The 72,089-nt window shown below is 42.6% G+C and overlaps 2 protein-coding genes across 3 annotated transcripts in view; one reads left to right on the top strand and one right to left on the bottom strand.

Annotated features, from left to right (window-relative positions):
- The window catches only part of Gpa33 (glycoprotein A33), a 19,170-nt gene extending 12,462 nt beyond the window's left edge, over positions 1–6,708 (top strand). Inside the window, exons 5-7 of the mRNA XM_042054020.1 lie at positions 5,217–5,336; positions 5,992–6,127; positions 6,579–6,708. Of these exons, the coding sequence (XP_041909954.1) occupies positions 5,217–5,336; positions 5,992–6,127; positions 6,579–6,708 (386 nt within the window). The remainder of the gene's footprint in view (positions 1–5,216; positions 5,337–5,991; positions 6,128–6,578) is intronic.
- A 32,516-nt stretch (positions 6,709–39,224) lies between these two features.
- Positions 39,225–71,743, bottom strand: Mael (maelstrom spermatogenic transposon silencer). Of its 2 annotated transcripts, XM_038349790.1 has the most exons (13): positions 71,697–71,743; positions 69,003–69,086; positions 68,726–68,818; positions 67,335–67,434; positions 65,732–65,887; positions 64,446–64,487; positions 54,439–54,563; positions 53,414–53,468; positions 53,163–53,304; positions 43,350–43,412; positions 42,115–42,247; positions 40,059–40,134; positions 39,225–39,582 (listed from the first exon to the last, which is right to left on the bottom strand). In XM_038349790.1, exons 1-13 carry the CDS (start codon positions 71,712–71,714, stop codon positions 39,395–39,397), a joined length of 1,275 nt encoding a protein of 424 aa, XP_038205718.1. In that variant the 5' UTR covers positions 71,715–71,743; the 3' UTR covers positions 39,225–39,394. The 2 variants fall into 2 exon arrangements, with proteins under 2 accessions (XP_038205718.1, XP_038205717.1); XM_038349789.1 differs by lacking the exon at positions 71,697–71,743 and having other exon boundaries at positions 69,003–69,185.
- Positions 71,744–72,089: the final 346 nt, after the last annotated feature.

Below are 72,089 nucleotides of genomic sequence, written 5' to 3'. Positions count from 1 at the left end.
GAGACACATTGCAGTGTAAATGACCCTGGACAACAGGACACACCTGTTTTGAGAAGCTGACCTGAGGGAGGGAAGAACATCTGGGACTCTGAGGAAGTCTGATAGACAAATGGCCCACTCCTTAGGCTTCCATCAAACCAGAACAGATTTTATCGTGCTACTTTTCACCTATTTGGAGGCCAAATGATAACTTCTTAAAAACAAGTTCATAGTTGGGCAGGTGGTGGTGGCACATGCCCTTAATTCCAGCACTTGGGAGGCAGAGGCAGGTGGATCTCTGTAAGTTCAAGGCCAGCCTGGTCTACAGAGTGAGTTCCAGAACAACCAGGGCTATGCAGAGAAACCTTGTCTTAAAACAACAAAAACAAGATCCCACAAAACAAAACAAGCAACAATAAAAAAAACCATAAAAATCAAAGTTAGTAGAACTCATTTGACTTAATGTAAACCCACAGGTTTCCAGCTTTGCTGGAGTGCTTTTCTGGTTGCCGATTTTAAAATCATTTTTAAAATTGCATTTTTAAATGTATGCATTGTATATATGTACAAGCACACCACAGTGAGGGGTCAGAGGGCAACCCACAGGAGCTGCTTCTCTCCCATCATGTGAATCCCAGGGGCTGAACCTGGACTCAGGTTGTCCCAATTGGCAGCAGGTGCTTTTACCCAAAGAGTCATCTCACCGGGTCCTGGAATGCAAGGATTTGAATGTCTGGATCTTTGTTGAAATCACCTGGCAGGTGTCCTTAAACTCTGTAGTCTCCTGGCTCTTGATTCTTGCTATTCATGGCTTGAGAACATAACCACGTGTCCTCCAGCAAAGTGCACACAGTGGGGTCCAGGGCTGAAGGTCATGAGGTCACAAACTGCAGTGACTGACCTACAGTGCCGTGTGACCTAGTGCTTAAGAGCAGTCAGGGGCTCGAATCCTGGACGTGCTGCTTGTTACGTGCCTTTGTCTCCACATCTGTGAAATGGGAACAGCACCAGTGTTCAGCTCGGCTGTGGCTGTGAAGGGAGACCTGAAGTCCACAGAGCACCAAGATCAGTGCTGTGGGCAGCGCAGGACTCAGTCAACTCTAGGTATTGTTAGCTATGCTCAGCACACTCTTCAGGGTAAAAGCCAGCATGGGAATCACGGCGTGAGTGTGACTGCGGAGCAGGATGGAGGGGGCCTGAGCAGGATGGAGGGGGCCGTTTGCAAGGCCTCTTGTTCCTAGAGTGCCCTGCCGAGAGCCTGAGAGTCCTGCTGTGACTTCAAGGCTGTGAGTCACCCACAAGTAATCCCATCCTGAAAAACAGACAAAACCCACAGAACAACAACAACACACCGTAACTAAAGCTGAGATGGTACTATTGCCCTCCTCGGAGGAAGAGGCAGTCTCCCGCAGGAGGGCTCTGAAGATGTTTGAGGAACTGTGCTCCAGCGAGTGAGTTTCAGGAGGGAAGGATCAGGAATTTGGATGTTAAGGAAGGAGACTGGAACGCTTTAGGGGAGGAGGTCGTGAGAACAGTGACGGGTCCACCCCAGACCCTGGGATGAGATGGGGCATCCAGAGCTTACTGACCAGCCTTGGTGGGAGGGAACAGAAAGAGCAGATCCTGTGAATTCAACATCAATATCTTGGTGTGGTCAGGGCTTCAGCAGCAGATGTCTGCCATGCATTTCCTATACTGACCACCAGATGTCACCACAGCAACAGGAAACGGGGTTTCAGAAACTAGCCGGCTCTTTCCAGAAGGGAAGGGAGCCTGTGATCCCCCGTTCAATCAAAGCCAATTGGTGGCATGGGTTGAGTGCTATTTCAAACAAAGAAGTTTCTAGAACCCATTGTTTGCTTCAGAGACTAGGGGAAGAATGGAGTTGGCTCATACATCAGGAACCCCCAGGATTCACCCTAAGCACGGCCTAGAGCTGCCCTGGGGTGCTGTGGGCACCTGATTCACAGAGCAGCACACTTTCAAGGGGAATCTGATGCCAGCACAAGGCCTCCTAAACACACCTGGTGTCAGAGAGCTTTCTGTAGAGTGTGTTTCTAAGAATAACCAAATCTGACACGGGTAGAGGAAGGGAATGTTAATACTCTGGACCTCAACCCGGGGTTCCCATTGCTCCCAGCATAATAAAACATCCATAGGCCACGCCCCTTAAGCTTCACAACCATAGGGATTTCCACACTTGCTGTGCTTGCAGACACATCTCCAGAATCACATGTAAATATCACATATAAGGGGCTTACCAGAAAACACCCAACAGCGGGCTTCTAGACTCCCAAGGCGGTCACATTGTACAGAGAATAGTGCCTTGGGCTCTAAGGGAAGAATATGGAATAAGTGGCCTATTTTTGACAAGAAGAGAAGAAAATAAAATCAATGTGCTGAGATTCAGGATGATTTTTATCCTATTCTCGCTCCTGCTAGAGACCTCCTCTGGCCCCCAGACAAGAGTAAACCCCTTCACTATGAGTTCAGATACAGCCTCCATCTTGAACCATAACCGCTCGTAACACCAGCATTGTTTCTTGTGTGTCTTCCTTTGTAGGTCGGAGACGCCAAAGGACAGGGACTCTCCTTACTCTGTTTGGAGCCGTGATTGGAATGTAGATGTTTTTGGTTTGGAGTGAATTAACATGACAGTTTTATGTCATACATAAATTCTTACAAATTGCAAAGGTGTTTTTAAAGCATCTGTTTATGTATTATTAGTGTGCATGCATGTGTATGCACATGTACATAGCGGTAGGAAGGGCAAAGGATGCCTCCCAGAAGCCAGTTCTCTCCTCCCCCTGGGAAATTCGAGTTGGGGGTACTGGCATGGCAATATCGCCAATCAAAGATGTTGGGGGGGTGGAAACAATGTGATGCTGAGACACCGTATGACACAGTAATTCCAGAACATGGAGGAAGGACCCTGTGTGGATGGCCCCTTGGCTTTGCACACGTGCAGCAAGAGATAAAACTGGCGTGGTTGCAGGATCAGATCTGTAGCTTTGTCATCGTGTTAGAAGCTCAGAATTCAGAGCTGGAGGGAGTACACAGTCAGAAAAATCTCAGAATTCAGGGCTTGCGGTGGGGATGGCACAGCCTGCGTGAAATCCTGAGGACCTGGGTTTGATCCTCAGCAACCACATAAAAGCGGGCTTGGCAGCACCTGCTGTAACCCCAGCCCTGGGGATGCAGAGACAGGATCTCCAGGGTTCACTGAGCACCCATCAAGCAGCCGAATCAGTGAGCTCTGGGTTTACCAAGAGACCTGATCTCAAAACGTAAAGATGGAAAAGAGATTGAAGACACCTGATGTTAACTTCCCGGCCTCCACATGTGTATACATATGTGCATGTAAACGTACACACACGTACACATGCACACACACGTGAGCTGGCTACTGAAGATTAGAGACAGCTTCTGAAATGTCTACAGGGCTGCAGCAGGTCTCTCTTGATGACTTAAAACACGCCCTGGGGGTGATTGCAACACCTAGTGGCAGCCGGGTCCTGATGAGGCTGACATTGCACTCCTGACAAAGGCCTTTGAGAGCAGGACACACATCTAGACCGTCTAGGTACAAACCCACGAAACTGTGGATTCAGGGAGAGGTCTCTTGTGAGGACACCTGTTCCATGTCCTCGGGCTCGGCATTGGCTGTTTTCACTCTCACTCCCTGATGAGGGTGGTGACGGGTGAGGAGGAAGCGTCTAAACTGACACTGTCCCCTAACTCACACAACGCTCCCCAATACCCGTATCCATACCCCACACCACACACATCACATATGCGCATTCCCCTTTAATATGCATCTATGTTTCCCAAGTCCCGACTGCACATCGGGCATTCTACTGGATGCTTATATTTATTATTGATACCTCATTCCGGGCTCACAAGTACCTTGCCAGGAAGGTATTATCAGTTCTAATTATAGATGAAAAATAGCTTCAAAGATGGCCAAGTTACTTGCCAAATATATTAACTAAATGGGCAAAGCCAGACTCGACACCTAGGGTCCTGACTGGATTTGAAGTCCTTCAATATTGTGATCCCCCAGAGGCCTTAGAGGTCTTTCTTCCTACATCACAAATCAGTTTGGCTAGTTCAGAGGGGCTCAGGCCTCCTAGCCTTGAGCCGTGCATACTCCACCCTAACACCATATATTTTTTTTTTAAATTGAGCTCTACATTTTTCTCTGCTCCCCTCCCTACCTCTCCCTTCCCCTTCAATCCTATCCTGTAGTGATGAGCTGCGGGCTGCATTCCCGCCCGGCTCCCAGCCGCCTGGCTAGCTTATGCCCCAAAATAACAACACACAAATTGTATTAATTTAAACACTATCTGGCCCATTAGTTCCAGCCTCTTACTCACATCTTGATTAACCCATATCTAATAATCTGTGTAGCACCATGAAGTGGTGCCTTACCGGGAAGATTCTAGCATACGTCCATCTTGGGCCGGAGCTTCATCGTCTCTGGCTCAGAGAGGAGAGGCATGGAGATTTATTAACTTCCCTTCCCAGCATTCTGTTCTGTCTACTTCGCCCACCTAAGGGCTGGCCAGTCAAATGGGCCAGGCAGTTTCTTTATTAACCAATGAAATCAACTCAAACAGAAGACCCTCCCACATCACTCTCCCAAGGTACTAATGCTCCCAATTTACTCAGGAGATCTTGTCTTTTTCTACTTCCCACATAGATTAGATCTATGTATGTCTCTCTTAGGGTTCTCATTGTTGTCTATGTTCTCTGGGATTGTAATTTGTGGGCTGGTTTTCTTTGCTTTATCTTACACCTGTAAGAATGGCCAAGATGACCAGCCTGGTCTACAAGAGCTAGTTCCAGGACAGGCTCCAAAGCCACAGAGAAACCCTGTCTCGAAAAACCAAAAAAAAAAAAAAAAAAGAATGGCCAAGATAAAAACCACTGATGACAACTTATGCAGGAGAGGTTGTGGGGTAAAGGGAGCACTCCTGCATTGCTGGTGGGAATGCAAGCTGGTACAACCCCTTTGGATGTCAGTGTGGCGATTTCTCAGAAAATTAGGAAACAACCTTCCTCAAGACTCAGTAATACCACTTTTGGGTATATATCCAAAGGATGCTCAACCGTGCCACAAAGACACGTGCTCAATTCTGTTCATAGCAGCATTGTTTGTCATAGCCAGAAGCTGGAAACAACCTAAATGCCCTTTGACCTAACACCATCTTTTCACCCTGCTGCTCTTCCTTCAGCCTCAGGCCAGCCGTTGCTTTTGAAGAACATCACCACGGAAATGGCAGGCTACTACGTCTGCACTTCCAGCAACGAAGTGGGAGTGGAGTCCTGCAACATCACGGTGGCTCCCAGACAGCGTAAGAGCAGGGTGGGGAGGGAGGGTACAAGGCCTAGAGGTGGCTGATGGAGGTGAGCCAGCTGGCTGCTGTGACCCTGGACAGATGACTCGTGGCCCAGGCTTTTCCTCTCGCTGAGGTCAGCCCAGCTCCTCCCGTTCTTTGGAAATAGAGCCTGGGACAGACTTCTGGAGACCTCTTCAGCCTTGCCTGTCTCATGGACCACTCAGAGAGCGTGAGAAACGTGCCTAGAACATGCTGCCTTGGTCCAAACCCTAGTCTCTTTTTGTGGGGAGAAGAGCGACCACTGCTATTTCAAGCGTCAGCTGGCATAGCTAACACTAAGGGTCTCGGCAGAGCCTGAGTAGCCCAGTATCAGGTCTGACTCTCCTTGCTTGCTCCTCACTCCTTAAGAATGTCTTCAGATCTGTCTAACCACAATCTTCCAGGGCCATGACTTTTGCAGAGTGTTACCAGAGGTCTGTAGCCATTGCTCCCTAGGCTGGTAGAAGAGCTGGTTCTCCAGAGGCTGGGAGGGACCAGCCTGCTGTGCCCTGTACCAGTCTGTGGTTCCTCACCTCTAGCCTGGCTTTCAACTCTGTTGCCAGGGGTTCAGTTGGGGGCTGGGGAGCTAGAGTCGGGACTCAGGAGGTGCAGCTGCTCCATCCTCTTGTAGCTTCCATGAACGTTGCGCTGTATGCGGGCATCGCGGGAGGGGTGTTCGTGGCCCTCATCGTCATTGGCATCATCGTCTACTGCTGCTGCTGCCGGGACAAGGATGAAAAGGCCGAGGTCATGGAGGACGCGAGGCCGTAAGTGTGCGGGGACAGGGTCCCCTTGGGAAGAGGCAGAGGGAAATAGACATCCCAACTCCTCAGGTACCCCCACTCAGCACCCCGGGAGACGCTGGTGCTTCAGTCTTCCCTAGTCGCAGTTGAGGAATGAACAGCTCACCCAAATCAAGGGCGGACCTCAGTCCTGCCCTTGTTCCCCACACTTTGATCTCTAGGCAGGCCTTCTCATGGCAAGCCAAGGGTCGGGTCTAAGCTGAAACACACACACCGCTCCCACAGTCTCCTCAGCCCACGAGTGGAGTATTCTTGTGAGATCTCACTGTGCACTCTTAAACCAGGCCTGCGGCACTGAGTCCCTTTGCCACTCCTGGGTGGGGTTGACGGCAGGACCAGTTCACCCCCCCACCCCACCCCCGGCCCCTCACCGCCATGAGGGTTAACCTTCTCTTCTTCCTCCATTGCTCTGTAGGAACCGAGCTGCTTACCAAGAGCCCCAAGAGCAGCGGAGAGAAGTTTCCAGAGTGAGGGAAGACAATGACTACAAGAATGAGGACCGGAGGAGTTCAGAGCATAGCTCTCTAGACCAGCCCTTCAAGTGAAGGGGCCTGCTGCCCAGTGGAGAGGAGGGCTGGGCTCTAGTCTCCTGCTCTGGCCTTTTTTTCTTTCTAGCTCCATAATCTTGCCCCTTCCCAGTCATTGGCAGAGTGCATCTTCATGTGTGTGTGTGTGTGCATGTGTGTACACCTATGTGTGTGTGCTTCTGGGGAGCATCACTGGCCTGGCAACATGGGTCCTACCTGTTACCCTGATGACCACACTGAAAGGACCCTTGCTTATTGTTAATTCTGATTCAGGGTTGGGCCTCCTTCCTGGACCAGACAGCTCCTTTTGCCCCCCTTATGCTTGGCAGGGGCTTGGGGAAGCTCAGCACTGAGCAGAGGCTCCTTCTGTTCAGGGCTCCTCATGCAGGCAGTGCCAGCTTCAGAGGATGGGGTCTGCCCTGCCCACCATGCCCAGCACTCATGGGGAACCTGGGGATGGTCTTGCACTCAATATTTGTGTTGAATGAAGGAGAGGCATCAAGGATACAGTGGAGCCCCTGTGATTTACCCTGCTTCATCTTGCCCTCCATGCTTGGGGGTCACAGTGGTCTCCAGCTGCTCTCTTGGCCTCATCTCCCGCCATATTGCTCCTGCTCCCAGATGCATGCCTTCTCAGGACTTCCCCAAACACAGTTCAGCCCTGTCTGTCAAAATCCTGCCTGTCCTTACAGCCCACCACTCACGGATCCCACTGCTTTTCTTAATCCTGTTGTGACCACTCCCATTCAGGGAAACAGCAAAGTCACGCTGTCCTACATCCAGACCCAGGTAACAGGCAAGGCCATCAGAGCCTTGCTTCCTGCTGCAATCGAGTAGGTGGCCCTGGAACCAGCTCTGGGCCTTGGAGCCTGGCAGCTTCAGCTGGGCGCTTGCCCTTGTAGGCAGGGCTTTGTCTCTGGATTGTGACCTGGGACACCTGATGATTCCACCCAAGCCCTGTGCTAGTCTGGTAAGGTGGACAGACTGATTTAAAATGAACAACACACACACAAGCTCACTTGCCTCCCACCCCTGCCCAGCCATTGGCCTCGGAATGCCAGTTGAGGCTCGCTGCCCTGCCCGCAGCCCCCTTACCTCCACCCCTTCCCCTCTGGTAAGTTCTTTCAGCTCTCCAGGGCTCATGCCAGACGGGCTGCTCCAAATGTGTTTTAGCATCGGATCGCCAGGAAAGCAAATGTATAAATTCCTTGTCCCTGTCTGATTTTATTTACATGTATATTTTTATAGACTTTGCTAAACCCCTTGTTTCATTCAAAATGTTTCCTTATCAATAAAGTTACCAGGGGAAATTCACTTTTCTTTGTTCACCTTTTGTTCATGCCAAGAAAACCCACTGTCTAGCGGGTCTGTGAGGCTAGGTGACGAGGTAGAGAATCTTGGGGTTCCATTACTTGTGGCCAAGGTCAGGGCCAGCAGTAGCTCTCAAGGTTGTTGGGGACAGGACGGAGCTCAGCCTGGTGGTGGAGGTATACTCTGAGAGCCTGCAGGGTCAGAAGACCTAGCAGGCCTGGGCACATCCATGTGCCTCTAGGGAGATGCCCTTGCCGGGTGACATCCTTCAGCGCCCCTCCTGAGGAGGTGGGCAGAGAACTATGGTGCCTCTCCCCTGAAGCAGCTCAGATTCGGACAGTGCTCAGCTTGAACACAGACTCATGAGACACTTTTAGGGTCATCTCGTTCATGGCCCTTCCTGTGGAGCCCTGTGCTTCTCCTGTGCCAGTATCATATGGTATCATGGATCACGACGTGGGAATATGCTTTTGCCTCTGCCTCTGCATCCAGAGGAAGCAAAGGAACCGGTCCAGGAGGGCTTTGGGTAAGGGTTAGTTCAGCAGATAACGGTTACTGTCACAGTGTCTTGCTCACGGGCTGTCTCCTAGGCCCCTGGCTTCTTTGAGGAGCCACCATTGCTCATGGTTTATGGCTCATAAGCATGTCTGGAAGCTACTCAGTCCTCATGGGTCTTGTCACCTGTCCTCGGAAGCCTTCCATCCTAGCTCCAGTTTAGGGAAGAGCACAGGAGCGAGCATGGCCCACTTCAGCATGGATTTTGGGAGCACCTGCTCCGCTCCGTGCTGTTCATAGGGGTACTAAGGAGCTGGCATCCAGGGCAGGAAGCAGACACAGGAACAGGTCCATGAGACAGAGAAGGTCTGTGGCAAGGCAGGTGTGTGTCTGGATGGGATGAGGGGGAAGAGCTTGCCTCAGGGGCTGGTAATGAGTCAAAGAGGAGGTGGCACTTGGCTGCATCTTGACAAAACAGAGCGGGTACCAACACTCAGCTGTCCTTGAGTGCAGGCCTCAATTACCTGGGTGTCAACTTTCATTATCTGTTGACAACACTACAGATTCCTGCTGAATTTATTTCAGTTCAGAAACGGTGCCAATTAGACCACGGTGGGCTCCCATGCAGCTGCAGCTAGGCCAACACAGGTGTTCCAAGGCACTGGGTGCGTGCTCAGACAAGCCTCCGAAAGATGAGATGCAGCTTATAAATTAGCTACTCTTCAGGGCTTATTATAATTAAGTTGCTGTTGTGGCGCAGAGACAGAGCACCAGGTCTCAAGGGCAGAGCTCCCAGGGCCCGGCATTCACCAATTACAAGTGCCGGGACCGCACTTGCTCTGCACCGCATCTTTCCCTCATCTCCTTTGTGCTCCTCCCAACAGCAGCGCGAGCTAGATGCTGTCTCAGTCAGTGTTCTGTTGCCGCCAGGAGACACCGTGTCCACAGCAACTCTTATAAAGAAAAACATTTAATTGGGGTGGCTTAGAATTTCAGAGGTTTAATCCATTGTCATCACGGCAGGGAGCATGGTGACATGTAGGCAAACGTGGTGCTGGAGAAGTAGCTGGAAATTCTCCCTCAGGACCTGCAGGCAGCAGAAAGAGAGCAACACTGGGCCTGGTTTAGGCCTGGTTTGGGCCTTTTAGACCTCAAAGTCCACCCCCCATTTACCCACCCCCCCCCCCACACACACTTCCTCCAACAAGGTCACGCCTGCTAATCCATCTCAAGTAAGGCCGCTGCTCCCTAATGACCAAGCATTCAAATCTGAGCCTGTGAGGCACATTCCTATTCAAAACACCACAGGTACTTTCAGTATCCCCATTTTACAGTGTGGAAGTTGGGACATGGAACGTCAAGCACTTAAAATACTGAATGCCAAGTTGCTATTTCCAGATATAAAGTGCTTTTGTCCACCTGACTGGGGCATGTCCTCAACGGCTTACTGAGTGTGGAATCAGAACAAGAGAAGTTGGCTGCCTTCAAGGAACTCTCATCGTCTAAAGCAGACATTGTATTGCGGGTGGAGATTCTAGAAGCCTCTCTGGTCTTGGTTCTGTCCCTGTATATTGTTTCAGGGCCCTGGTCGTCTTCCCAGGTGATCTTGTTGGAAAGCAGACGGTCGGGGTGGGGTGGGGTCCTGTAGGCAGAGCCTCTTTGACCCCGCCCCCTTATTTGCATACCGGGATTGTTTCTCTTTAGGGCTCAGGTCCATTTCCAGAAGTCCCCAGTTGGTGTCTGTGATGGCCCCTGCTTGCTGTGCGGCCCCAGTTGACCATGTTGGCTTTCTTCTCCGATTCTTCCTAGTCACAGGCTTTCTTCAGGCTTGAGAAAACCTTCCTCCAGTTCCAATGGAGTCAGCTCCGCCTGAGCACTCAGTTTTAGGGGTAGAGCAGGGATGCATTGGGTTCCAAGCTCATCTCAAGCGGGCACTTGTTCCCTGATTGCCAGGCTGTTGAACGGGTTTTCGTTTCAATTAAGATAAACCAAACTGCTGCAGAGATGGACTTAAGAACTGCACTGGCTGAAAAAGCAACAGAAGTTGCTTTCTTGCACACTAACTTTTTTCAGGAGTTGGTTCTCTCCCTTGTATCTGTGGGATCCAGCTCAGAACACGCCTTTACCCAGGGGCCATCCACTAACCCTCCCGTCTGCCTAAGCCACCCGTGGGATAGTCCACTCTCGGGGACCAGGGAGTTGTTTGCCGCCAGTCAGCAGAGCAGACAAAGACACAATAATGGTTCAGGGACCACTTTCAACTTCGGCCCTGAGGTGACTGCTCAGGCCACCCGTGAGTCGCCATGTTACACAGTGTCGTCAGGAGGCAGAAAGATGCTAACAGATTGGCTGTTGATTTTGGCCAGCCTCCCCTAATTCCGGCCTCCACAAACGTTCGTTTTACAGAGGAGACTAGGAAGTCCAGGGGGTTAATGTCATTAGAGGTGACGAAGCCAGGAGGTGGCAGGTGAGGATGAGAATCCGATCTGATGATGAAGGCCTTGCTCTTGCCCCCATCACCCCTTCTCCTGGCCCATGCACAGGCAGAGAGTGGGCACAGGGTAAACGGGAGCAGAAGCCGAATCAGAGCTGCTTGCTTTAAAGTTTTATGCACATGAGCTACATAACGAGACCTCTCTCAGAAAGCAATCAGCTTGTGTAATGAGTTTCTGTGTCATCAGGGATGAGTCATCCCTTGTACCTTTTGAAGGGATGGGGTGACTCAGCCAGCTCTGAAAATGTAAAGGCCTATTCACTGAAAGTCTCACTTACCGCAGCACAAGTCTCCCCAAAAGGGACCTCAGAGAGAGTCAGATCCTATTTGGTGAGGACAAGTGCTATTCATTGCCTTTCAAGATGCAGAAGTGGGGGGTGTCCTTAGCTGTCTGTTCCTGTAGCAGTGCACCTAGGCACCAGAAGAGGAGAGATGAGGGGACCTACACACACATATAGCATGCAGGAAAGGGGTGTGATTTTGCAGGACTTCCCTACACATTTCATCTTAAACTATTTTATGTTTCAATCTCAAACTTAAGGCCAGGTCCACGTATGATACACAACCTATGCTTGAATGATGGGAAATTAGCTGCTGACACACTGCTCATGTTAGCTTTAGTGTGACACACTGAACGCTTGGTGAATTTCCTTTGTGTAAGGATACTCTCCCGTAATGCTCCCATTGATCCACCCAGAACAGGAAAGGGCACCATCACCTTTCCATTACCCCGCATCCCCAGAAGCTATGGAGTCCACAAGCTTTCCAGGAATGCCATGGAAGAGAGAAGGCCCAGGTTAGGTTTGCTCACTGCATTTATGCCTCACATTGATTTAGTTTTCATTAGGCTAGACCAATCTTTCCTTCCTTCCTTCCTTCCTTCCTTCCTTCCTTCCTTCCTTCCTTCCCTTCCCTTCCCTTCCCTTCCCTTCCCTTCCCTTTCCTTTCCTTTCCTTTCCTTTCCTTTCCTTTCCTTCTTCTTTGTTCTAGATTTTTGTGATGTCAACACTTCTGATGACTACAAGCCAGCTTTGCAAAACCCCTCTGAGCTGCCTGATGGTTCCTCGTGACTAAACCCGTGCAGCTCTGATGAGGACAGCCCAGAAGGGAAGCTGCACTCTCTTCCCTGTATCCCACCAGTTGGGACAGGCCTTCCTTCCGGGATTCCAGCTTCCCTATTGCTGGGGATATCAGCTTTGTTCACTGGGTCACGGTGGCGTCTGCAAGATTTCTCTACTTCCCATGGCAACGCTCGGAAGAACTGGAAGGGTCTCAGGCAAACATTTTCTCCTCAACCTTTATTCACCTACTATGACGTCCCTCTAGAATTTTGTGCTTCTATTTCATTCTCCAGGTTAGAATCCACCCTGACTTTTTTCTGATGTTTGAATCATTCCATATTGGCTAGGGAGCTCGTCCTTGGCCACTGCTGTGTCTCTATCATCCTGCATGTGATATCACGCCTTACTGCGAGCTTGCTTTGTGTCGTTTCTATTCCAGCTCTGACATCAGCTGTTTCTCCATGAACCGTCGGTCCAGTTTAGGATAATGGTTTCCAGAAAGTGAGACGTGCTCATTGCTCCGAAGGAATCGCTGCTCTCTGGCCATCTTAGCAGTGGACAGACCTACGGGATTAAAGGCACACGCTCTTGAACTTACGTCTGTTTTCCTGTTGAAGACAGGTGTTCCTACCAGTGTCTCCGTTTCCCATACAACAAGCCACAGGGTTCGTTTGAATTTCCTTTGGCTGCAGGAAGCCGAAACCCCATTTCCTTTCTTCTATTTATTTATTTAAGCAGTTTCTCTGTACTGTCAATCACTCCCCACTCACAGTCTTCCCGCTCTGTGCTGTGACCTCGCCCAGCCCGTGCTCTGCCTTCCCTGGTGAGGAGCCTGGCTTGCAAAGAGAGTCACTTACGCGTCTTCTAGAAGCTTGGAGCTTCTCTCTCATATTCAGTTACCCTGCTCATAACAACTTCTGGGTGTAGCGTAAAGGGTCAAACAGGAGCTGAAGGGATTTTTGCCTACGCAACTGTGTATACAATTGTGTCAGCATCATTTACCGAAAGGCTTCTTTTCTCCCGTGGACCTGTCTTGGTATCTTGGCAAAAAACCAACTGGGGATCTGAGTGTGAGTCTGTTTCTGGATTCTTTCCCCCTGAGTTGTTTGCCTGTCTTTAAGCCAATACTGCCCTGCCTTGGACACTATACTGTAGAACACGCCTTGGTTGCAATAAATAAGTTAAAATCTCTGCAGTGCTTTTAAAGGATGTTTTTGTCCATTGCAGATTCTTTGATTTTCTGTATCATATGAGAATTAATTTTTACATCTATAAAATGAACTCTTGGAAGTTTAGTTAAGACATGAAGCCAAGACGTGACATTAGAATGTTGACTCCTTCTGGCTGATGAAGACACACAGCTCACCTGTTATTTAGGTCTCTTTAATTTCTCGCAGAGACACCTGCAAGTTCAAGGGTAGGGTTCTGCAGGTATTTTGTTCCATTTAAAAATACTTTATGGTTTTGATACTATCACAAATGGAATTGGTTTTTACATTTCCATTTACTTTGCTTAACTTATTTTGCATCTCTATTAGATACACACATTTAAAATAATTATGTCTTCCCATTTAATTGATCCTATTGTCAGTAGCAAAAATTGTTATCGTCTAGCTATGCCAATACTCCACCTTGAAGTTTATATTGATAAATGTCAAACATAAACTGATATGTTTATAGATTATAAGCCTTTTGCTCTCATCACTTGTTTTGACATTAATAAAATATATTAAGAAAAAATATATATATATGTATAAGCCTATGGTGAGAATGTAGGAACCTATGATTAATACAAACCTTTACTTTTTAAAGTTCATGTGCATGTGTGTGTCTGCCCATGTGCATGTGTGAGTGTCTGTGTGTGTTTGTCCACGTGAATGTGTGTGTCTGTGTGTTTGCCCATGTGTATGTGTGTGTCTGTGTGTGTTTGCCCTTGTACATAGGTGCAGGGGCCAGAAGGAGTTGTGAGCCTCCACAAGTGAGTGCCGGGACTGAACTCAGGTCCTCTGTATGAGCAACAAGCATTCTTAATCACTGAGCAATGGCTCCAGCCCATAAAAACATCCATGCTTCCTGTTTTCATGATACATCTATTTTCATAATTTTGCATTTAATATATTTATGTCATTGTATTTCAATTCTATTTCCCTTTCCTAATCAATGCCGACAATCTCTTGACCCAGAGACACGATTTTATTATGGGGCCCACACTGGCCATGAACTCAGGATCTGCTTACCTCTGCCTGCAGGGTGCTGGGATTAGAGACATGGACCACAATTCCTGGCTTCAATCTCTTCAGTTTGCAGTTTATTTAAGCCTATTATCTTGTCATTTGTTCTTCATGATTTTCTTTTATTCTTTTCCTTTGTGCCAATGGAATATTTGAAAACATTTAAATTCCCTTGCTGAGTTAGAGGCAATGCGTGTGTGTGTGTGTGTGTGTGTGTGTGTGTGTGTGTATGCGTGCATATAATTGTGTGTGGATGCATGTGTGTTAGTATGTACTCAGTACATCATTAATTAAGCCCAGTTTTGTTTTGTTTTCTATCAGGGAAGCAGAACATATCAACATCACAAAGATTCCACAGAGAGGCGTCATAATAATATTGGCAGCAGCTCAGAAGGTTCTCTGACTTTGGATGCGATGAGAGTCATGCTTTCATCTCTGACCAAATAACGAGAAAGGACAGGTTTCTTTTAGCTCGTGGTTTCCTAGGTTTCAGTCTGTCATTACCTGGCTCCACTGTTTCTGGGCTCGTGCATCGGGAACTATGGCAACACTGTGGGGAGCGTGTGCTGGAGGTAAGGGACTCACATTATGGAGGACCGCAGGCAGAGAACAAGACAGAAGGGAACCCAGGACATGACACACATCCAATAACCTACTAGAGCAGGAGTGTACATCACCTCCCCAAATAGTGTCCCTTTGACCCTGCTCTGAAGCCAGAAGGAAAGGAAGAGATCGAAAAGTGGGAGAAGGAAAAGAGGAGAGAAAAAGGAAGAGATGGTGCTCTGCTTGGTTCTCTGCAGCTGTGAAGTCACTTGGGATGTTATACTAGGGAGCCTCACTGAGAGCTGCAGAGAATCCACGGCACTGGGAAGAGTGGGAAGAGGTGGAGAGGCTGTGATGTGGGGTTAGTCTAAGAAGCAGGGTAATGCTGGAATCTCTGGACTCATTCCGCTGCTGTAATCCCGAGCCGCACGGCATAGTCACGATCACAACGGCCAGTGTTGTCCTCTCTGATCTTGCCAGAGGCCACCTGTAGGTGACATGTAGCCCACAGTAGTAGTGCCCTGCAGGAAGTACATCCCCCATGGCCCTTCCAACCTCCTGCTTTCTGTCCTTGACAAGACGAGCAGACTTTTTTTTTCTTCACTACTATAATATTCTTACCACAGGCCTGAGAGCAATGGAGCCAGCCATGGACCCAAACTCCCCAAACCATGAGCCAAAACCAATCCTTCGCTCCTTTTCAATTGCTTCTCTCAGGTGTGGTGTTTGTCATAGAGCAAAAGTCTGAGCAGCAAACTGCCTTTGATCACCAGACGCCAGGGAAGTGACCCAATGTCAGGCCACATCCCACACCTCCTGAGCTCCCTTTCCTGGAGGTAGAAGGGAGGAGGTTGTAAGAAGGCAATGAAGATCGTTATAAAGTCCAACAGAGATGATGTCTTCAGTCATTGCTACTACCTCACGTTTCCCCCTGGTGTATTTGGCTAAGGACCCAAACGCAGGATCTTCTGTGTTTCCCATTCCTTTATTCCTTTATGGAATAGTTCCTTAACTCCATCTTCTAGTTCACCAACTCCAGGACATGGGCTGGCTCAGTTCAGCCTCCTCTAGAAGCAGAGCATCAAGGTGCTTGTGTTCAATAACATCAGGGAGTACAAGTGACAGAGGAGAGGGAGGTGGGGAGAAAGACAGCAGTCTGTTCCGCCCTTGCTACAGGCAAGGGTCCAGTCCCACAGGGGAACCACTGAGAAACTTAGAATTGCCTCAGGCTGTTGGTTCCACTAAGAGATGGAGCAAGGCATTTACCTACTAACTGCTTGCTATTCCACAACAAGGCTCTGCTGGAATTCTACTGGTTACAGACTATAGTCGGACTGTGTTTGGGCCACCAACTCACAAATAATGACATGGAGACTTCTTATTAACTAGGAAAGCTTGACCTTAGCTTAGGCTTGTTCCAAATTAGTTCTGAAAACTTAAATTTATCTGTTTATAAGAATCTACATTCTGCCACATGGCTTGTTACCTCTCCTCAGTCCTTTATGTCCAACTTCCTCCACCTCTGTTTCCCATCTCAGATTCTCTCCCGGAGTTCCTATCTCTGCCCAGTTACTATCTGGCTTATCCTCTCCTGCCTAGCTATTGACCATTCAGCTCTCTATTAAACCAATCAGAAGGTGCCTTAGGCAGGTGCAGTAAAACAGAGACACATCTTTACACAGTGTACAAAAAGATTATCCCAATAACACACCGAGTTAAACCAAACTTGGCCTAAATTATTATTTAGGGAGCTACAGTCTAACTCAATAAGTAAATAAATGGAAACCCTAACAAGTGAGGAATTGGCCTTTATGAGGAATAGCTGGATCCCAGCCACTCACAGTCCCGAGCGTCAGCCAATCACAGGAGACCAACTGTCCAAACTACAGATAAAGCAAACAACCATCACCAACCCAATCTGTGCACCTACTTCCGCTCTCTGTATGTCATTTCCCTTTCTCTTGCTATAAATGCAATCTGCAAATGTGTTGAGCTGGAACATTCTGTTACGCTGGCAGATTCTAGAGCTGCAAATAAAAGCCAATTAAGACTGCAAAACTAGATTTGTTGTGATCGTCTCTCTAATAGGGTTTTTCTGTGGCTGTCATCTCTCTAATACTTGCTATATATGCTGCCGTCTAGGTAGGTGGCCTTCACAGGCAAAAAAAGAGAGTGCAGTGTAGACACCTACACAGTAGCTGTGGAGAGATAATTCCTGGACCTGCCCATTACCGCTGTGCTGAAGTCAGGTGGGCAAGGGAATGAGGTCTAGAGACCCTCAAATGTTTGTTTAGGCCCTAGCCCCTGAGACTACAAGGCTACCCTACCCTCAGGAAACCCTGATCCCTAGTGAGACCCTTCCTGAAAAAAAAAATCCAAAAAAAAACCCCAAAAAACTAAAGTTCCTCTTTAGGGCACTTCCTCTCATGACTGCAATGGAAGTCTCCAGGGAGCAGAAACTGGAATGCTGTCAAGACCCCCTTCTTTCTTTCTTTCTTTCTTTCTTTCTTTCTTTCTTTCTTTCTTTCTTTCTTTCTTGCTTGCTTGCTTGCTTGCTTGCTTGCTTGCTTGCTTGCTTGCCTGCCTGCCTGCCTGCCTGCCTGCCTGCCTGCCTGCCTGCTTTCTTTCTTTCTTTCTTTCTTTCTTTATTTCTTTCTTTCTTTCTTTGTTTCTTTCTTTCTTTCTTTCTTTCTTGAGACAGGGTTTCTCTGTAGCTTTGGAATCTGTCTTAGAACTAGCTTTTGTAGACCAGGCTGGCCTCGAACTCACAGAGATCTGCCTGCTCTGCCTCTCGAGTGCTGGGATTAAAGGTGTGCGCCACCACTACCTAGCTAAGAGCCCTTTCTTACCACGGCTTCTGATTCAGCATGCTTTGATGCCTCTGGCCACTGTGTCATGTGCCCAGGTCCAGAAGAGACCGACAATCGTGCCTTTCCACAATATCTGAACACGCTGAAAAATAAAACCTCCACAAGCTGTATTAGTTTTGTTAGCTGTCACTTGTCAGTTCATCTTGGTTTTGCTTGCTAGCTGGCTGTTGGTGACCATGGGTTCGTTTATTTCAAGTACTAATATTAACTCTCAGATCACGTATTGTACTTAACACAATTTTAACCCATATTTGCGGATCACAGGGTGGCTAAGAAAGGGTTAAAGTGGCTGCAGAGTTCAGAAGCCGGCAGAGGGCTGGCACAAGTGTAAGGAGGAGTCTTTAGGGGACATGGTAGGAAGTCTTAGATTCATGAGCAGATGTCGGATGTGGGTCAGGGGTGAAGGCCATTTTGGTGGTCAGCTTGATATTAACTGTCACGTGCAGGAGAAACTATGATGCAACTGGAAATTGGGGACAAAAGCAGGGGTCCTTTCCTGGGATGGTTTTCCTGGAAGAGGCTCATGGCAAACGACTGGGTAGCTCCTCGGTGAGAGGCTCCATCTGTGCGACTGATAAGCTCACGTGTCTGGCATTTCCGGTATAGCATGTTTACAGGTATCGTCATTTGTTGGTATGGATAATTACGAGTTTGGGTCTTTCAGTGTGCTGGCTGGTGGCAGTTTATGTAAACAAGAAACAGTCTTTCTTTTGTGGTACTTAGGCTCAAAATGGAGTAATGTGGGTCAAAGCCCTTGCTTTGCAAGATGAGATTATTCAATACAAGACAGAGTAACCCAGAGCAGGCTCAGCTTGGCCTCACAGGGTTGCAGTATCAGGCGATAGCAACCTATTTTCTCAGCTGTGACACCTAGGGAATGATTTTAGTCCAAGGTAACACAGAAGAGAAAGGGTCAAACTGGGATGTATTTCCAGGTAGAGACGCCTAGATCCCAGTTCTGAAGCCTCCAACTGCTTCACCTTTCTCCACGGATTCTCTCCCTTCTCCTGCTGCAGTAACCCAGTTCTACCTTTGCACACTGACCTGGGGCTGCACCTGCTGACGTAGTTGGTGTGCAGAAAACCTTGGAATGTGTTCTGTTCATCAGCGGCCCTTCAGGCCAACTCCACCTAGCAATGCGTGGAGTGGCCTCTACTTGGGCAGTGTTTACATCAGGCATTTTAGCTTCCATAAAAGGATACCCTATTACCTCCTTCTCGCCTTGGCTGGATTTTCCAGAAAGAACATCTGCACCTAAGCTAGGCAAAGAGCGTTTGCAGTCCCCAAACTTCAAGAGACTGACTCTGGGCTCAGTGCCAAATGACAATTCCAAGACCCAGTTGAAGAAATTCTACTTAGAGTGAACTGTACGAAGCAGGCAATAATTATTCTGCCCTGTTTTCAAGGCAAGCTCTCGGATCTGTATGCTTGGCTGTACCATTTTGACGTGGGAATTATTTTACATAAATACTTGGCATAATTCCACTGGGTGTTGTAGGGAGTTGTCAGAAATAGCGTTAAGCCTCCACCTTTGTACTTATAGTTAGGATGTTGTTGAAGGCATGGCTTAGGACACTGCAGTGATTTGTTGAAAGGAATCCACTTGAGAATTTTCTCTCAAGTCAGCCCACTAGGAAGATCATTGCTACTCATAAACAATGGATTTGCTCTGCATTATTTTAATTTAAAGACCCCTCACACCACAATTTCTTTATTCTTTGCCATGGTTGCTAGGGAACTCAGAGTGAAAATGGAACTATATAGAATTTTTCAAACTGGAGTTGGTGAACAAATTTTGTTCATAGTTTCATTTCTTTTTTTTCCTTTCTTATCTTCCCTTTGATGTTATCGCTCCTTAGTTTCCATCTTTTGTGCATTTATTGAAACTACCTTACAATCCTTGAAAAACAAGGCAGGGTTGAATTAGCAATGAAGCAGAATAGTAACAACAGTTCTGGGGAATGAGGTTTAATGTGTGGAGCTCTGGAGATGTGTGACTGATTTTGGGCTTTGGGGTCATGGGCATCAAGGAGGGGAGGATTCAGCCATGGTGGTATTCTGGGATCTAGGATTTTAGAGCAGAAGTAGGAAAAAATCGTCAAAAGTTCTAGTCTACTGTATTAGTTAGTGTTCTCCAGGGTCATGGAATATATATAAAAAAGCATATATATATATATATATATATATATATATATATATATGCTTTTCTTTCCCCCCACATTCCCACCAGCCTTGACAGACCTGTCAGTATTGTGTGCAGCCCGGGTGAGGCTAACCTTCCAGCACATTCAGGCTGAGAGTGTGTGTAACTGGAAGTTTCTCTTCTGCCTACCAATGGCTGAATATACACTCTGATGCTTAATATTAATTACAAATTGTCTGATGGCTCAGGTTTACTACTAACTAGCTTTTACATCTTAAATTAATCCTGTTAATCTATGTATTGCCACGTGGCAGAGATATTACCTCACATCTTTCTTTTCTGGTGGCTGCTGGTGTTTCCCTTACCCTGCTCTTCTCTGTATCTCTGATTGGATTTCCCCCATCTATATCCTGCCTGGCTATTGGCCATATCAGTTTCTTTATTAATCAATGGTAATAAAACACATTCACAGCATACAGAGAGGCATCCCACATCAAGTATGCCCGGATGACGTGCTCTCAAGGCATCCAAGACCCAGTGACACCATTGTCCACTTAGCATCCCTGGAACAGCAGGGAGGCAGAGAGGTTGTCTGCAGGGAGACACCTGGTCTCTTAATTTAGGCTGCTTACTCTCCCTGCTTCACTTAGCAATCAAAACCCAAGAAGCAAGAAGCTTTAGGTTCCTTTCAGCTGCCAGAGAGAAGGCGGGCTCTGGGGCTGATGGGAAATCACTTCCTAGTGCTCTAGAAGGAGCAGTGGCAGCAGCTGTCCTGAAACAGGAGTTTTGTGGGGGTGGAATCTCAGTATCTCATCTCACTGGGCATCTAGGAAGAGGCTTCAGACCCCCTCCTGAAACACTAACGAGCAATTTTCTGGAGAAAGCAGACTCAGCCCTCCCCGCTCCACACACAGCTTGTCAGCTCCCCGCGACCCTCCCTCCCCCGCCCTGCAATCTCTTACACGTGCGCACTCGCTTCATGCTGCCGAAGGTGGGAATGTGTGGGAAACGGCCGCCAGGAGACAGAAGGAACATGAACTATATAAAGCAGAGCGAAGAAACCCGACCCATTCCAACCTCGTCATAATGCCAATTTCTTTTCAAATTGTAAACTGAGTCTCGGAGTATTGAAGCAGCTTTTCAGGAGTTATGCCGGGGCCAGTGACAGGTCTAAGTTCTGGGTTTCCTACTGAACCCTTCTTTCTGGAGATGGTGGTGGCGGGGAGCAGAAGCCTTAAGGAAATGTTAATTGCTTACATCTACTTTTCATATCCCAAGCTTAGCCTTCCCCTTAGTACAGGACAATTTGTAGGTTTATCAGCTCAGAGCAGCCTTCCTGTGTCCTAGCATGCTACTTTGATCTCCTTTCTCCCAGTGGCTTTCATTGTCTCGTTTTCCCTGTGACACTGAAAACATCCTGTAGTCCCTTTGAACCTGTTCCATGAACCTGTAGAGTTCTGCGACTTGGCCCAGGAACAGTCAGACAGAAACAATGCCACCAAACACTGTGTCTGCAGGGTTCATCAGGCTGGCCTGGGGGTCCAGGCTGAGGGCTAGGGTCGAAGCTGCACGGCTTGTCTCTCAGCACTCAATGGCCGACCCTGCAGAAATAGCTCAGGAAGATCTGAACACTAGATGCCACAAGTCTTGGCTACGTGGCAAGATCTCTGGAATTTTTTTCCCTTTATTGATGATGAGGAAAAAAATGGGGCTGCAGATCCTATTCCAGGCAATCAGTCATTTTTATGGTAGGAACAGGACTATTACTGCATCTTTTGACTCTCTAGTATCGACTGTTCCAGTAATGGATAAGCAACCTTACTAAAGAAAATAGAAACAGAGGGGATGAAATGTGAGTACATTCCTTTAGGCTTTGTGTTGTAGCTCAGATCAGAAGGACGTCATTGTCTTTCCTAGTGCTCCTTGAGAAAGGAGAATGAGTTCACTGTTGTATTTCTTGTGTCTCCAACAGTGCTTGGACATCGGATGCACACAGAAACTATCACATGAATGAAATATGAATGAAATGAACCTGAATACCCACATATCTAACCTCTGTTGTTACTGTCTTGAGATAGGGTCTCTCTATGTAGCTCAGTCTGGCTTTGAACTTTGGATTCTCTTGTCTTTGTTTACCAGTGTTGAGATTACATGTGTGCACCGCCATGCCTGCCTTCTAGTCTTTCTTGTCTTACAGTTCAAAACTATAACCAGTGAGAACTACTTTTGCTCTTGTGCGTATTTTAGAGTCTTGTGCTACTCCATGGTTCCTTACTACCCTCTCAACCCCATTTTTATAGGTCTGAGGTTTTTTTTTTTGACATAATCTGCACTTGCTATAATTTGAGCCTGTCTTAATTTATACAAAAATGATTTGAAGTCTAAGGAAAAGCCTCATCTGAGATGTGAGCCGACAATTCACAAGGAAAAGATGAAAATTCACCTTACTCGTGTGAAATGACCCTTGCTAACGTTCCTTTATCTTACTGCAAGATGAATTTAAATCGAACCATTTCTCATCAACAAGGCTGGAAAAACTCCAAACCCTGACCACATACTTACTGGTGTTGCCATGATAAAGCAAGAACCTTGTCCCAGACTAATAGCAGAAATAAAGAACACATAATTTAGAGACTATTTTGCAAAACTTAGAGAAATTGTATAAGCATTTACCATCTGACCCATAAATCACGGCAGATACTTGTTGTTAAGGGACCTCAATTCAAAGACATATCTGCAAACATATGGACAAGACAACTGCACAGTGTACTATTATGACATATGTGTGACAGCAGAGGACTAACAACGTCTGAGTCAACAGAATCCGACTTTCAAAAGCAGTATCCCCAAAGAGTCAATTCCACTACCCAAACGATGAATTATTTTAGCAAGGCACTGGTCTCTAGAGTACACTGGTAGAATTCAGAAAGCTGGCTCCTGGTTACAGTTTATGCAATGGACGTCAAGTCAGCAGTGGAGAATGACGAACAGGACAGAGAGCAAGATCCAGGTGCAATTTTCCAGGCATCCTCTCCAGGCATGGGCGCTGAATTTCCCAGACAATGATGGGTGGCGACCCGCATGAAGAATGGCTAACCACATAAGATTTGGATCAGTTTCTGTTTTTGTTTTTGTTTATTTCTTTTATTGGTCACACAGACATGGCCTTCTATAGGTCAGCTGACACTGTGTGGCCTAGACTCCTGCCATAGACCATAAACCCAGCATGGTCCAAGATCCCAGATAAAAGACTTTCTTACTGGCAAGGACATCCTAAAGACTTAGCAGTCTCTTCTTAGAATCAGTCAGGGGTCAGAAGTTTCTCTGAAATGTGCAGGGTTTGAAACCTAGGCCATTTGAAGAATTCCTTTACTACAAACTGACCCAGAAGTAATAATGTGGTTTGCAAGTGTGCATGCATGAACTTTTAAAAGTTTATTTATTTGAAAGTATATTTATGGTCGTACAAAAATAACTATAGCAATTCATTGGTCTCTTTTGAAAAGAAGCTACAGTAGACCACATGATTAACTTAAAATAAGTAAATTAAAGACTTGTATTTTTCCTAAATTACTAGAAAAATGAGATGACGATGTAGGGTGGAGGCAGAGGGATTCCCCTTTGTAAAATACCTTAGCTTGGAAAAAGAAAGAAAAAGGAAACAATAGGTTATCAGTTTTTGAAAGTCTGTGGCCAAGGAGCCTCATTTTTTAGGAAAAGAAGCAACAGAACATTCCTCTCATTACAGATGCCACATGAAAAAACAATACTGAAAAAATAAAAATATGATCCAGCATCTGGCTATAACTATCAGTTTATGGGCATTACAGGGAATAATTATGTTAAATGATCCATGAAGACAGTCAGCAAAATCAGTATTATGCTGAATTACAGAGCATGATTTCCAACTAAAACCTTAGTTTAGATGGCAAATTGGCAACCTAGAGATTAAAAGAGTCATCAACAAATTAGTCTTTGATACTTAGTTATATCCAAATTTGGAGTACCAAATTATAAAACAAAAGGCAAAACCAAACCATTTCCAAGACAACTAAGTATAAAGTACCTTATATTGGTGGCGTGTCATGTGCTGCTTAAGCTTATGAAAGGTGGGCTCTGGGATGAGGAGGTCCTCCCTTGTCTCTTCCAAAACCCTCTGGCCTGGGGCAGCCTGTTGTCAATTACAATAAAGTAGTCCCACACTAGCTCAGAATGGCGTATATTAAAGGTCTCTTTATTTAGGGGTAGACTCACAGATCAGTAGTCCTCTGCATGAGTTGGAAACAGGAACTGAATCCAGCAACCAAGGGACTGCACATGTGTTTACATCTGTATATATATTACATGTGACCATGCCCAGAGTGTGCCAGTACCTTAAAGGCTGAAGGAGTTCCCACAGCACCTCCCTCTTTTGTCTAAATAAAAGTTTTAAGCCTAATACAAAACTATATACAATAAGAACAAATACCAAGTATAAAAATTAGAATTACAACCAACATAAACAATACCAAGCAAGAAACATATGCTAAATGTTTTAATAGTTATTTTATTCTAAGGAGTTTAAGTCTTGTATTAGAAATGACTTGGCTAAGTCATGAGAGGAAAGTAATTACAACTGTCTAGTCTTTAACCCCATTAAAGACCTGAGAAGGGAAACAATATTACTTGAGTAAACAGGAAGCACACTCAAGCAACTTTCAAAGGGTACAATAAATGACAGCCGGCTACCTGGGCAGTCATCCAAAGTCTCATTTGTAATGTTGAAACAACCAACTTTGGCTAAGGCCTAGAGTGATTGACAGACCATTTTTAGAGATAGGAAATGTTTAAAACTGCCTTACCCTGTCTTGGCAGCAGCCTGTTCCTGAACTCTATTTTTTGTTTCAGAAGAATTCCATCGTCTTTCCTAGTGCTCCTTGAGAAAGGAGAGTAAGTTCACTGTTATATTTCTTGTGTCTCCAACAGTGGTTGGACATCATATGCACACAGTAATTGTTACATGAATGAAATATGAATGAAATGAACCTGAATGCCCAAGATATCTTCTAACCTCTGTTGTTACTGTCTTGAGATAGGGTCTCACTGTGTAGCCCAAGTTGGCCTTGAATTTTTGAGGACAATGATGTTATCTTAGGTTATCAGTTCCTATTGAAATGGGGTTGAGAGAGTGGTAGGGGACCACAGAATATCACTGGACTCTAAAACATGCACAAGAGCAGAAGCAGTTTTCATTGATTATAGTTTTGAACTGAAAGACAAGAAATGGCGGTACATGCATGTAATCTCAACATTGGAAGACAATATGGGAGATGCAGAGAGGAGCAGGAACAAGAAGGCTTCTCTGATCTCCCCTGAAGGAGGCCGTATTTTCTGACTGACCCTGAAGCAGGTCATAAGACTATAAGAGAGAACTGAATTCTTGTTTCCTGGAGGAAAGAAACATCCTTGCCTCCAAAGTCTGAAAGACTGGGAGTCATCTGAGTAGAAGTTCTTGCTAAGTTTTCCCAGGTTGTCACCACTTGGTCACACCCTGTTTGACCTATCATAGTCCCCTGACTGTCCATTCCTCAACAGGCTAAAATAACACGTCATTTTGCCAACACAGAGAACACAAAATAGCAAGTAGTTAAGGACATTAAAACATTCTGTGATCTGGGAGTGGTAGTACATGCCCCAGCCCTTGGGACACAAAGGCAGGCAGATCTCTGTGAGTTCAAGGCTAGCCTCATCTACAAAGCTAGTTCCAGAATATCCAGGGCTCTGTTAAACAGAGAAACACTGTCCAAAAAAACCACCACCACCACAACAACAACAAAAGAAACCAAAAAAACAAAACAAAACAAAACAAAACAAAAACCCCAAACAGAAACACATTGTGGGCCTGATAACAACTAGAAGGGAATAGATTTATAACTGAAGTTATTATTGTTTACACAATAAGAAAAAAGTGTCTGTAGAGAAATTGAGAAGCCACACTTACCCATGGCAATGGCAGAAATGACACTCTGCCTGGTCTCTGTCAGCAGAGACCATGCATTCATTTCCTGACTGCCCAGACCTGAATGATCACACAGAAACTATATTAATTACAACACTGTTTGACCAATGACTCAGGTATATTCCTAGATAGCTCTTATATCTTAAAGTAACCCATTTCTATAAATCTGTGGATCACCACGAGGTTGTGGCCTACCGGTAAGGTTCCCATGTTTTTCTCCTTCAGCAGCTACATGGTGTCTCCCTGACTCTGCCTAATCTCTCCATTTATCTCTGTTTGGATTTCCCGCTTGACTGTACTCTGCTAAGCCATTGGCCAAAACAGGTTATTCATCAACAAATAAACAACACATATACAGAAGGACATCCACATCATGGGACTCTTATTTGGGAACTCCAGCTGAATGTGTCAGCTTCCCCAGCGTTAAGTTTAGCAAAACTTTGTGTTGTACCAAGCAATTAAAGAAATAAAAGGATGGGTAAGTGGGTATGAATGTATGCAAGGGAGTGATTGTGTGGCTCCATCTTGAGCTTTAAACACAATAAGAAACACAGTGGGTACACAGAAAGACCTAGAAATAAGTGATGAAATCAGCAGCTTGTAGATCCCACGTGCAATAAAAGAGTTTTTGAACTTGGGATGTTAAAAAAAAGTCAGCTCAAATATAATGGTTGAGGCCTCACATGGTGGCGCATGCCTTTAATCCTATCATCAGGAGGCAGAGGCAGGAGGATCTCTTTGAATTTAAGGCCAGCCTGGTCTATCTAGTGGGCTATAGGCTAGCCAAAGCTACATAGTGAGAACCTGTCTCAAAAATACAAAGCAAGCAAACAAACAAACAAAAAACCCAAAGGTTCTTAGCGGAGTGTATCCTGCTTGCAATGGCGTGCATGGAGAGATGTGTTGTGGGTAATGAGAACAAGGGTATAGATAAGACCGTGGACAGTAGAAGGGAGGTGGATTGCAAGTTCACGGAGGAGAGGAGTCATCAAGTTTTGAAAAGATCATCTCCATGGAAACGAGACGACCATAATAGAAGTAGCATTAGAGAGAGTGACTGAGCAGGGCCACAATCAGTGAACGAGGGGGAAAGATGTGCAGTTGTTTTAAGGGCAAAATTTAATGGAGGGGAGGATTATTCCTGAGTTCAGGAGAGGAGCCCCTAGAATGAATTGAGATTTTCTTTGGGAAGAGTATCTTTTTTATTTCTATGTGAGGTTTTCAAATGTGACAAAATATCAGATGCCTGAGAGGAGCAGGCAATTTCACAAGGCCAATAGTATGGAGATGACATTTTAATGAGGTGAAAGACAGTTAGTAGTAGCCTGAGTTGGCCATGTTCGTCTCAGTCAGCTTCAGGTAGCCTTGTTGTGATACAGCCTGGGATGGCATTGGTCTCAAGTCATCAAACGACAACCCCACACCTATCCAGTCCCTTTCACAGATTCATTAAAAAACAAGATTATGCCTGATATGGAATGGGGTCCCAGGTACATCAGGCAAAAGCAGCCAGGTCAGGCTCAGAGTACTGCATCCATGGTGTGGGCAGAGATGGGGCTGAGGACACACTTCCGCACACTGGGTAGGCTAAGCTGAGGGAGATGCAGGGAGCAGCAGGAACAGGAAGGCTTCTCTGATATCCCCTGAAGGAGGCCGTATTTTCTGACCCACTCTGAAGCAGGTCGTGAGACTATCAAGAGAGAACTGAATTCTTGTTTCCCGGAGGAAAGAAACATCCTTGTCTCCAAATCCCGAAAGACTGGGAGGCATCTGAGTAGAAGTTCCTGCTAAGTTTTCCCCGGGCTGTCACCACTTGGTCACACCGTTTGACCCACCATAGCCCCCATGACTGTCCATTCCTCTCGAGGCTAAAATAACATGTCATTGTTGCCCAATCATGCAGGATTTGCCATTTGCAGGCTCCTCGCTTATTAATCTGTTTGTTGTCACAGGACTTTGGCTCTGAACTCAAGAGCCCTAAGAAATTCTTTTCTGGTTTTTGAAAGGGAGAATAAAACATATGACCGTGCATAATGGATATACACAAGAAGCTGACCACACTGATTGCCTGGAGTAGAAGGGACAACGGTGTCATGCCTAGGGACTGTGTATCTTTTGAATCTGAACTACATTGCATATAGTATGTATTCCGAACAGTGGGGACAGGGATACTATAAGGGAAGCGAGGGAACCAAGAGTCCTCTGGAGCCTTCTGCTTCTCAGTCTGGCAACATGTGAGACACGAGAGACACGTGAGTATGACAGTTTCTTCTGAGACAAGTGGCAGGTGCCATCAGTGGTCGGGACCACCCTGCCAATTCACTCGGAAAGCCGAGGCAGGATCACGAGCTCATAGAAGCCACAAAGTGAGATCTATTAAAAACCTGAACTAAATCAAACCAGGCTTGTTGGGGGACTAACAATTAAAAAGGAGGTATATTTCAAACGTATAACTAAAGCTATAAGCTGCTTGTGGCTCATTTTTCAAGTGCTGGCCTTCCACGGGTCAATAAGCAATAAGCCAGCACCAGTCTTTCAGTGGTGAAGACCCAGAAAGCACTTGTCACTAGCAGCAAGGCTCAAGATGAACCAGTGCCAGGGGCTTTACATTGATCCCGACGCTAAAGGGTAAACCCATGACAGCAAGCACACGTAGCCATTCCTTCCGGGCCCAGAGCTAACAGACTAAAAGGTAAACCCATGGCAATACATACAGCTGTTATTCCTATCTTAAGCACTTCCTAAAGTTTAGGTCACACAAAGTAACTCTTAGCTGCCCACAAGCTTAAACCAAGTAATATCAAGATGAAATACTTCCGTTCTGTCTGGTCTGAAAGGGTGCAGCACTGCTATCAGGGTCAAGGCGGGCGCACATCACCCAGGGGCATGTGACCTCATCAATAGACGACAAGGACAAAGGCCTAGGTTCCTGCTGGGCTTTCCTTCCCATCATGCCCCACTTGTCCTCCTGGGTGTCACCATTTTACTTCAGCTCTTTTCAGACCGTGGTTTTCCGTTTCTTCCTCTTCTGTGTCCTCTCCCTGACACCCAGGACACTATCCCCCTCTCCCTAACGCTAATGGAAGGTGTTGACAGAGGTCTACATTAATCCCAAATAAACACACAGAGGTCTACATTAATCATAAACTGATGGGCCTAGTAGATGAGGCTTTGCTTATTAATTAATTCTTACATCTTAAACTAGCCCATTATTCTCGTCTATGTTAACCACGTGGCTTGGCATCTTTTCCAGCGAGACGGTCACATCTTGCTTCCTCTGCTGATGGGTCACGACTGCAGACGGCAGTCCTCTTCCCAGAATTCTCCTGTTCTCATTGTCCCGCCTATACTTCCTGCCTGGCTACTGGCCAATCAGCATTTTATTAAAAATAATACAAGTGACAGGGTACAGACCATTGTCCCACAGCAGGATGGTCCTCCAGTTCCCTTCTGAGTCTGCATTTAAATTCTAACAATGAGACCAGGAATCTGCAAAGGAGACTCTACCTCAGGTGACAGTAGTTGTGAAACTAAATTAAAAAAGTATTTGTCCTCAAATTGGGAGACAAAATAAACTAGTTTACTACAGGGTGAGAAGTGTCCCAGGACACTGGCAAGGCAGAAATGACTGTTCTGGATGCGACAAGACAGGGCTGCCTTGAAGCTAGGCTGGAGGGTGGGCACGGAGATGTGATTTCAGTGGACCTGGAGCAGCCCGCTCAGCTCCGAGGCAGGCATGCACAGCAGCGCTTTGGCTTCCCACAAGGTATTTGGTTAAAAGCAGTACTCAGAAAATTTGAAGAATTCAGAAAGGGAATTGATTGCACCTGGTAAAAGTCAAGGGTCTAATGTTACTCGTTAAGGGCTTTTAAGTGCTCATCGCTCTCCTTTATGACCCGATCCATCATTAAAGCAGTTGTGGCTAACACCCTGGTGTGTCGGTAGGAGACAGAAAATGCGTATTATTTTTAGCAAGTTCTAGAACAAATGGTAGATTCTCCCTGGACTCCGCTGGCAGATTTGCCTTCTGGCTCCCAGGAAGCCCAATTTATTTAAATTGTCATCTTTGTCTATTTCCATGGGGAAACGGACATTTTGGCATTCTCTAACAGTGATGTGGTGGGTGAACAAAATCCCAAGGTGGCGCACAGCTTGGGCCAAACTCAAAGTTCCAGCACCTTTTTTTTCCTTTCAAAAATTATTAAGCGAGGACAAAATTTCAGCTCAGCAACTGAGGACACCTCATTTCCTGAGAAAGCACTTCTGCTTTTCGAGCCTCTAGTAGCTCATTAACTGTAGCCCTTAGTGTGTCCAGTAGGAGAGAATGTATTTAGGATAGCATAATTTTCACTGGTTGTGGTGAACATGCATATAATTATAATTTTCATATTCTCTCCAGTTTGAAAGATTTTTAGCTGAATGTAATTTCTTAAATCTAACATCACTGCAGAGAGCAATAGTTTCTTTGGAAGGGAACTTTTACAGCATTATGTATTTTAAAAATCCTTATGGCCTGAGGATTAGCAGATGTCATTTTCTTTCAAAGATTGCAAATGTTTCTTTTTCATATACAAAGTCCTAAAGCAGGGCCGGGTGGTGGTGGCGCACGCCTTTAATCCCAGCACATGGGAGGCAGAGGCAGGCAGATCTCTGAGTTCGAGGCCAGCCTGGTCTACAAGAGCTAGTTCCAGGACAGGCTCTAGAAACTACAGGGAAACCCTGTCTTCATAAACCAAAGAAAAAACAAAAACAAAACAAAAAAAAAACAAAAGTCCTAAAGCAAAATGGGACTGTTCTTAAACAGTGTGGAGAAGTGAAAACCAGGCTCCTGGACAAGCATCTGAATGACATTGTTCTGAAGGGCACTTCTGTCACACACTGCTGTTCCGCGAGTGGGTGGGACATTAGATTCTGTTCCTGTGGTTAATTTGTCTATCTTTACTTCAGGAATTCGGAATCTTAATACCATCATAATTTTATAACACATTAATGAAGACATGGTGAGCCACGTCCTGCCCATCACCATATGACGTCTTTATGGGGTTGTTCTAGCTTTTCTTCACCTTTATTCTTCATGGAATTGACAGGTCTCATGAAAATAAAACTGGCATTTTGATTGGAATTGCACTAAATTAATCAGCTAAAGAAAACTAAAATCTTTATAATAGTGTGTCCATCTATAAATATGAGAATCATTATAAAATCTTTACAATAGTGTGTCTATAAATATGAGAATTTCCAATTATGTTCTTACAGTTTTCCATTAAAATTTTATTATTTTCAGCACATAGTCCTTATATTTTGACTAGATTTAGTCTTTGACAGATTTTCTATTACAAATGCTGTGGGTTTTTTGGTGAGTTTTTAAAAATGTTTATAAGAATGTACAGAAATATATCTGAATTTTTGTGCTGATCTTACAGTTGAGTGCATTTTATTTTACAGATACATAAATTCTTTTGACTGTTTATGTAGACAACTATATGTGCACAATTTAATTTTACTTAATACTTCCTAAATATGGTGGGATTGTTTTTATTCATTTTATGTGTCTGTGTGTGTGCTTAAGTGTCTATATGTGCACCACAAGCATGCAGTGCCCAGGGAGGTCAGAAGAGGGTTGGATGCCCTGGAGCTAGAGTTACAGGTTGTTGTGAACTATTGATGTCTGGAAGAGACGCATGTTCTTTTAATTGCAGAATCATCTCTCCAACCTAAATACTATTTTTATTTTTTTTGTCATATTTTACTCAGTCCAAACTTCAGTACAATGTTGAGAGGCAATAATAAAAGGTTTTGTAATCTTATTCTTGATTTTAAAGGAAATACTTTTATTGTTTTCCTATTAAAAATAACATTTGCCAGGGCTGATGAAATAACTCAGGATAAAGCATATACTATGTAAGCATGAAGATCCATTGCTGTGGGAGCTCCTTCCGCTCCTTCAGCCAATAACCTTTAAGATACCAGCCCACTTGGGCGTGGTCTCTTTTGCTTTAAAAAGCAGTGGTAGCTCGCTTTCTTGCTTCAGGCTCTGCTTCTGGCTACTAGACTCCTTTCCTGGTCATGCAGAGGGCTGTTGTCTAGGATGGTGATCTGTAAGTTCTTCTCTTGAAATAAATAACCCTTTTTTTTTTCTTTTTTTTTTTTTTTTTTTGGTTTTTCAAGACAGAGTTTCTCTGTGGCTTTGGAGCCTGTCCTGGAACTAGCTCTTGTAGACCAGGCTGGCCTCGAACTCACAGAGATCCACCTGCCTCTGCCTCCCGAGTGCTGGGCCCTTTTATTATTAATCATAATATCATAATTCCAAACTGGTGTGGGATTGTTTTGTGACTTACGCCTTCAATCCATGTTTGGAACCCTAGTGATTACATAGAAGTTGGTTGTAACCACACTGCTGGGAGTAGGGGATGTTGAACCAGGCTTCTTACTTTTCTTACTTCTGCTTCGCTATGGCTGGCTGGTGGCTGCCTGACTTTTGACCCCAGGCACGTCCCTTGGTCTCTCCTCTCTTCTTCTGTTCTCTTTTAGAGCCTAGATTTCTCCTATTTATTCTCTCTGCCAGTCTCGCCTATCCTTTCTCTGCTTAGCTATTGGCTGTTTAGCTCTTTATTAGACCAATCAGGTGCCTTAGGCATGCAAGAGGAAACAAAAGCAACACACCTTTACATAATTAAACAAATGCAGCATGAACAAAAGCAACACACCTCTACACAGTTAAAGTAATATTATGCAGCATGAACAAATGTAACGCACCTTTACATAGTAAAAATAATATTTGACAAGAGGATGAGGCCGGAGGATCCCTGGTTCTTGCTGCCAGACGACCAGCCAGCCTAGCTGAACTGGTGAGTGACACTCTGTGGCTGTCTGCTGTGACACCCTTACAGCTCCCATTTTACTAATCTGCGGTTTGCTCCCCTTTTCTCCTTTGTTGGTTTGGATAGGAGTTTGTCGGTATCTTTTAAAATAGCCTTTTGTTGGATTCCACTTATGACTTACTCTCTATTTCTTAAGTTTCTGCTCTGATCTTTCACCAGCTTCTGCTTTTGGGCTTGGATTGCTCTTATTTTTCTAAGACCTTCAGGTGCATTATTAGGTTATCAGAGATCTAAAATTTTTAAGTCAACAGTTATGGCAATAAACTTTCTACTTAGAACTGCTTAGCTACATCCCAAAGGTTCTGATAAATTGTACTATCATTTTCATTTGATTATATGACCCTTTAAATTTTCTGTGTTGTCACCAATGACTGCCAATTCAAGGTACCCCTGTCTCCCAAATATTTGTAGACTCTATGATCTGTATTGCCAATTTCTCATTTTTTTTAGTTTATCCCATCAAGATATGGTGAGATAAAAATCATTATTTTGTTTCTTTTGTGCTTATTATGGCTTTGTTGAAAACATATCTCAGCATAATAAACATCAGATATGACAAACCCACAGCTAACATTATCCTTTTTTATTACTTTATAAATAATACCAATCAAAATTCCCACTTCCTCTCCTCCTCCCACATCCCTCCCACTCCCCCAAACACCCTCTCCCCACCTCCTCCAGTCCTAAGAGAGGGCAAGGGACCCTGCCCTGTGGGAAGTCCAAGGCCCTACCCACTACATCTAGGCTTAGGAAAGGTGAGCATCCAAAGAGAATAGGATTCCAAAAAGCCAGTACATGCAGTAGAGACAAATCCCAGTGCCATTATCATTGGCCCCTCAGTCTGCCTCAATTGTCAGCCACATTCAGAGGGTCCAGTTTGATCCCATGCTCATTCAGTCCCAGTCCAACTGGATTTGGTGAGTTCCCATTAGCTCAGGCACACTGTCTCAGTGGGTGAACCAGCCCCTCATGGTCCTGACTTCCTTGCTCATATTCTCCCTCCTTCTGCTCTTCAGCTGGACCTTGGGAGCTCAGTCCAGTGCTCCAATATGGGTCTCGCTAACATTATCCTAAATGGAGGAAAACTCAAAGCAATCCCATTAAAATCAGAAATGAGACAGGGGTATCCATCCACTAACCCCACTCCTTTTCAATATCGTGCTTAAAACACTAGCTAGAGCAATAAAGGCAAGAAAAAAATTAAAGAGCTACAAGTAAGAAAATGAGAAGTAAGGAAGCCTTCTTTCAGATGTATGGTATTACACATAAGAGATTTCAAACATTCCACCAGAGGACTTCGGGAAATAACTACTTCAGAAAAGTAGCAGGACACAAAATCAACTTACAAAAGCCAGCAGACTCTCTGTATACCGACAACCAACACTGCCATCTACAACAGCTTCTAGGAAAATAAGATGTCTAGAAACAAACCTAACTCAGGAGGTGGAAAACCTCTATAATCTGAAGAAAGAGAAGCAGACTAGTAAATCAAAAGACCTTAATTAATTAGTAAAATTAATATGAAAATGATTTTACCAAAAGCAAATACAGATTCACTGCAATATAAATCAAAATCCCTGCAACAAATAAGCTGAAATAAGCTGAAAACTGACATTAAACCACAAAAGACCTGATGGCCAAAGCAATCCTGAGCAAAAATAACAATGGTGGGATTACCATTCCAGACCTCAAGACATAGTACCATGTCTGAGTAATACAAAAGTGTCATGCCCATACAAAATTACATGTAGACCAATGGAACAAAATAGAAGACCCACACATGAGTATGAGTAACTACAGCCATTGAATATTAGAAGACACCAAAAACATACAGAGACGGCATCCTCAACATATGGTACTGGGAAAACTGGAATTAGATCAGTATCTATAACCCTGCACAAAAAAATAACTTCAGGCGTATCAAAGACCTAAATATGAAACCCTATCCTGCAGAAAGAAAACATAGACAGTGCCCTATAGTGTAAGAAAGGATTTTCTGAATAGGCCTCCATTTGCTCAAGAATCAGAACCATCATTTGAAATTGGCTGTGGATTTGAACAGAGAGTTTTCAAATGAAATAAATATGGCGAAGAAACATCTTTAAAAATGTTCATCATCCTTAGCATTAGAGAAATGCAACTAAAAATAACTTTGGAAACTTCTCTCACCCCAGCCAGAATGACTCAGATCAAGAAGGCCAACAACAAATGGGGATGGGGGTGAGAGTGGCCCTGAAAGCTGCTGAGGCCGCCCTGGAATCACCGTGGGGACTTCTCGGAAAGCTAAACGTCAATGACCATGTGACACGGCTATAGTTCTCCTTGGCAGATGCCCAAAGGACTCACAAATACCTGCTCATCCATGCTCATGACCAGCATGGCAAGGTATCTGTAAAGGTGCAAAAGCAACACACACACATCTTTGCAGGAACAAAGAGCTATGTCATTGGACATAAGGCTTCCTTAGCAGGAGGGAAGTCATGTCTGTGCCGTAAAAAATCCTATCTGCCTTTGACTACACTCCCTGTGGCGAGTGAGGTCATGGATCTTAGAGGAGACTCTATTACTGCCACTTTACTGGACCAGTATACTAAGCACATTCTAAATACTTCCTTATACTCACAGAAAAATGTAGGTATCATTTCTCATCAAAGCAGCTTCTTTTTGAAGCAGGAGACCATTGTGAAGGTCACAGCAAGTCAAAATACTTAGGACATCTGACCAAGAGATGCCCAGCCCACTGAGTACATCTGCAATACAGTCCCTATGCCCAAGGTTCTGGAACATCATGGAAGGGGGTTCAGAAAGATTTTAAGAGTCAGAGGAGCAGGAAGTCTCCTAGGGGATTATTCCTTCTATGACTGGGAAGCTACACCCATGAAATCTCACCAACATGTCCACCTAAACAAGGCCTGAATAATTCCAACACCAGGTGACAGTCTAACATAGATGGGGAAATCTCACAGGGCTCCACCCCTAGATGGGGAGCTACAGGCAATTAACACCTGCTGAGAGAGGGAGAATGTGTCTTGGTGATGAGTGCCAACTGGCTATCTGATAGAAACATAGCTATCAGGCGTCACAGAAAGCATGCAGCAGGCTGTCTTTATGGTTATTCATTTGTATGCATATGTGATAGAAATGGTAAAGAGGCCTGAAGGTAGGGCGGGGTGTGCACATGAGAGGAATAAGGGGGGGGGGTGTTTTATTTTGATGAAGTGAAAAAGACAAAGCAATCCTGGTTCCAACCACACACACACTAACTGCTTTCACTACAGCAGTTCATCTCAAACACCTACGCTTTAACAAATACTGTTCACATTTCTTTCTCCACTTTGTTTCAATTTTTTCTTTTTTTACACTTTTTATGGCTGGGATCTCTCTTTAATTTCAGACTTCAAGTTGTTTTTTCCACAAGAGATGAATCATCCTCTGCCAACAGCACTTTTTGGAAAAAAGTCCACACACTATGAAATGTGCCTTTTAGTAGTGTGCACACCAAGTGCACCATTTAGTGGTTACTTAAAAATCATCACTTCTAACTGAAGAATGTTTCTATAATAATCAAAAGAAGGCTTACATCTAGTGACCCATTACACCTATGGTCCCAGGTAACAACCAATCTACTCTTTATGGATGTCTTTTCTGGAAATTCTCTGTGTAAGTTGAATCATACAACATATGGCTTCTATGTTGCAGTGTGCACTAGCATTTTTTTATATATATATATATATATAAATTGCATTGTATGAATATACATTTTATCTATGAGTTGATGGACATATGCTTTCTATTTTGGTGGGTACTATTAGCACATATTCAAGTATCTATGGGGAATTATGGTTGATCCTATTAGCCAAAAGAATGGACTTGTTGAGCTATATGGTGGCTGTGTAAGGTTTTTTTTTTCTGTTTTTTGGTTTTTTGAGACAGGCTTTGGAGCCTGTCTTGGAACTAGCTCTGTAGACCAGGCTGGCTTTGAACTCACAGAGATCCACCTGCCTCTGCCTCCCGAGTGCTGGGATTCAAGTGTGCCACCACTGCCTGGCTAGTTGTTACCAGTTTTTAAGAAACAGTCAAATAGGTTCCCATGGCAACTGCACCACTTCAAAGTCTACCAACAATATATGAGTTCTGATTTTTCTCCTACTCTCGGTTTTCCCTTTTTTTGGTAACAAGCATCTTCTAAGTGTTTTGTACGTTTCTGCAGTTTTCACTTGCATTTGCTAATAGTTAATGGTGTTGTCTTTGCACGCACTTTGACCATCTGTAATTCTTTTCTGAAGAAATATCCATCCTTGGCTTCCTTTAAATGTCTGTTTATTGCTGAGTTTTGAGAGTTCTGCACATATTCTGAATGCTACTCTTATCAGATAAATGATTTGTGAATATTTATCACATTCTATGGGTTTTCAGTCTTTTAATATATACAATGATAATTTTCTTTGCATTTAACTGGGAATGAATTCCAATTTACCAAGTTTTTCCTTTGTTGTGTTTTTGGTGTCAGTTAAGATTGTTGCCTCATCTCAAGGCATGGATATTTATTTTTTTTTTTTGGTTTCCATTTTTTAATTTATTTTTTAAAATTATTTTTTCTCATTTTACATACCAATTCCAGTTTCATCTCTCCTCTCCCTGTTCAAACTGTCTTGAGTAAGGTGCTGGTCATCCCCCACTGAGGAAGGCAGAGCCCTGTTGACTGGAACGGCCTTCCCTAACCCAATAACTCAATGTAACTACTAGGATTAAGTTTGAGCATGAATTTGAAGGAGACGCCAAGAGTTTTCTTTATGTCCATGCCTGGGTATGTCCTAGGACTGTTTGTGGAAGAATCTTCCCTCATGCTAAAGAGAATTTTTACTAATTCGTGCAGCGGTTTATCACCTCCACAGTGAACTACTCAACTCAGGGGCTGTCTTCATTTTAGTATATTCGAAACCCAACATTAGGCAGATGCTTAAGAGCATGCTCACTGCACATATGAGATTATCCAGGATAAGAATGGTGATTGGTCCTTTCATCTACACCTTCTGAGGAGGCTCTGAGACTGTGTCTCTACTGGCAACAGTAACTACTGATGCTGACACATACTAAGCATAGGAAGTGGAACCTTACAGTAGAGTGGGTAAGTCATGAACCCAAACAGTTACAACCAAAAGCAGTAAGTATATGTGGGCACATGTACCTTTATGGGTACATGCTTCAAATTCCAGTGCTCAGGAGAGTAATTTTAAAATGGAGAGGCTTGTGTTAAGGCTCTACAGTTCATGTCTAAGGCATGAACTGTAGATGACCTCTCTTCTCTGTTTTGAGAACTTGGCCAGTTCTCAAGATCTAGAACGGGGAGTGTTTTTGTTTTAAGATAGAGACCTGTTAATGTGCTTCGCATCCTTGACATCTGGGTAATGTCTGGACATGCAGGTGTTTGGACAATTGCCGATGACTGGGTAATGAGCCCCCCTTGTTCATGAGGCTTACAAAACTTGCCTCGGAACCTCCACCTGCTGCTGTCTCAACCTGGGAGAGACATGCAGTCAGATGAATGTAAGCCTGTTCCCGTGATGTTGTACTGGTGATGCATAGTCCCGTGTTGTTCCGGTGCTGTATTCAGAACGCCTAGTGGTAAATTCCCAGGTGAAGCCCCCTCTCTTGGGGGCTTCCCACTCTATTTCTTTGTTTCAATTAAGCTTCCATGTAGAATAAATCTCTCTTTACTAATGTCATGGCTCATGAAAGTTCCTTCTCACAGATCAAATCAAAAATAAAAGTCTGTGCACAGCAAAGTGGCTAAAATTATTTGCCCTTACAAGGAGGCAAAGAAAGGCTGGCATGGGCCACGACTGCTCCAGAGCACCTGTCTCACAAGAGCAGTAACTGATGTGTGACCTTACAGCAGCCACTGGCCTTGGTTACGGCCACTGCAGGAGTCAGAGGAGATCCCTGTTAAGCAGATGCCCAATGACAATATCAGTTAATGTTTAGTTTTTAAAAGGATATTAATAATTTTTAGTTCGGTGCCCAAAAATTCCTTTTGAAGGGGAAAAATTGCTTGAATTATATTAATACGGTTTGGTTTTTTTATTTGCTCTGGGACTAGGAGTACATGGCAGTTCTCTCATCTTTCGTTCTGTACTTTCATCCTGTTAACTGGTATCTTTTGCCAAAGACAAATTACGTCAAAGACTATTTAAAATAACAAATCATTATTTGTGTTAAAGGCTAATTTTCTTAGTTATGTGCAATGCAAATAGCCTTTGGTCTCTAAGGTTAACATTTTATAATGGGAAGAATTAAGCTAATATTATCTTAGAGTCTTTTGTAACGGATAACTTAATACCTTTACTTCAGGGGAAAGAAATGTATAACATTTTCAAATACTCTGAAATTGCCAGTTTTGTTCTAGAATTCAGAACCTTAGGGACACACCCACCATTCCACAAGTATTAAGTCTTAGAAGACAATAAAGGAAACACACAGACACAAAGACAAGCAAGAATGCCAAAATTCTTCTCCAACCACAATTATTTTTAATCTATGAAATAGTTTCCTTACAAATTAAGTCGTTTTTAGAGGAATGACATTTACTATTGATGTGATCTGTTTGCTTAATATGACTGTAGTCAGAAAGGAAGTTAGGCTTGTTATTTTTCCAGAAATTGCAAAAAGTACCATCATTAAGAAAAGGAAGAGAAAGATTTGTACCCATCTTTTTGGGACATGTAAGTAGAGAGTGAAGTTTCACAGTTGGAGAATCTGTGGATGTTGTTGGAGTTGCTGGAGATGCTCTCTAGCAGGCGGGTGATCCCTCTTCCTCGAACACTGCTGTTGGGGCCAGAAATTTTCACCCCAGATGGGTAACAACCTAGAGTGTTGAAAAGATAATTAAACAAGCACAGAAACTTTACGTTTGATTGAAAGAGGCATTTCAGGTCACATCATCCCACAGTAGGACTCTCAGTAAATTATAATTAAAAAAAATCATGAGTAGAAGGCAAGTAGGTCAAGAAAAATGTTTCCTTTTGTTTTTAGGGCAAGAAACCCCAACTGAAGTTCTTTAGGTACCAAATGAAATTCCATGTAACTAGCTTTTGGAATTTCTCATCTCTTAAAACACATCATGTATCTATGACATCAAAACTATGAAACTGTAGTTGCTGTAAGAAAAACAGGGATTCTCAGAAATGTCCTGCACAAAAGTCTGAGGAATATTACATTCCACTAGGGACAAAAAACAAATTCAGATCATTTTAACAACTAATCCAAAACAAAATGCTCCTCATGCCCACCCAGGAACACCCACGGATCTTTGTATGGTGTAACCCCAATCTTAGTACTCACCAGTGGATGTGTTTGACCTTTGTTCCTGTTTGTAAGAGTTGAAATGACAGAATCCTGGACTCTCAACTCTTAGCTTCTGTAAAGGAACAGGAAAATGACAGGAAATATGTTTATTATTAATTATTAAATGGCCTACTTTAACTCCACATTAAAAAAGGCAAACTACCATATGTATTTTCCCAGTGTTTAGTTCTGTGTTCAGTAAAGGAGGAGACAGGTGACTGCAGAGACCTTAGTTAGGGTCACAGGCTTAAGAGTTTGCTTGTTGTTTTAAAACACATTAGATTATGGTATGTTTATTTTGGTAAGAGTGATTACATAACAGGGCTGGAAAAATGGGAAAAGGTGCTTGTTCCAACCTTGATGACCCGAGTTTGATCCCTGGAACCCAAATGGTAGGAAAGAAACAACTCCTGTTAAGTTCTCTGACAACCACATGTACAGTATCTCACATGTGGGCAGGCATGTCTACACACACACACACACACACAGAGAGAGAGAGAGAGAGAGAGAGAGAGAGAGAGAGAAATGCAAAAGATAACTCAGAATAGAGGGAGCCCTAAATAGTCAAAAAACTAGAATCACTGCAGCTGTGTCTTTGGTTAGTGAAAGAACAAGATATAATACATAATTTTAGATAGGAACAGAGAATACTTACTAATATCAGAGAAAAAGCAGAGAATAGCATATAAGCAGATAGTTGAGGTGGTAGGAGTATGTAAAAAGCTGTGATTGATTCTGCTTTCCTGAAGCAGCAGCAGCATCAGTATTGGCTACAGCAAAGGTGGGAGAGAAGGAGATAGAAATTGAAAGATAATACATGAGAAATTAATTAGACGAGAGAAATGATGACTGCAGGGAATGACAATGAATTGATGAAGCTGATCATAAAAGATATTTAGTTAAGATTAGTCATTATGGTGCTATAGAAGTTTCCTGCATGTGCATGGGTGCGTGCATGTGTGTGTATGTGTGTATGCATGTGTATGCATGTGTGTGTGTGTTGACTAAATTGGGGACTTGTACATATCAGGCAAAGACACCCCTCCATTATTTAAGTTTAAGACCAGACAGTCTCACCTGCCTAGGCTGCCCTCAAACTTGCTATGCAGCCCAAGCTGACCCTGAACTTGTGAAATTCTTTTTCTAGCCTCTAGAAAGGCTGGGATTATAGCTATTTGCTCCCATACCTGGCAGCATTGTAGTTTCATTCTAGATTCATTTCAAATCACAAATATAAGGAGTGGAAGTAAAGAGTTACAATTAATTAGGATTAGTCTGTCAACCAAGTATGATGAAGACAAGAGAATTAATGGAGTTTAGATAAGGTAGTAGAAAAGACAGACTAAAATTTCTTAGTTGGAATGGAAGGCAGTAAAGGTGGGGATGGAAGTGGTAAAAAGAAAATATGAACAAGAGGCCACAACTTTATACACACTTCAATGCAGTAGCTCCTATAAAGGAGGAACATGAGACAGCAGAGCTGTAAGTGAATTACAGGTCACAGCAGAGGTCAAAGAATTGCTGGTACTGAGTTGCTAGAGGAAGATGGTTGGGAGTCAGAAGAGGCTATCTGAAGTTGAGACTGGAAGCAATAGCACTGGATGGAATACGATCATAGGAGTGGGGACTTACGTGGTATGGGGCAGGGGAGGAGAATGAAGAAACAGAGAACTGGGAGCTAGAAGGATTACATAGTGGGAAAAGTGAAAATAAAAATATTAGAAAACTAGTCCCTTGGTTAAGTACCACTCTAATGAGGAGCCCCAACTAAAGTGCCCACTGGTTCCCCAGTCAGGTTGCCAGGTACTGTAGCAGAGACAGCATGGGCTTTGGAACTTAGGAATTTTAGGAAGAAGGTCTGAAGAAGTCTAGAAGCTAAAAACAATCAAAGACACTACCTTCAAATGACAGAGGAAAATAGATCTTCACTTGAAAATGCCAACAGAGAAACTGTGCTTAGAATCAAACTACAAACAAGAAAAAAATAAAACAGATTTTCCCTCAAAGAGGTTACATATATCCAAGATTCTGCTAACAACAGACGTTTCCTTACCTGGTAACGCCCCGCATCCAGTACGACCATTTTGGGCGTCACACTGTTGCTGGCCTCATAGTCTTGTAGTGGCACATGAGCTCCAGTGAGCTGGATTCCAAACAGAGTGGCTAGAGAATTACTGATGCAGTACCTTTAAAAAAGAAGACGGACCTCACTAGAGCAACTCCATCCAATTCACACTAAAAGTATTCAGTTAAGTTTTTGAACAAAGAAAACATCTCAGAGGTATTATTCTAACTTTGAGGAAAATCTAAAGATTCAGAGATGGGAACAGGCAGCATTCAAACCATGAAGGTTATTACTGTGCTGCAATCTCATGATCAGCAGATAAATTTTCAGGTTTGCTACAAGGGATGGGAGTGAGGGTAAGTAAGGATCAGTAGGATTTTCCAATGTTTAAGGAAAGAAGGCAGAAACAGAGATAAAGAGACAGCCATGAACAGTTACTCCTCAAAACTAAGTAGCATTTGCATGGAAAGGTGCTAGCAGAGCGCCCAGAGACTTGGCGCTTGTCTTAGCTGGCTTCAGCTGCCAACCTGACGTAGCCTGGCGTCAACCTGAGAAGAAAACCTAGGTTGAGGAATTGTCTAGTTCAGACAGGTCTGTGGGCATTATCTTTGTTGTTAGCCAACCCAGAAGGCCAGGCTACCACTGTCAGCACCAATCCTAGGCCGCATAAGAAACCCAGTTAAACATGAGCCTAGGGTAAGCCAGCAAGTAGCATTTCTCCATGGTTCCTGTTCCCTACTTGAGTTCTTGGCCCTGGCATCCCTCAATGATGGGCACTGTGACCTAGAAGTGTAAGTTAAATAAATCCTTTCTTCCCTTAAGTTGCTTCTGGTCATGGTGCTTGTCACACCACCAGAAAGCAAACAAGAACAGGGCTGTAGGTGCTTCCACTACAAAACAAGAACTGGTTTACAGTTTTAGGGCACCATTCAAGTAAGTGATGTTCTCAATGCTGGCAGAAAATTGTCTCTCTTTAAGGGGCCCAAGAAGGAAAAACCTCAACAAATGCTTCTGAAGATTCCCATAAATTGTTTAGTAAGTGGTGAAACAAAACAGTAAAAAGTAACATAAAGAAAAATCTCCACATTTGTTTTCATTGGGCTTCAGTAAGAAAGGTGAGCAGACATTCACCCCCACCCCAGCTGAGGAGCAAGAGCAAGCACAACTGGCAAAGGACCCCCTGCAGAGCGCAGCAAAGCACTGAGGGGACTCCTCAAACTTACGCGATTTTCTTGCAAACAGCTAAAGCACAGAAGAGAATATCATTTTCTTCATGCCACTTGCACCTGTACAAGAAAAAGGAGTTTAATGTATTAACAAATGGTTGAGGTGGAGCTTGTGATAAGTGTCTGGTGCCACCCCCAGTACGAGGAAAAACACAGCACTAACTGAAGTAGCTGAACTAAATTAACTGCGTTGGAGGTTTTTGTATGCCAGATTTCCAATTCAACTAGCTGAGATTATTTAATAAAAACTGATACCATTATTCAAAATTTCTTACACTTTTTACTCTTATTTTTTGTGTATTTGTGTGTGTGCTTAAGTGGCAGCCAGAGGGAAACTTGCAGGGTTGGCTCTTTCCTTGCCATGTGGGTTTCCAGGATCAAACGCTGCCGGGCAAGCACCTTTACTCACTCAGTGATCTCGCTGGCCCCCAAAGATTAATTTGATATAGATTTTAAAATAGAGTTGTATGGTAACTCCTCCAGTGAAAATTCTTAATATGCAAACCACACATAACCATACAATTAATTTTTTTTTTTTTTTTTTTTTTTGGTTTTTCGAGACAGGGTTTCTCTGTAGCTTTGGAGCCTGTCCTGGAACTAGCTCTTGTAGACCAGGCTGGTCTCGAACTCACAGAGATCCGCCTGCCTCTGCCTCCCGAGTGCTGGGATTAAAGGCGTGCGCCACCGCCGCCCGGCCATACAATTAAATTTTAAAGTGAGGTAACTGCAGTTAAAGTGCAGTAGTAACTAATGTTAACATACACTCAGTCACTCAACGTGAACTGCACACATTTTGCCAGGCACTGATCTAAGCACAAAGGACACATTACTGAATGAAATCATATCACAACACTTATTTTCTAGTGGAGAAGGCATATCAAAAACATATACAGCCATGCTTAATGAAAAACTCTAAACAGCAGTGACAACACTGTGAAGCAGAAGCCAACAGTTCAGATGGAGTGACCAGCAAGGCACCACTGAGAATGTGGTGTTTGACTGGAGACAAGAGGAAAAGTTGAAAAGGAAATGACCAAATTTAATGATTCAGCCTAGAGTTACAAACACAGGAACACACTTTCACGAGAGTCAATACAAACATGCCTTCCCACTAAGCAGCATCTAAGACCCAGACAGCACTGCTATCAATAAAGCTTACCAAGAATCTTCATTTAAAACCACAAAAATGCTATACAGTAACTATAAAAAGTTATTTGTGCCAAGTGACAATTAACTGATCTAACATCAATCTAAAAACTCTCTCTGTATTTTCAAAGATAATATGAAAATATGATTCATAAAGCTCAAAATTGAGAACTAAAAAACTAAACTATGTTTGTGAATAACCACATGGAAGTAGAAAGTTTTAATTTTGGTTATTAGTTTTGTTCCTTGTCTAAAATTCAAGTCAAGAGAAACTACCCAGATACATGCTTTCCACTACAGGTCAGATTTAGAATACACGCAGAGTGTAAGAAATGCTTCAGTGGTTAAGAGTGCAAATTGTACTTCCAGAGAACACACGCTAGTGCCTCATGTATTTTTATACAAAATTTGCTCAACTTTTTGTTAAATATAAAAAGATCATTTAATTGGACAAAGAAAGAACTCTAATGTGGTATCAGAATATCACCTCACCTCTTAATACTACTATTGCCAAGGTTTTAGTTCAGATGGTGACTTAAATACATATGTATATTTATTTCTTGTCTCCAAAGTCTTTTGAAAAATCACAGTCAAATAACTAGAGTACACAAGGAGAAAATACAAACAGGCTTCTCTATAGAAGATATTTTAATAAAATTGTAGAAAGAAATGAAGAACAGTGACTTAAGAAGTCACTACCTTTGTGCTGGACTCAGACATGGGATGAAGCATTTACCACGTACACTTGACGACCTGAGCTCAATCCCTGGATCCCACTGTCCTCTCATCTCTATACACAGGCACATCCATACCCACACCACCTATGCACACATAAACAGTAAACTGTAGAGGGGCTGATGCAGGTTATGAGGCGTCAGCTCTCTAACTCCACATAGGGAATAAGCTCTTGAATTTAGGATTCTGCCTTCAACTTGCTACTCTGTTGTCAGTTTTCCCTGCAGCAAAGCCTAATTAGCTGACAGACAAGATGGACCATGTATTTGGGTTTGAAGCCTCATTTCTAAATATAACATAACCAAGGAGAATCAAACATTTGAAGAAAACCTGCAACATGAAAAAGGCCACAGAAAGACAATTGACATCCCCAAAGAATGAGATAGACAAGGGAACAAGAGTGAAGACACAGTCCTAACCCAGCAAGTAAGTAGTTCATGGCGGTCTGTGAAGTTACTGCACTCAGCATGGCTTTCTTCTCACTTTCCAGTCTTCACCATGAGCACTGGCAATGACTATCATTTGTGTCACATAACAACTGTAGCTGGAGTGCTGACATCTGCACAGCCACAGCCTCTGCTCAAGCTTTATAATAGCAAAGCCTATTTCTAAGGGTTCTGCATTAGGTCCTCTTCTTGCTCAGCCTCTGTAATGATCTCATCTACACACAAGTTCATCAGATACTTCACCAGTCTCTCAGAATATTCTAAACGTGATTCTTTCACCCCATCTAACCAATCAAACATTGTTATTCTGTTTCCATTCTCTCACCCAGCTCTAGTCCTTAAGCAAGGTCCTACTGCTTTTTACCAATCTTAAACCTATTCCTCTCTGCCACCACCCTAGTCCCAAATCATTTATTGCCAGCTCATTTAAGAATCATAGGCCCCAAACATCCTTCCTTATCTCTTTTCAATACATCTGTAAAAAGAACCTCAGAGACCTTTAAGAAACCTAATCTATTTTCTTTCCTAGTTAGTAAAATCCTATTTCTAACAAGGCTCTTCATTTTTTAATCTTTCTTCTGCTTCAGTTCTTAGCTTTCATATTACAATTTAAATATTCTCCTGGACCATTCATTTTGTAGTCTCCCCTTCCACACACTTCTTGATTGACGTTTTAAAGCACTTATTACAAGTTAAAATGTACATTTTCTTAATTAGTTGTTGCATGTATCTTTCCTATGTTAGCTGCATGAAGGCAGGGAAACATAATTTTTGATGTTTAACATCAGCATAAGTGCCTGTAGGGCATAGGAAAATATGTGCAGTAAGTTTTGTTTTGTTTTGGCAGGGTCCTGGCTGGCCTGGAACTACCTATGAAGATCAGGATAGCCTTGTACTTGTAACAAATCCTCCTGTCTCTGACTCTGAGTGCTAGGGCTAGAGGTGTGTACTACTATACCTGGGTCACAATTTCTAATTAGTTTCTATAGTTTCTTAAACTCAAATTTCCTTAAAATATCACTATATATTAAGTGCTCAGTGAAAGGCAGAGGGCATTTGGTCCAAAGGCTCCACTCTGCTTGCTGCAGCAGCATGTCATCAGTCTCTCTCTGAACCAGCTCTGTAGCACAGGCCTCAAAAATGCCTCACAGTGAAGCCATCCTAGTCTTGCTGAACTTGTATTTACTGAACTTACTTTTTCTGCTTAAAATCCATATTATACAAAGATATTCTACAGTTGCCATTGAAGTGTATGGAAACAATTACATTATGTGTGGTGTGTGTTTGTGTGTATGTGTGTTTTGCTACATTTTATTGATCTATTTTGTTAAGGTTAAAAAAAAAAGGCCAAAACAGAAATGTGCACCAAAGGTCAGTTATTTGGAAGAAAATTCCAGACAGCACTGGGGATCTTTTTAAAACAAAGTGCTACTTTAACAACATTGCCAATGGCACAGAAGATAATACTGATATAAATATAGGCACCAAATACTTCTGAACATAAAGTTTTAGAAATTCTTTGGACAGTAACCAAAGTAACTGTATTGAGTCTAAATATTCCTCACACACTTCACAGATCAACAATGATGATGACAAAAAAAGCAGACAAAATTCTACAAAGAACAGAATATTAAAAAGAATAAACAGAAAGCTTTATATTTCAATGGAGAAAAATTTCAGTCTCTCACTCTTCAGTCTCTTCATGTCAACTGTGGAGTTTAGAGAACTGTAGGAATGAGAGAAAAAGGAAACAGGAGTGCCTAAGACTAAATGTAAATCATCCCACTCCATATAAAAACTGAAGTAGAGACTTGGAAGAGCAAAGCCCTTGTCTATAAGAAAGCACGTTTATGTTGGTGAAGACTGGAAGTAGAAGAGCTCTTTAGATACCAGATCGGTGGTTCTCAACCTTCCTAATGCTGCAACCCTTTAATATAGTTCTTCATGTTGTGGAGACTCCAACCACAAAATTATTTTAATTGCTGTTTGTCTTAGTTAGGGTTTCTATTGCTGCAACTAAATACTATGACCAAAAGTCAAGTTGGGAAGGAAAGGGTTTATCTGGCTTATACGTCAGCATTGCTGTTCATCGCTGAAGGAAGTCAGGACGGGAACTCAAATTGGGCAGGATCCCACAGGCAGTTGACGAAGAGACTGGAGGAGAACTGCTTACTGGCTTACTTCCCACGGCTTGCTCAGCCCACCTTCTTATAGAACTGGGACCACCAGTCCAGGGATGGCACCACCCACAATGGGCTAGGTTCTTCCCAGAGATCACTAAACGAGAAAATGCCTTACAGCCAGATCTCAAGGAGGTGCTTCCTCAGTTGAGGCTCCTTTCTTCTCTGATGACTCTGGCTTGGTCACACAATTGACACACAAAATCACCCACTATGCTACTTCAGTAATTTTTGCTACTGTCATAAACTGTAATATAAGTTTCTGCTATGCAGGATCATCTGGTATGTGACCCCTGTGAAAGGGACACCCCCAGAGATCTCAACCACAGGCGAGAACTGCTGCACTGAATGTGGTGAGAAGGAGCCAAAGAAATAAAGTTAGGATCCCACTGGACCAAACAAAAACAGAAAATCAGCCACCTTCCTTCCACCCAAGTCACTAGCTTTTTCGGTTGCTGCACTGACAGAAGAGGGAGCTCTTTTTTTTTTTTTTTTTTTTTTTTTTTTTTTTTTTTTTTTTTAGATTTCAATATTTATAATTTTATTTCCAATTTCTTTTAAAATACTAACTTTATGATATATATCATAAGCATATATATATATATCATAAAGAGACAGACAGACAGACGGACAGACGGACGGACGGACGGATACACAGAGTCTTAGTATATAGCATTTTTCTAGACTGGAATTTGTTATGCATACCAGGCAGAACTTGAACTCACAGACATCCACCTGCCTCTGTTTTCTGAGTGCTGGGATTAAAGGTGTGCACCACCATTCTTGGCCCCATTTTTTTTTTTCCTCATGGTTTATTTTTTTTTATATTTAAAAATTTCCATCTCCTTCCCTCCTCCTCCCCCCTCCCTCCCCTCCTTCTTCCCTTTCTCTCCCCTCCTTCTCCCCCTTCCCTCCCCTCCCCTCCACCCATACCTCCCCTCCCTCCCTCTCAAGGCCAAGGAGCCATCAGGGTTCCCCACTCTATGCTAAGACCAAGGTCCTCCCAACTCCCCACATCCAGTGGAAGAGGGAGCTCTTGAACTGAACTCACATCTGTCAAAAATTGCCACCCAAGAGACAAGGGAAACAGAGGCCTCATTCATAGAAAGCTACTGGAACATAAACTAAGAAAGCACCCGTGACTTCCAAAAAAACCACAGGGAATTCTAACATAACATTCCACATGAAATTAAATGTTCTCACACAAGTGTGTAAGAATATGGAAACATAGTCGGGATAAGAAAATTCAGAAATAAACAATTTTTTAAATGAGAGTTGACTAGACTCAGAAATCAAAAACAGTTAAGAATCTAAATAGATTATGAACTGCCCAAAGAAATACAGATTCATTTTGAAAAAGAAACTAAAAAAGCCAAAAAACTGGCAAATAATTCAAGAGTAAAAAGAGAAAATAAAGTGAAAGATAGCAGCATATATCATAGATCTCTTTAACAAAATTTAGAGTGGAAGAAAAATTATAACCTGTGAAAAAGCTCTAGAAACAGAAGTCAATTTCTGCATACTGAAATGGCTTACCAGACACCACAGAAAGTAGACCTTAAACAACAAACTGAGAGGAACTACCAACTTAATGGATGATGGCAAAGTAGTAAAATCTCTAGGCTAAAAAAACTAAATTACAAGCTTTGTGAAAGGATTACACAACACAATAGAGTTGAATTTTCCAGGAATTCACAGACACAAAGTGACTGTGGAAATTTAACAATGCAAAAAACAAACAAACAAACAAAACCCAAAAAAAGGAAATACCTTTTACGTCTCCCTTCAACCTATTATACACCAAGATTCACCAAACTTCTTAATTATAGACACGAAATAAAAGACCAACCAGCTTCACAGAATGTATAAGGAGGCATGAAAATACAGTAAAATTCAACTCTCAATAGACGAGATATCAAGAGGACAAAGAATTAACTGAAAGTCTGCAGACATGGTGATGTCTCTACTCTCAACACAAGTGTGAGGCTGAATGAGCTCAAGGTAGATTGTTCCTGCTTAGTGTTATTGGGAGGCGACAGAAATTTATGTAAGAAACAGGGTATAGGGTGTGGTGGTGCACATCTTTTATTCCAGCACTCAGGAGGCAGAGGCAGGCAGATCTCTTTAAGTTTGAGGCCAGTCTGATTGACATAGTAGGTTCCAGAACAGTCTTGTTTATGCAGTGAGACCTTATCTTAAAAAGGAGTGGGTAGGAGTGGGAGGCCTTCATGTAGTTGAGGCTAGTGTGTGTCCATGAAGACACCTGCAGAATACCAGTACCCTCCCCCCTCTTTATTATCTTCCCAGTAATGAGGTGAGGCAGTTTGCTTTACCACATACACTCCCCACTGCAAGGCACTGTCTGAACACAGCCACAGCAAAGGGGCCAATTGGTTGATCATGGACTTGAGGCTCCAAAATCAAAATCATCCCTTTCTCTTTATAGGCTGATTATCTTGGGCATTGACTATAGCAACAGAAAACCAACTAGCTAGCTAACATCAGTGTAGATCTGGACAGAGTCAAATCCTATAATGCAAAACAAAATGCAAAACAAAGGGTACAGAAATTCTCATGTGCTCACAGGACAGGTCATAAAACTGGTTATATACTAAGTTATCAAAAAATACCCTATACATAAATAACTTCTATGTAATTTTTGGCAAAGCAATTGACATTGCTTGGTTTTAATGCAAACACCCATAATTCACTAAAAGAAACAAAATCCAGGAAGGCCTTTTCATCTGCTCATTTAAAAGCATTTTAATTTGTCAGAGAATGAATTAAACAGTACTTGTTCAAAATGACATTTCATAATCTACAGAATGTAACAAAACAATGAAACTTTAAAAACTTTTTTGAGGCTACCTTCCTTACAGACACCTAAAAACATTTAAAAATCTATTTTACCATGTGTAGCTTCCCCCCCCAAAAATAAATCACCAAATTTACTCCATTAGAATTATGAAGCAACTAGTTTTCATAGAACAAAATTTCCTAAGGAACTGTCCCTCAACAATATACCAATAATAAACCTACAAACCTGTGTGAAAAACAAGGTATCACAAATACAGTGTTCATCTGAACAACAGAAAAACAACCTCTGTCCTTGGACATAAATCGACATAAAGATTCCGTTCCTCCAAGCTAATTTCTAAGCTCTTACAGGGTTTCGATGACACGAGTCACACTGCTGAACAGTGCTAGTGCTTTATACATCCAAAGGCTAATTAAACCATCAAAATGGAGGGGGACCAACATGGAATATAAACAAGCAAACAGACTGAACTATTGTAAAGGGGTGAAAAAGAAGTAACTCAAGTCACTTTTGAGAAAATGACTGTGACTATCCTCAGATTACAGTCAACTAGAAAGGAGTCCTTAACTGTCAAGGTTCCACCAACACTGAAACTTCATTTAGTGCATCCCAAAACTCAAACAGTGAGACACAGACTGAACAGGTTCTCACTCAGCACCCTCTGCCTTTGAAAGGAACAAGGCCTATTTGGAGAAACTGCTAATCCAAGGGTGGAGTACAGCAATAGAAGATGAAGCTAGACTGTACCAGGAAGCAAAGAGCACTTAATTCACTGAATAAAGTTAGAACTCATAGAAATTGTGAAGAAGAAAATCACTTTATTATAGACTTCTAACTAATAAATACTGAAGGAATAATTAAGGAAAATCACTATCTTAAAAAGCTTAGGAGCAGCTAGCTACTCCAACCAAATCATCACTGAACGTAAGAACTTGTACTTGACAACTTAAGGAATTACATTTCTCTGCAAAAATACATTACATTTTTGGAGACTAAACCCAGGGCCTTATGTTATTTAGGTAGCACACTCTAGCGCTGAGCACGTCAACCCAGTATGAGGGAGGTGCACAACAGTAACTGTTCAAAGGTGATTCTAACAGATCTTAGACAAGAGATCAAGTTCTCAATATCATAAATAGGATAAACTGACATAATATGCTCCCATGTGTGACATATAAGACATATTTTTTAATTTTTGGTATTCCTCCTAAAATGTGTAACCTTAACCTAGTCGTCAGGAAATAAAAACCAACTCAAACTGAGAAACATTTGGACTTCACTCTTCAAAAAATAAAGATTGTAAGAGACTATGGCCCCCAGGAGTGGTAGCACACGCCTGTAATACCAGCACTTGGGAGTCTGAAGCAGAAGGGTCATGAATTTCAGGTAAGTCCAAGCAACAACACACATGCACACGCATGACCAACAAAACGTAATCCAGGACTGGACTGTAGATACTTTTTGATCTATAAAAGGCACCAGAAGAGAACTGGCAGCCTATGAACTTCAGTTTAGATAACAGTTCTGTGTACCAATGGCAATATTCTGACTTTGGTATTGCTGCACCTAGACACAAAGAAGCAAGGTGTCTTCAATTTACTCTCAAGTGGTTTAGAAAAAGTGTGTATGTATTTAGAAACAAATTATGAAAATGTGTTAATATGCCAACAATAAGGAAGCCAAAAGAATATTATGCTTATTTTAATAATCTTTTAACTTTTCAGTAAATCTAGGATTATTTCAAAATGAAGTTTGCCAATTTAATTCACTTACATATCACTTTGTATAAATTATATACATATGAAAGCAATTTAACAAAAATTAAAAATAAAGTCTAAATAAATCAAAAAACTTCTCTTATCAGTAGAGAAATTCTAACTGGTAAAGAACAGTCAGTTTATTTGGCATTTTTTTTTTTGCTTTTAGTATAAAGCAGCAATGATTCTATCAATTATTGTATGCTAAAAATATTAATATTAAATACAATATTAAAAACAGTATCTAAAAATAAGTTTCCCCAGGCTGGAGAGCTGGCTCAGTGATGAAGAACACTGCAGAGGTCCTGGGTTTGGTTCCCGGCAACAGAGGATCTGACACCCTCATCTGAACTCCAGGATCACCTGGAGTGGTGTGCACAAAGGTAAACACTCACACATGGAAAACTATATTTTACCAGGCAGTGGTGGCACACGCCTTTAATCCTAGCACTCGGGAGGCAGAGGCAGGCAGATCTCTCTGAGTTTGAGGCCAGCCTGGTCTACAAGAGTTATTTCCAGGACAGGCTCCAAAGCTACAGAGAAACCTTGTCTTGAAAACCACAAAACAAAACTGTTTTCTAAGTTTACAAGGTTTAACTGAAAAGTGATTCACAAAAGGTAAAACAACCCAAAAGTCACAAACCCAAAACCTAGTCCAAGCCTATTTTCTAAGAATGTAGTTCAAAAAAGAAACTACCATCAGTGAATTACAAAATCATTATCAATACCTTGTGTTGCTAGAATAGTCCCACATGGCCACATCTAGGAGGCTTCTAACCCAGGTCTTAGAGGGTTCCTTGAGGAATTTTTGCTGGTAGATTCCCACTACAAGGTCCTCTACAGTGAGAAGTTCTAGATCTTGCCTGATTTCTTCCATTAGTAAACAGAAAAATATAATTAGTGAATTTGGGCACACAGAACATGTACGTCAAAACCAAAGTATAGACTATGCTTCCTGCATGATCGAGGTTCTACTTACCTGATGTCCGCTCCATACGCTTCAAACACCAGTTGACTCTGGCTCTATCATCAGACTGTAGAAGGAAAATCATTACTTGTATTTTCTCCTTTTTAGAATTATTTTCATTAACACTGTCCTTTCAAACTTGTGTATGTGTATCAAAGACAGACACTAAAAATTATATAATAGCATACATTAAAAAATATTACTGCTATAATTAATGGTTATATATACATATATACATATGTATAAAAATTTTAATACAGTTTATGAAAAGCAAGTGAGACTTAGGGTGGACCAAAGACAAAGTCAATTTTCAGAATATGGGATCTGGTCATGGTAATATTTATAATATGCAGTAAGTTTAGGACCCAATTCTTCACTATTATCCTGGAAAATTTTAGATAAAAATGTCTTTTCTAAACATCACAAAACAAGGGTTAAGGGAATGATTATCCATTTGTTAGGCTAAAAAGATACTGTAGGTATTTCAGGAGGAAGTTTAAAAAATACTATACTCAGCTTTTGTTGCCTCCAAAATTAGTGATTTAAAGGCCATACTAATTACACACAAATAAATTCAGAATGAGCATGTTTTAAAACATGTAACTAACACAAAACTGTAAACGAAGACTGTAATTTTGTTTCCCAGCCACCCAGACCAAAATAATAACACAGAAACTATATTAATTACAACACTATTTGGCCAATGGTTTAGGTGTATTCCTAGCTAACTCTTACATCTTAAATTAACCCATTTCTATTAATCTGTGTATCGCCATGAGGCTGTGGCTTACTAGCATCTTTCTTCCTTGGCAGCTAAATGGTGCCTGTTGACTCACCTTCTTTCTTCCTGCATTCAGTTTAGTTTTCCCACCTACCTATATTCTGCCTTGCCACAGGCCAAAGCAGCTTCTTTATTAACCAATGGCCAGGAAACAAAAGCACAGTCTCTGTTTACACAAAACTGAAATTCTTTTAGTGCCTTTTCAATTCTTCTGGTGTCTAAATGGGCATCTTAAAAACATCTTATTGGATATTACCTTGCAGTAAATAGGTGGCCAATTCCCTGGGTTTGGATGAATAAATTTATAAAGGTTTTTTAACACAGTTGCTTGGTCATGCCCGAATTCAAAGTTTGAAATAGGAATCTTGTGACTAGAATCACCTGAGGGAAATAAAGAGGTAGAAGTTCAGCCACTGAGCAAGACAAGTATTATCAGGGTGGGAATAGGAATACAGGAGGAGAGCAGTGGGTAGTTTACCCATGCACGTTTCTATCAAGCCTGGTTCTCATTAGGTACTTTACAGACTTGAACCCAGAATCTTATGGAGGTGGGAAACACATACATAAATTAAGAGGAGACTACAGAGACTCCCAGAAATAGTTAATGAACAGTGAAGTCATTATTGAACCCAAGTTTCTTAATGACCAAGTTCATAGTGTTTGCACTGTTCCCATGGTGTGTTTCAAAAATATTTTGTTAAATAAGGCTGGGGGCTTCAGAGTAGTACTGATTTTTCTTTTTCGTGCACGTGTGTGTGTGTGTGTGTGTGTGTGTGTGTGCGCGCATGCCTGCCTGATGGAGGAGAGTTATCTGTCTATGTTACTTTCATTGGTTAATTAATAAAGAAAACTGCCTTGGCCCTTTAAGAGAACAGAAAATTAGGTAGGTGGAATAGACAGAACAGAATTCTGGGAGAGCTGGGGAGAAGCTTCAGGCAGTCGCCATAGTGAGTCACCATGATTCTCCTCTCTGAGATGGACGCAGGTTAAGATCTCTCCTGGTAAGTCACACCTCGTGGTGCTACACAGATTACTAAATATGGGTTAAAGGAAGATGAGAGAATTAGCCAATAAGAGGCTGAAACTATGGGCCAGGCAGTATTTAAATGAATACAGTTTCTGTATAATTATTTTGGGTAAAGCTAGCCAGGTGGCGGGACACAGCCCGCCGTTCCCTTCTACAGACTGGTGCTCCAACGTGGTGACTAAATCCACTTAAAAACCTGAGAGGGCTTTAAATAAAGGAGAGAGAGAGTTTAACACAGCTTTTTGCTGTTTGCCTGGACGTGCTGTAGAGAGATTTCCTGTTTCGGCAATAGCAGCAGAGAAAAGGCTGAGTCATTTTAAAACGCGGCTTCCTGTGCTGCGCTGCCAGCGCAAACTCTGGCTTTAAAGCATTTCAGTGGCTTTTATGGGCCTGGATATTTGTGTTCCCGCTTGGGATCGGAAGGAGAGTGCACTGAGACTGGTCCAAAGGCTCAGAGATCCCTGCCTGCACCTGGGCAGATGGCGGAATCAGGCTTAGGCAGGCAGAAGAGCATGGCGGATTCCTGCCACAATACAGAGAGATGTTTTCAGACTGCACAGTGCTCTGCGTGTCAGATTTGGCTGTAACTTGGATGAAAAGAGTTTCTGTGCTGCACGCTCAGTCTCAGAATTAAAGTGCTGACTGCGGCTCCTACCTGGCGGCCCCAGAGCTACTAGAAAATGGTATGTCCTCCATTTTGAAATTGGAGAGAGGTGGAGCCAACATCCAGAACAGCTTGCCACTCTGCAGCCCAGAAATGCAACTGATTCAGTCACAAGCAGCTCCACCATGTTGGACTGGGCAGGGCAAGCTCACAGTATCTGTTTTTGACCCAGGAATGTCAAAGCTTAGAGTCTTAAGCGCTTAGCGACTTAAAGGCGCAAATCAAACATGTTTCTGAACAGTAAAAAAATTACAGATTCACAATAGGACAGATTCAGACATAGAAGACCCCCATATGGGTCACAATGTTGGCTAAATGTATGTAGGCTTGAGAGAGAGAGAAGAAAAAATATAAAAAATAAAGTTAATGCCTTAAAAAAGGGTAAAGTCTTTAAAGAGACAGAGTACAGATAGTTATAGATTAAAAGAAGTGAAAGAGTAAAAATAAGCCACGTAAAAATGGAAAATTCACAGAGAGTCTGGATTATGTATTTTATTGTGTTTTCTTTGAAATTTTTGACTGTAAAGGAGCTAAATACAGAGAGACATTTCATTATATGGGCTGCCAGTCTAGACCAGAATGGACATCTTAACGGTATGACTTCAGGATTTGGATCTAAGAACATGATGCTTTGGAAAAGAGTTTCTTCTTTTGTTTTCACAGAGGACGAGACTCTGTGGATTGCTTCTATCCCAATATGGTATGATAGACCACGCCCTCCTGAAAGGTTGCTGTGAACATCTTCAAAAAATTACTTCACTCAACTGCCAACTGAGAGGAACCTAGCACACAGGTTACACCATGAAAGACCTAAATAACAGCGCCCCCATTCAGCAGGAAGCAGTTTGGAGAGAAATAACTGCGCCCATATTCCCAAATATTGTTTATAAATGTTCTTTTACATTTAAAGGGGGAGATGATATAGATATGAATAATTTGCAATGGTATGATTTTAAGGTCAATTTGTTATATGTATATGTATTTCTGATCTTGATTAAGCTATTTTGATTGTGTAGTTCATTTTAAAAACTGTAATGTATAATTAGGAAATATAGGTTGTTAATGGATAATCATCGATAATAGTCAAGTTTGTAGTCATTTTAGTTAGATTTTCTAGATGTGCATAGATATATTTCAGATAGGCATTCTTCATATCTTTCAAAGACTACAGAACATGGCATTTAATGTTTTAATAACTTAGGGCTTTTCACGACAATGAGACACGTCTGCTCCTGGCAGCACCAATCTACTTCAAGAGGAAGATGGGCATCGAAGAGGCTCCTTATGGAGTTTGATAGCCATTTGGGCAAGAAACTGCTCTTGCCTGGACTGTTGCATAAACTGGACACAAGGAACCCACAGAGAGAGGACTGCTGAACTTGCCTAAAGGTGAGATGGTCCTTCAGGGTTCCTGATTCATGAAAGAGTCTGTGAGACGTTCTGCAGGACACAGCAGAAAGTGACTGAACTGTCTTTGGAATTTCCTGCTTCATGGAAATGTCTGCTGGATACTTATGGGCCTGTAGGCTGAAGATGGATGCCCCAACGGTACAGAGGAACTTTGGGTGACTGTCCAGGCAGCGAGTTGTCTCTGTCATTTCTAGAGTTTGAAAGTTGCATATGACTTGTTTACTTAGGTAATATTATATTCTTCTGGAGTCTTTGATGGAGTTGAAGAATAAATAGATAGTTATAGCTTTCCTTAGTTATGATAAAAGATAAAATAGATTTAAATATTGTAACTGTAATACTTGATAACTGTTTTGTTATATGTAATTTTGCTATGTTAAAGTTGAAGCCTTTCTTTTTTGTTTAAACAGAAAAAGGGGAAATGATGGAGGAGAGTTATCTGTCTATGTTACTTTCATTGGTTAATTAATAAAGAAAACTGCCTTGGCCCTTTAAGAGAACAGAAAATTAGGTAGGTGGAATAGACAGAACAGAATTCTGGGAGAGCTGGGGAGAAGCTTCAGGCAGTCGCCATAGTGAGTCACCATGATTCTCCTCTCTGAGATGGACGCAGGTTAAGATCTCTCCTGGTAAGCCACACCTCGTGGTGCTACACAGATTACTAAATGTGGGTTAAAGGAAGATGAGAGAATTAGCCAATAAGAGGCTGAAACTATGGGCCAGGCAGTATTTAAATGAATACAGTTTCTGTATAATTATTTTGGGTAAAGCTAGCCAGGTGGCGGGACACAGCCCGCCGTTCCCTTCTACACCTGCCTGTCTGGGGTGGGTGTGTGTGTGTGTGTGTGTGTGTGTGTGTGTGTGTGTGCGCGCGCGCGCGCGCCTGCCTGTCTGTCTGCCTGCCTGAATGGTGTGTGTGTGAATGAGGAGGCCGGAGAGTGTTATCAGGAATCATCCTTGATCTCTTCGACCTTATTCACTGTGGCAGGGTCATTCAATCAAACTCAGTGCTTGCTAATATGACTAGTCTCTGGGGATCTGCTGTCTCTGCCTAAGGCTGGAATTACAGGCACTGGGCATTTAGGTAGGTTCTGGATGTCTAAACTCTTGGCCCCACACTTGTGCAGCAAGCATTTTATAACCAGTGATCAAATCGCTCTAGCCTCAGGCTCTAATCTCATCATCGACACAGTGGCTAACAACCATTTGTAACTCCAGTTCTAGAGGACGCAGTCCCCTATATAATAATGACTTCACTGTTCATTAACTATTTCTGTGAGTCTCTGTAGTCTCCTCTTAATACCCATACACATTAAACAATCATTTTTAAAAAGCCAGTATGAAGAAGAACCCCACACCTCCAAGTAAAAATAAAAGGCCAAGTAAATTCAGATGATACCCACAAAATAATGTAGGTATCCTTGAAGATATGAGCAGTACAAATATGTACAGCAGTTAAGACTTACTGATAAAGGAGTAAGAAGTTGGGAAATTGTAAAGGCTTGTTTTAGATCACTTGTCAGTTCTAGAAACTGCTAATGGTTTAGCAAAGTGCTTTCAGAACCTATGATCACAATTCCTAAGCCCACTATCAGTGTTTCAAAAAGCAAGTAATCCCTTTCTGATGAAGTTACTCTGAAATTCCTTCTTTTCACACAGTCTGTGTAAAAGCAGGTAGGTACACAGAGGCAGGAAGGAGAACCAAAATGAAGTTCATAAAAAGTTTCTTTGGTGTGGAAGTTACTACGTACTGATTTTAAAAGAAAAAACTATGTTTGAACAAAATTCCTATTAAGTTACTCAACTTTGATATATAAATATAAAATTGCAAAACTATAAAAAAATATATAAAAAAGTTCAGCTTTGCACAACTACAGAGGAAAAGCTCAACAAGTAGAATGTCTAAAGTACTACAGAGCAATGCAATGGGGAATTAGGAGCCGGAATCTTGGAAGGGAATAGACACTGGAGAGCTGAGGAAGGAAAGATTTAAAGACTCGGACACCAGACAGAATTTTTAGCAGACTCAATAAAAATGTAAGGTATTTTCTCCTATTAACATTAAATAAAATGTTAAACATGGTGGTGCATATCTGTAGTTATAGCACTTGGGAGGCTGAGGCAGGAAGACCAGAAAATCAAGGTCATCTCTACATAGAGTCTTAGGCCATACTTGGTTACAAGATACCCTATATAAAAATATTAATAAAATCTATTATTTTCTGATTTCCACTGCTTATGCTACAAATTCTATGTATAATTCTTTGGTGGTAATCTGTCTTTTCTCTCTCTTTTCATTAAAAAGATGGATTAGTCCTTGTAAAATCTGAAGCATAATTTAAATTACCTCAATCCCTGTTCATGCACTAAGGTAATCTTAGATGCCCCTCACTCTAGTTTTCTGCCAGACATAACATAAACATTTTGGGTATAATAACACACTCACTCACACACAGTGCACAGGACGGGTATATCTAACAAACATGATAACCAAGAGACTATGAAAACAGACCAATAAAAGTAATTGTAATAGGATTATTAATACAAGTCTGTAAAATAACTAGGCCTCTTCTGTTCAAAGAAATAAACTCATTTATACTTTCCACACACCCAGAAACCAAATTTAAAAGTAATGAAAATATATTCCCCAATCCATTTTCCCTCATCTTTCATTATAGCAAAATAACTTCAACAACCAAATCAGACGTCAACAGCAACATAAAATGCATAGACAATCACGAGCAAGTCAAACTCAACAATTAAGAGATGTATGATTACTATGTTGGGTTTGCTCTAAAGGGCAAAACCAGTTTAACTTTGGTAAATCATCATACAAATAAAACACTGGAGATTTTGAAAGATCATCCTTATTAAAATATTTAATCCATAATCAAGTTGGAAACAGAAGGAAGTTCTTCACTCTGATAAAGTGTGTACAGCAAAAATAAGGGCAGTCAGGAAAGAGGAAACTATAGCGAAGAACCTGTTGGTGAAAACTGGAAATAGAGATCATAGCCTTCATACAATGCAAAACCAAGTAAACAACCAGAAGATGCAATTCAAAACACAGCACTTACAAGACAACAAAAAGCCTCATGGTGATGCAGGCACTCAGGAGGCAGAGACACGAGGACTGCTCCAAATATGATGATAACCTGTTCTATGTAGGGAATTCTAGGTCAGCCAAGGTGAGATCCCATCTCAAATAAAATTAGCAAATGCTATTAAGATCGTTAACAATAACTATATTAAAGAAAGTATGGACCTAAAGAAACAAGCTGTTCATGTCCACAGATGGAAAAGCAACATTATGAAGGCTATTTTCTTCAAAATGACCTAAATATTTACAGGTGGTCACGAAAAGCTGATTCTAAATTGTGGATGAAAAAGAGGTCAGAAATAGCTATGATATTACAGAACAAAGTCAGGGGAGCTATCTAAAGAGTTTCAAACCATTATGCTTAATCAAGAATATGATAGACAAGACACACACCCCCATGCTAATAGACCAATAATAGAAAACAAGTAGAGGTATGGTTTGACCTAAAAGACACTACATATTGGGGAAAAGCAGGTTATTGAGTAACAATGCCAAGATACTGGTTGTCTGCAGGAGAAAACAGTGAAATTGCCACCTCATAGCATACACAAGTCAATTCCAGGTAGAATAAGCATCAGATACAAAAAAAAAAGAATCTGCAAATTTTAGAAGAAAATAGACTAAACCTTCAGGTAGTGTATTAAGACACAAAGATTCACAGTTGATAAAAAAAAATTGGCTGACTTGCTAAACTAGAACCCAACACTTGTGCTTATTAAAAGGTACCACACAGGGCTAGAGAAGTAGCTCAGTGGTAGAGTACTTGCGTAGCATGCACAAGACCTAGGGCTCAGCACCCAGTACTGAGACTTAAGAGATGCCTCATATGGAGTGAACAATGCAAGGCTAAGGCTGAGAAAAGCCACTTTCACGCAATGTAGCAATAAACAGATATGTAATGTAATAAACACACAATGTAAGAATATCAAGTAGAAAAATGAGAAGATAATATACTTAAAATATAGGTACATATCTATAAAAACAAAAACGTATTTAAATGAATATATACATACACATAGTAAAATTATTCAGAAATGAATGACTAACAGAATTCAGAACACTTCTCTTGCAAAGGACCGGGGGGAGAGAGGAGAGAGAGACTGCCAGTGGTGCTGGGGACTGCTGTTGTCAGCTGACTGGGGAGCACACTGCTGCTCATTAATATTCTACACTGTAAGTCAGTGCACATTCTTTGTATTTAATGCATTTGAAAAGCCAAAGGACCTTTCATATAGAAAGCTGCAATCAGGATTCAAAGCTTTGCTTCTTTTAAAGCAGAACTTCTTTAAAGAAAAACCATTAACCAGTGAAATGAACAGAAGTTGAACTCTCTGGCTCAAGTGAGGGAGGAAAGTCAAGAGCTGAAGCACCTTTTAGAGGAACCTAAGTGGGGAAGGAGCTGTCACTGGACTCCGCACTCAAGTGTCTTCCAGTCCTGAATTCTTTACTGTGCTAACATGACTAACTATAGTGCCCACCCATAAAACAGTCACTTCACTCCACAGTTCCGGAAACACCAGGCAGCACTTGTTAGTTATTTGTTTAGGGAGGAAGTACATGTGGGTCTTGGGGATCGAACTCAGGTCATCAGGTTTGATGGCAAGCACTTTTACCCACTGAGCCATCTATGATAGCTCTGAGAAATCTATGTGGATGTCTGCTGGCTACTGCTTAAATAAAGCACACCAACACATAAATTTGACTTGGTGTACTATTCTGTGCTCCCCTGTCTTCTCCCAATCAGTGCACTCACATTAGCACAGGCATTTTTAGGTACTACGTCAACACAGCTGTCACTCTCACCATCACTTATTTAATTGGCAGATTTCCCAGGGTTATTTAATTGGCAACTTAAGACATGCTTAAATTGGCAAGCTCCAAACATCTTAAGTTTGTCTGAATAAGAAATACTATCCTGCTCCAATTAGCTGGAATAATAAATTAAGAAGTCATTCCCAGCTGTGGATGCAGCACATCAGGAGGGCCTTTGCCTAGCTGAACAAGACTGCCTAGATTTGATCCTCAGCATGAGAAAAAAGAAACTGTTTCTGGCCTTTACTAAGATATATGAGATAGAAACAACCTTTAAAAAGGAAAGATGCTTTGTGTTAATGTGAAAATACTGCTTAAACATACAATAGAACGGTTTTAGAATCATGCAATAGAAGGTTTTATTTGCACTGAGGTAGGAAGGACATGGCAAGCCAGTGACACTCTCAACAATCAGTGACACACAGCAGGAAGGCAATGTGTTCATTCAAATGATGAACCAAAATTAGGTTTTCAAGTACAAACATGAAAATTAAATTTGAAATTAGGTTTCATAAAATCTGTGTTTAGGATTTTTGTTTGTTGAGTTTCGATAAAGTCTTGCCCTGTGGCACAGGCTGGCAATGAACTCTCTGTAGCCCATGCTAGCCTCAAACTGCGGGTGTCTTGAGTCTTCCAAGCTCTAGAATTAGAAGCATGAGCTACTGTACCTGGTTCCATTTCTGGATTTTAAAGAAAGACTTATTTTTATTTATGTCTATGTGTGTATGCCTGCGAATGTTGAGTAGGTGCCTGTAGAGGCCAGAAGAGGCAAAGGATCCCCTAAATTAGACAGCTGTGAGCTGCTTGATGTAGGTGCTTAAAACTGAACTCCTGTCCTTTAGAAGAGCACAGAGTGCTCCTTAGTGTGAGCCACCTCTCCAGCTCCTCCATTTGTTTTAACTACCATCTACTTAGGAGCACAGTGCCCTTAAATAACGTAACTTGCGAGGGAGATTATGAAGTGATTTTCTGTATAAGCTTCTTTTCGAATTTTAAAATACATAAGGAAGCATAACTAAAAAAGGAAAAATCTCTTAAACTCTTTAGCCCACAACTTTGGTTCCAAGGAAAATAACAGATCCATATTTTTTTCTTTTCTTTTCTTTTCTTTTTTTTTAACCAAGGCACACAAATTCAATAATATGAAGGGAAAGTACAAAATATATGCAGTAAAAACAGCATTATAGGGCCAAAGACAGTGCAACAGGTAAAAATATTTGTCTTGTAATCCTGAAGCCTAAGTTCAAAGCTTAAAACCCACATTAAAAAAAAAAAAAACACCTGGATGTGGTGGTGGGCATACCTACCTTGAGATTGGGACAGAGGCAACAGCATCTGCCAGAAGCTCATGACCCAGCTAGCCTGCTTCACAGTGGCAGAAACAAGAGGGCCTGTGCCTCAACCTGGCTCCCCAGAGCTGTCCTCTGACCTGCACAGGTGCATGCTGCACTCACATACACACACAACTAGCACTATGAAAGTTACAATATGCCTGTTACAGCAGGCCTGACGAACACTTGTTTCTAATACTTCTAATAGGCTAGTTGACCACATTTTTTAAGTTAAATGGTACATGCAGGAATTAAATGGTTCCCTAAACAATATATTGAATATTAATTTAACATAAAACTAACATAATTTAATATAAAACATGATTTTTTTATCAAATGGGAAACTGTTGAGAGCTCTTTCTAGTAAGAACTTAGCTCTAATCTTAGATAAATTTAGTCATAGTCAAGTTTTCTGGTTACAAAATACTTAAAAGCCTGATTTCCTCACCCCTAAACTCAAAACTGTTCTACTCTGAACTCTATTATTTTTGAAGAATGAATTCTAAAAGAAAGTTTTAAAATAGTCATTGCTCATAAATGAGTCTAAGTTTAGAGAATCTGAAACTTCCTATGATTTTCCTAAGAGCCTGGCCCCTATACCAACAACTGACCTTGGAACTCCAAGGATATGTAGCAATAGTTTCCTTACTTTCTTAGAATGAAAAGAGTTCATACATACATGTGAGTCAGTAAAGTTTTAAAGTTTGGGCGGGAGGTGCAGCTCTGTGGCAGAGGGGTGGCTAGCACGTGTGAGGCCCAGATCAGCCCCCAGGAGCAGGACTGCACACGTGTAGGTTTAAGGTTTTAAAGACCATTCCACCTACCATTCCCCGCATCTTACATTTTCTATGTTAAAAGAGGGAGTTTTAACAGGGCTGCACGCCCTCAGTCCCTCTTATCCCAATTCCTTTATACTTACTTGCAGCCTGGCAATGGAATCGAAATCCTCGTGGAATTTCACCTGCAATACAAAGTGTTTCACTGAGAAGCAGAAATCTGAAAATTTTCTTACCTGTGTTATGGTAATACTTCATGTGATGACCAAGTTTCAATGTGGGTAATCTTTATTATGTTAAAATACAATTATAACTTCATAGTGTTATTTTGTGTTGTTTGCTTCTGTCTTGGTTGTTACTGTTTAAATCAAAGGTATGATAACTAAAATAATCTCTACGTATTTTCTAAACTACTTTGCACAGCAAGCTGTTCCTTCCAGGGAAATTATACTTAAGAAAAAAATTCATGCAAAATGACTTCTAGCTAGGGGTCCATGAAGGTATTTGAGGGTGGTAAAGCCTGTTATACTGCAGGCATACATAAATTTTTCAGAATGAAGAAAAAAAAACTCAAAATTTTATCTTTTCAGTATTTCATAATCCACACACCAACAAAATGTAAAAGCTATATGACTGTCCTAAGCAGCAATGTCTACAAGCATAAGATAATCAGCTTTGCTGTCCTCTGAGGAAAAAAAGACGTCTAAATTAATTTTAAAGCTTTTTGCTATCTTGACATATTTTCTCTTTGACTTCAAAGATACGGTGGTTCCCTTAACTGCTCTCCATCCTCTTGGGAACTGAAGAGATCCAACATCTTTGTAACTATCTGCTTCTCAATTGTTTTTTGAGACAGGGTATCGATGCAGCCTAATCTTCTTGCCTCATCTTTCTTCCTGAATGATTGCTGGGATCACAGGCTTGAATGTCCCCTGGGCTATTGTTTTGTTTTTAGTGGGGATAGAATAGTGGGAAGAAGATGGCTAAGGATGTTTAGAGAGCCAGGCTACCTCCATACTGTTTTAATAGTTTCTACAGACACTTTACAAATGATTTAACTTGCTCAGAAAAAGGTTTTCACAAGGTTACAATGCAGTATGAGCTTCAAACTAAAGACTACTAAGGTGAAGGATGGGATAGTGAAAGAAAAGAACAAGGCATAAAACAGAAGAATCCCAAGATGTAAGGCCCTGGGCAAACGAGTAACAGGTTGTGCATTTTTGAGGTACTCTATCCTCTGAGTTCTGTGTTCAGTGACGAGGAAAAGATTCAATCAACCAGCCACGTCAACACCTAATTCCTAATAGTTTGACACTTAGGTATTATGTCTACACACATTTTAAGAACTCCACTGTACTTCAACTTTTAAGAAAACGATTACTAATAAATGAAGCCAGTTTAAAACCATCACACACGTTTAGGACCTTACCTGGATGGATAAAGCTGTGGAAGTCTGCTATAATACCTTCCTGGAGGGAGTATTTAACACAGCCAATTTCACAAGGGAGGAAGCGCTGCTCACAATGAGGAGGTAGTTCACCATGGCTAAAAATGTTCAGAAAATAAAAAACACCTCCAAGGAGAGCTGAAAAACAAAATAAAACCCAAGACTGTTAAAGCCACTTTTGTACAGGTATGTGTTCCTGTATTATCTAGTGAATTATAAAAGAAAACTCAATTATAGCAAGTAAAAACTTTATAGTCACATTCATCAAGAATTTAAGTGGTAACTATCTTTTCTATAAAGCAACAAAATGATTCAGTCTTGCTTCTACATAACTCAGCTATAGAGCAACACTGAATTTCAGCAACTGCATAATAAGAATTGTGGCATATATGCAACAATTAAAAAGGTTTGGGAAATAAAGTCCAGCAGAACAAGTGAAGTAAAATTAGCTATGGATGATTTAGTTCTATGCTTTTGTACTCTGCTAATATACAGAAGACCACCTATAATACGCGAGAACTATGTGGGACCAGTACTGTCCACTGAAGACCAGTGTTAAAAGCTTGTGCTAAACAAAGGCAGAAGATGGCAAAAACAGCCAGAAGAAACAGCAAAGGCTCTTTACTGGCTATGTTCTCTTCTAGGGTAGTGCTATAATTCATCCTTGCTTCATGCCTGTCCACCCCAGGATATTTTAAAATTCTTTATCTCCCACCCTTTTTGTGAGACCGGGTTTTTCTGTATAGCCCTGGCTGTCCTGGAACTCTCTCTGTGAACCAGGCTGGCCTCCAACTCACAGAGATCCTCCTGTCTCTGTCTCCCCAGTGCTGGGGGTAAAGGCATGTGTCACCACACCTGGCCAAAAAGTCTTTATCCTTAATTAGCAAATGATAGTAGCATATCTTTATGGGTTACCATAGGGCTTCAATAGATTTATGAACTGTACAGTGATTAAATCAGGTTGGCTAGCATACCCAACAATCCATAAACTATCATTCTTGTTGTTCAAATAAAATCTCCTCTCTTGCCAGGTTGTGTAATAGGTCAAAGGCCTTATTCTTCCTGTCTACCTCTATAACCTAAGTGTGGGAGCTACAAATATGTCTAAGAATCATGTTTAATAATGTATTAAGTGGTAGAAACCAACACACTTTGTTACAAAAAACTTTCCAATATTTTTTCAACAAATGCAAATTAGTTTATCCTGCATAACATTAGGGCTATAATATTTAAGCCCTATAGCCAATTATTCTGATATATAAGATCGAAATTTTATATAAACATTTTGGGGGTGGGATGCCATGCACAGGTATGTCCTGAAGTAAGGCAGTCAATCTCTAGGGTCATCCTTTGGAAGCTGTCCATGTTTGTTCGAGATGGGACCTGAGGCTTGCCAATCAGGCTAGGCTGGCTAGCCACTCTACTCTCCCTACTTCTCCAGCTCACTTTCCATACGGGAGCTGGTCCTCACGTTTACACGGCAAACACTTTACTGACTGAGCCATCTTCCCCCACCATATAGAAGGCCTTTCTGACTGCCCAATATGCCATCCAAATTTAAGCATAATATTTAGGAATACTCTACCTTGATCATTCTTTATGGATAAACTTGACACGTCAGGGGGAGAAACACTTGGTTTTGGTACAAGCATGCCTGGTCTTCTCAGTGGTGTAGATATGAATTTCTGAAAGAGAATTACCAGTCAAGTGCTTTAAACAGAGCTACTGCTAGATACTTTATTTCACATATTTAAATTTAACAAAGTAACTTCAAAATTGTTCTGGACTACTTCAGCGTTCTCTTGTGGTCAATGAAATCAAATATATTTATCAGTGACAGCAGCAGTCAGTGGCAGACAACAGCAAGCCTATAAACATGATAAGAAGGCGAGTGGCCCATAAACAGCTACAGCTAATAGCCGTTCGTTCACTGCTGACCATCTCTCATTTCCCCGAGTCACTTACCACCAAATGCCAGGCCAGTGTCAAAGCAAGATTTTTGAAAGAAAACAAAACCCCAAGCCCTGTAACACTGTCTGGTTTTCACTGAAAAGTAAAAACCAGAGCACACTGTGCCTCCAACTGTCACAACACACACACACACAGTATGTTTTAGTTTTGAGGAGAAACTTTTTAACATTTTTCTTTTCTTTTGTTATGTGTACAGATGTTTGCCTGTACATGTCACATGTGTGCAGTACCAGTGGAGGCCAGAGGAGGGCACTGGAATCCCCTGGAGCTGGAGTTACAGATGATAGTGAGCCACCATGTGGGTGCTGGGACTCGAACCTGTGTCCTTTGTAAGAGTAAGCCAGTGCTCCTAATCACTGAGTCATCTCCAGCCCACTGAAGAGAAATGTTTTATAAGAAACTATAATGACAAGAAAGATCAAAATTCACAAGCACAGAACACTGTAAATCCACCTGACTTAAAACATAAATCTACCTTATTAAAAAAAATTCACCAAACTTTTGAGTTTCCATCCAATACCAACAGCTCAAGAATGAAATTTCAGCATGTACAACAGAAAAGAACAACAGGAGGGAAGAAAAAAAAAATGCCATTAATGACCTTGTACTTTCTGAACAGAAACGAGCTGGAAAACGATTTCTATTTAGTACTTTACTGCCCCACCACATGGGAATTTGCTCAACTTTTCCCCTGGAGCGTCTACAAATGTTAACCCAGGTCTTCAAGTTTTGTTATTCCAATTATTCAAAGCAGAGTTAACGGGAATCATGTAAAAATAAAAGTTCAACTACTTCTAAGTACATACAAGTGTTTAAAAAGCTGTCTAACTGTTAAGGATGGAAGGGGACTCTGGGAGGCCTTTTAGTGTAAGCCCAAACACCGACCCTCCCCTCCCCCGCCCCCATCCCCTGGGCTTTCGGCACAGTCTGGAAACTTCCTGACTGGGTTCTCGGGCTCCACCTTGACGGGGAGCCCACGGGCGGGCAGGAGGGGGCTAGCCTTACCTGCTTCTCTGAAGGCCCAGAATCCTTTCCCTGGGCTGCTCTCCATTCCCGAGCCATTTCTGAGTATTTCTCCTTCTCATCCTCCCTCAGGAGCTTTGGGAGAAGAGGGGGGCAGAGAGGGGAGCCGTGAGGCGTCCGTTCCACGCCCCGGATCTGGAAGGTTCTGTCGGTTGGTCCGACCCTAGGGAAGGGCCCTTCACCCCGTCCCCTCCACAGACGCCCCGCAGGCCGGGTCCCCTCTGCGCCCTCCCCGCAGCCCAACTGCCTGCAGCCTCACCGCCCAGTCGGCCGAACAGTAGGGGATGGCGTCAGCCACGCGGGCCACGGGCAGGCCTCGCCGGCGAAGTTCGGGAATCTTCTCCTGCACGAAGAAATAGTAGGCATTGCGGCTGGCCCTGCGGTTGGGCATGGCGTCGTCGGGCCTCGACGCCCTCCAGAGGCACAGCCAGCAGCCGGCGCCCTCGCCGGGCTCCCGCCCTTAGTAACCGAGCTGGGCGCCTGCGCGCGCTTCTGCCCTGCGCTTGGCCAATCAGGGCGCAGCGCGCAGCCGCATTGGCTCCCCGTTGGAGAGGGGAGAAAAACAGCCGGAAACTGGAAGATTCCACCTCGTGGGGAGGTCGCGGGGGCGGGGAGGAACGAGGAGCGAGGCGCGGGCGGGGAGCCTGGCGATTGGCTGGCTTGCACGCCTGATGGGCGGGGATTGTCACGTGGAAGGCCTGGTGTTTTTTCTGTATATTGTTGCGTAATGTGCCCCGTTAGTGTGGGGTTGAGGGCTCGCAGGTGCTTTCCCTTCCCGGTGTTTTACAGCTAGACCTAGCGAGGGTGTGCAAGCACCGAGGGAGAAGGCGGAGCTACTGGGAGGTTTTCAAGACAACCGCAAAAAGCCTAACATATCTGAAAACCTCTGTTGCTTGTTAGTTTGGGGGGAGCTGAGGATTGAACCAGCGCCTCCGACATGCTAGGCGAGATCTCTCCCACCGAGCTGTTTCAACCCTCCCCCCAGTTTCTAAAGTGCAATATACAGTTAGTCATAAGAAGGAAACACAAAAAGAGGCTGAGATGTCAAAAATTGTCCTCGAATAAGTAAATAAAGTTTTATAGGCTTTTCCCGTAAGGTCTGGGTAATTTGGGGGGGGGGGGTCAGTTTTACTACCATGCGGCGTTGTGGGTGTTATTGTGAAAGATTTTTTCTCATCGTGTGTTCCTAGTTGACTCAAGGCTGAGCCTGTGTATTTAGTAATACTGAGTTCTCATACTGGTTCAAATTAGTGCTTGTGGATTCGCTTAGGTTTTCTCGTATTTCCCAACGAAATTCCTTTGCCTATTCAGTTCACTAAGTTTGAGTATAAGAAGAGTATGGTTTTTAAAAAGGCAGTCGAAAATTCATTTTAAAAATTTATCTTTTCAGCCGGGCGGTGGTGGCGCACGCCTTTAATCCCAGCACTCGGGGGGCAGAGGCAGGCGGATCTCTGTGAGTTCGAGGCCAGCCTGGTCTACAAGTGCTAGGTCCAGGACAGGCTCTAAAAAAGCTGCAGAGAAACCCTGTCTTGAAAAACCAAAAAAAAAAAAAAAAAAAAAGAAAAAAAATTTATCTTTTCAGATAACCACATTTTATTTTTACATCTCAGCTGCAGGCAGGTTCCCCCTCTCTCTTCCTAGTCCCTACCTACCCCACCCCTGTCCCCATTCACTCCTTTTCTGTTTCTATTCAGAAAAAGGCAGGCCTCCAAACGTGGCATATCAAGTTGCAGTAAGACTAAGCACCTCCTCATGTCTTAAGGCCAGACAACGCAACCTAGTATGAGGAATAGGATCCCAAAGGCTGGCAAAACCGTCAGAGACAGCCCTTGCTCCCACTGTTAGGAGTCCCACAAGAAAACCAACCTACACAACTATAACACACATGCAGAGGGCCTAGTTCCGTTCAGGCTCCCTGGTTATCAGTTCAATCTCTGTGAGCCCCTACAAGCCTAGCTTAGTTGATTCTGTGGGTTTTCTTGTGGTGTCCTTGACCCATCTGGCTCCTACAATTCTTCCTCCCTCTCTTCAGCACAGCTCCCCAAGCTTCTCCTAATGTTTGGTTGTGGGGTCTCTGAATCTGTTTCCATCGTCAGAGTCTGGATGAAATCTTTCTGATGACAGTTGGGCTAGGCACCAGTCTATATCAGAATATCATTAAGCATCTTACATTGACTTTTCTTTTCTCTTCCTTCCTTTTTTTTTTTTTTTTTTTTTTTTTGCCAGTTGTGTTTGGTGCTATCCTAGGTCTCTTGGCTATCCAACCTCTGGTTCCTGGCACTCCAGGTAGTGTCAGGGGTGGGCTCACTCCTGTAGCATGGGTTTCAGGCTGGACCAGTCATTGGTTAGCCACTCCCACAATTTCTGCACCACTTTTATCCCAGCACATCTTGTAGGCAGAACAGACTGTGTGTTGAAGGGTATATGGCTAGAATTGGTGTTCCAGTTCTTCCACTGTAAGTCCCGCCGGGTCACAGGGGATGGCCAGTTCAGGCTACATATCCCTATGGCTGAGTCTCAGCTGACATAACCCTTGTAGATTTCTGGGAGTTTCCCTTGCATTAGGTTTCTACCTAACCTTGAAATGCCCCCCCTTTCCAGTTGTCTCTTTCAGTACTCTCTCCCCATATCCTTCCCTTCTGGTCCCTCATATTCCCATCTTCCCCAGCCCCAGTCCATTCTCTAGATCTGTTTTCCCTTCCCAGGGAGATGCATCCCTTCCCCACCTTTGGGCCTCCCTTGGTACTTAACTTCTCTAGATCTGTAGACTATAGCGTGGTTACCCTTTTCTTCTTAGCTAATATCCACTTCTAAGTAAGCATATATCATGTCTGTCTTTCTGGGTCTGGGTTACCTCATCCAGGATGATTTTTTAATAGTTCCACCCATTTGCGTGAGAATTTCATGATGTCATTGCTTTTTAACAGCCGAGTAATACTCCATTAGTACATACCTTATTTTCTTTATCCATTCGTCAGTTGAGGAGCATCTAGGTTGTTTCCAGGTTCTGGCTATTATGAATAAAGCTGCTATGAACATAGTTGAGCAAGTGTTCTTGTGGTATGATTGAGCATTCTTCAGTTATATGCCCAAGAGCAGTATTGCTAGGTCTTGAGGTAGATTATTTACCAAGTATCTGAGAAACTGCATATTGATTTCCGAAGTAGCTGTAAAAGTTTGCACTCCCACCAGCAATGGAGAAGTGTTCCCCTTGCTCCACATCCTCTCCAGCATGAGCTGCCAGTTGTGTTTTTGATCTTAGCCACTCTGCCTGGTTTAAGATGAAATCTCAGAGTTGTTTTGGTTTGTATTTACCTGATGACCAAAGATCAGTGTTGAACATTTC

This window comes from Arvicola amphibius, chromosome 12 (genome assembly GCF_903992535.2).
Source record: "Arvicola amphibius chromosome 12, mArvAmp1.2, whole genome shotgun sequence".
NCBI lineage: Eukaryota > Metazoa > Chordata > Mammalia > Rodentia > Cricetidae > Arvicola > Arvicola amphibius.
The sequence above is the reverse complement of the archived record's forward strand: the minus strand, read 5'-3'. Positions and strand labels throughout refer to the sequence as shown.

Excerpts from the sequence above, each read along its gene's own strand:
- Mael (XM_038349789.1), bottom strand. The coding sequence starts at position 69,134 with ATGCCCAACCGCAGGGCCAGCCGCAATGCCTACTATTTCTTCGTGCAG. Across the intron at positions 68,819-69,002 it reads ACTGTTCGGCCGACTGGGCG|CTCCTGAGGGAGGATGAGAA; the intron begins GTGAGGCTGCAG and ends CTTCTCCCAAAG. Across the intron at positions 64,488-65,731 it reads CCACAGCTTTATCCATCCAG|GTGAAATTCCACGAGGATTT; the intron begins GTAAGGTCCTAA and ends TTTGTATTGCAG.